Below are 63,707 nucleotides of genomic sequence, written 5' to 3' on the forward strand. Positions count from 1 at the left end.
CAAATTCCTCGAATTTGAGAAGGATTTGGGTTGGAAGGGACCTTAAAGACCACCTAGTTCCAACCTTTGTGGCAGGTGGCTGCAAGGGACATTGCTCAGAGCAGAGCCACTCCCAGCTCCATCCCTTGCCTGGGTGAGCTGAGGGGGTTCCCTGCATCAACCTGGTGGGACAGAAAATTGATGGTGGTGAGCGAGATTTTCATCATTCAGTGGGATAACAAGAGGCAGAGATAAATAACTCCTGCGGGCTGCAAGGCTGGGAGGAGTGGTCTTATCTCACCCCTCATTAAGTTTCCAGAAACCCTCATCTGCTGTCACTGAGTGCTGCTCTAACGGTGCTGGGTGGTTTTCCAGGGACTCGGCTCCAGGAGACACAGCAAAACTTGTATCAAGCAGCTCTTTAAGCCACAGCCTCAGTGATGACTAATAGAATAAAAAAACAACTGGGAGAAGAGCAAAATGCAGGTCAGTCAAAGCTGTAGGGGTGGTTCTGCCACCAATTTGCTGCACCAGGAAGGACAGACAGTGGGAGGAAGGAAGGAAACCTGGAGCAGAGGCATCCCAAAGCCTTATTGCAAGATCTGGCATGGGAAGACAAGGACACAGAGTACTGTGGGCAGCAAAGTATTATGAAAGACCATCATTTTCTGGCTTAAATCAGTGTAAATTGGGACTACCTGTGGAGTTATTAAGGTAAAGCCCAAAGTAACAACTAAGCAAAAGAAATATCCATCCCAGAGAGCCAGACTGTGCTGAACTGATCCCAAACATGAGGATGTTGGCCTAGGTCCCCTCCCCCAATACTCCTGCCTGTGCCTCTCAGCAGACCAGTCCTGTGCAGGGACTGGGGGATTCAGTCCTGCTCACACAGGACCTTGGAAGTGCCCAGGGCAGCTGTCCCCAAGGATGACAATGGCCACTGAAGGCGTTGGGTCAGGCTCAGCCCCACTGCCCCCCATCCCACACACCCTGGAGACCTGGGGCCAGCACATCCATCATCTCCTTCACGAGCTTCTGCCACTTTTCTGCCTGGTTTTCCTTCTCATTCAGCACACACAGGGAGGGGTTAAAACCTAAAGCCATTTATAGTAATTATGCTGAAGGTTGTCTACAGATAATGCAGCAAATAACACTGGATTTGGCAAAAAACCCCCACTCTTAGCTTTAATAAAAGCATTTCAAAGCCCTGGAAGGTTATTTATAGGGTGTGTAAATGTAACTGGAGGGGAGGCAGAGTAAAGGGAGTTCAAAGGGTGTCTGTGAAAAGAAAAAACCCACTGTGTTATTGACACTGCTTCCTGCTTTCTCACACTCAACAACCTTCTTAAAACAAACTAGAGGAAACAACAGCAACAACAACTAAAAAAAGCTACTGAGAGCTGTTTGAGATTAAATAATACTTTTTGACAGCTGGTAGGAAAAGGACTGGTTCTGCATTCATGCTTACAATAGCGTGCTGCTCCCGACCCTTACTTGCATTGCAGAAGCATCTGAAAGCCCAGAGGGGGCTGATGGTCAGGGCTGGCAGGGGGGACAGGATGGCAGGGACACAGGGATGGCAGGGAGATGGGGACAGGGATAGCAGGGACATGGTGTCTGTGGGAAGAGCTGAGCTCTCACCTGCACCATCAGTGGTCTGGCGTGACAGCAAGGGGCTCCCACAAGGTTCTCCCTGGCACTGTCATCCCCTGGCACCACCCACAGCTCGTGCCTGGGGTGTCTGTGTAGGATCAGTGGGTTTCATTCCCCCAGACTGAGGTCCCTGGTCTCCACCTCATGAGGACCCCAGTTATTTTGGGATGCAGCTCTGGCCTGCCCACCACACTCGCTGCCAGTGGGCTTTGGTGGGAGACAGCACCAGCTGCTGGGGGCTGCCCACGCAGGCTCAGATCAGGATGCGTGGGAGAAGTTTTCCTGGCAGAAACTTGGCTCGAGGCAAAAATAAAATCATGTGGTGCCTTCCTTTCCTCGTGGCTTTGGAGCATCCGTAGGCTGAGCAGGGCTAAGAGAAAGGCCGAGGTCTGCCCTGCAGCTCCCAACTTCTCCAAGGAACAACTGCATCTTCCAGCTCCTGCTCCCTGGCTGTGTCTGGCCCTCAGGAAAGCCAGCCCTGTGCACCTAGAGAAAACTCTCAGATTTTTCCTTCAGCAAGTTCAATTGCAAATCCATCCACTTTCCTTGCACTATCCTTCCAAACCCAGTGGCTCACCTCCTTTCTTCTGGCCTGCCCAGGGAATGGCAAGACCTTAGGCTGGCAAGAAGCCTACGTGGGGTTTTAAGAAATGTTCTCTATCCTAGCAGCAAGGAAAAAAGTCTTTGGAAAGTGATGGAGGAGAAAGAGGCAGTTAAATTCCTTGCAAGAACCAGGATGGGAAGGGAGGCACACTTTGATAAGGACAAGGATTACATCTCTTCTATTCATGCAGTCCCAAGAAGGAAACAGAGGCAGGTTCCCTGAGGTCCCACCAGGAAACCTGCCCCAGTCCTCCAGAGGTGACCCTCCTGCTTCCAACAATTCACACCGAGTGCTAATGAAGCCGGGAGGACTGGAAGCACAGGACATGGAAACTCCACAAACATATACCCTGTAAAATGTGTTTTCTTCTTTTTCTTTGGCTGTGCCCTTAAAATAAAAACAAATCAAGCCACATTACACACTGGATTACTAAATGGACGGAGAGCCTGGGGGCCTGGGAGCCCGTATTCCAAATGAGGAAATCGCAGCCGGCCAGGAGCAGCCTGTGAGCCCCAGGCTTTGCTAATGAGCACTCCCAGCACAGCCAGGGCACACAACAGCAGCTGAGTTTGGGGGGAGTCTGTCTCAGCCCCACATCTTGCCTGGTTTGGGGCAGAGGCATCTCTGAGCAGTGGGGGTGGAGGGTTTGGCTGCGCTTGGCTGAGCGGAGCAGAGAGGAGCAGTGCTGGGGGAAAACAAGGGGCTGCAGGGCACCTTCCTCTTCTCAAAACCCAGCCTGCTGCAGCAGGGCTCGGCTGGCTGCTCCCTCCTGCTCTGGAGAGCCAGCCAGTGTGCAAAGAGATTCATTCATTTTGGGTTAACTATCTTTTCCATTTCTGAACAGCTTCAATTTTCCTGATGTCTCGGGGAATGGTTTATGAGGAAATAGAGCCTTGAGGGTGGACAGATGGAGAAAAATCTCCCTTCTCACCAAATTGATCACTCTAATCTTTCATCTGCTCAGCACAGACCCAGGATGCTGGCATGTGGAGGTGCCACAGTTCTACCTGTGGAGCAGCTTGTCCAGCGGGATGGTGTGTCCAGGTGCCACTTGCTCCTTCCCTGGAATGAGACCTGGGAGAAGAAGGCACAGCACAAACCCAAATCATTTCACCTGACAGAAGGAAGAGGAAAGGAGATGGGGGGGTTCAGATCCAGGGTTTTGCTCGGATGCTGAGCAGCCTCAGGGTTTGCCCACAGACAACACCTGCACAGATTTAATTGCTGCCCTTGTCCCCTCCCTGCTAAAAAGGAGAGGAAGAGAAACCCACTGTCCTTGTTATGAAGCACTTGTATAACAACATATCCACGCCACAGGCTGTAAGCAAAACTGTCAGTGAGACACTGTGGGGTCTCCAGTGTTGGCAGAGCTCAAGGATGGGTTAAATAAACAGCTGCTGGGAATGATTTTGACACAGATTAACCTGCCTGAGGGCAGGAAAATGGACCTTGCAAGGCCTGTTCCCTTCCCATGTTCCCTGATGCAATGGTTTCACAGGCACAGTTTTCCCTCCCCAGTCCTGGAAAGTTCTGGGGCTGCTGAAAACGTGAGAAGCTCAAGCTGGCCACAGATGTGCCAGTGGTAGAAACCATCTTCCCTCAAAGGGAAACCTTGGTTAGCTGGCATTGAGCAAAGTAAATATGTAGAAAGGAACATGCAAGGATCAATGATGATACACCACATTCAACCAGGTCTATAGGGAAGACAGCTGAGTTTACAGACACCAGCCTACACGTGGTGTAATTCAAGTGCCTGCACCCAGATACACAGGGTGGAGATGCAGTGACTCATTTGACTATCACCCTTCTGGTCCTGAGACTGTTTCTCAATCCTCCTCCTCCCCCAGGGCTCGCTTTTCACTCCCAGGCTGTCCAAGCTGCTCTGGAGAGCAGCCCCATCCCACCCAGCTAAACCCAACCTGCTCGGTGGGGGCAGACAGGGTGGCAGGACAATTGCCCAGCCACGGGAAGAGGTTTCTTGCCAGGGTCCCCATCAGCAGAAGTTAATACAGACCTGGGATGAACATATCCATGGGAAAGCTGTTGGTGAAGCACCCCATGGGGCGACACAGCCCCTGAGCCAGCACCCAGCTCATCCCCCTGTGCCCTTCTCTCCTTTGGCTCGAGTCACTCCCGTGACTCTCAATTAACATTTAAGATTTCACTGAATAGCTGGCTGATTTATTTTATTTCTAGGGCCAGTAATTTATGGAAATATATTCTTAAAAATCAAACAGAATGCACTTTACTAATAGATGGGCCATTCTCTGACATTTTGCAGAGTAAATGAGCATTTGTGCCCAGTGGCGTGTTGTCCCATGACTGAACCCCTATAAAGGGCTTCAAAAATATCTATTAGCCAAGCTCATTAGCTTAAATATCATTAAAATAAATTATATTTCTCTACACATAGGCCCCAAAGTGAACACTACTCTCAGTGGTTACAGGTCAAACGCTCACTTACTCTAAGGACTCTGTGCTGAAAATAGAAAGGGTGTTAAAATTAGTTTACACAACTGCAGTGGTACAGAAGACTCCTGGTACAGAAATGATGAGTCCGTGCCTCAGTTTAAAAGCATTAACATTGAATATGCAGAATTTATGACAGATTTTCTTTTCCAGAAAAAACCACTTTAAGATTTCCTGCTGGTTCTCTGAACATTAAGAAGATCTTTACCTTAATTTTACTGCTTTTTAGATTTATTCATGTATCCATCTTGCCTGTTTAGAGACCCAGTTTAAGGGAATGCTTTAAGGCGGGTTTATTTTGGTGTAGCTCAGTTTCTTACATTCCTGGTTTCAGTTGTGAGGGGGGGTGGTGGTGGTTTGTTTGTTTTTCCATTAGTCAGGCCAAAAAAACTAAACAAAAGTAGCACCAGCTCCATTCAAACCACACAAACTCAATTAGGCTGATTTAAACCACTCCCCATCACCAGGGCTGATTTACTGCCCCTGCCAGGCGTCGCCAGGGCACTGCCCGAGCATCCTGCTGGGATCCCACCCTCCATCCCACCCTCCTCTGCCACCAGCAGCTCCCACTGAGGGTCTTGCTGCCCGACCCAGCCCTTGCCCCGAGCCAGGATGTGGCAATGGGCTCACTGGTGGCCCTCAAAGCACCATCCTCACAAAACAGAGGGCACAAACAAGGCAGGTGTGTACAAGGAGACCTGGAGATGATGCAGCGACAGCGAATGGACCTTCAATCCATAAACCAAGTGTTTTTGAGGAGCAGAAATGTAGCTGATTTACATTTTCATTGTGGTCGGCTTTGCTGAGCCCAGGCTGCCAGAAGGCTGTGTGTCCTTCTCTTTCCAAAACTCTGAAGAGTTACATTTATATGATTGTAGGGGCTTACAGGAAGGCTGGAGAGGGGCTTTTCACAAGGGCACGTAGTGATAGGATGAGGGGGAATGGCCTTAAGCTGAAGAAGGGTAGATCTAGGTTGGATATTAGGAAGAAATTCTTCCCTGTGAGGGTGGGGAGGCCCTGGCACAGGTTGCCCAGAGAAGCTGTGGCTGCCCCATCCCTGGAAGTGTTCAAAGCCAGGCTGGACAGGGCTCAGAGCAACCTGGTCTAGTGGAAGATATCCCTACCCAGGGCAGGGGTTTCGATGAGCTTTAAGGTCCCTTCCAAACCAAACCATTCTGGGATTCTGTTTTGGGTTTGTTTTTTTGGTTTTTTTGGGGTTTTTTTTGCTAGAATATGGAAGTTAATACGATGCAATGGCATCAGTAAGGACATTACTGGGGGGTGTGTGGTTGCAAAGGTCACACAAGCCTTGCTGTGCTCTGCTCAACACCTCTGCTACGGGCAAAGGGATCTAAGGTGGCTCCAACGGCCACGGGCTGAATTTGCAGAACTAATAGTTACCGGTGAATAATTTCGTCACGGCACAGCGAGCACGACAACCCTCAGAGTGATTTTCACAGCCCGACAGGCTGAAGGAACGAGACCTTCTGGCCTCGAAAGAACACCCTCCCAAAACGCTGCTCCCACCTCGGGCAGGTACCTCCCCCCAGCCCCGCAGCTGCTCTGGCTGCAAACACAAACCAGGCGGGTACGAGGGCCGGGTCTCAGTCATCTCGGGAGTGAAAAGTACATGTTATTACCGGAGCAATTTGTATGTTGCTATTCTCAAAGCATCACATGAGTTGTATTTTCCTTGTTAGCGGCACCTCGAGAACATTACTGCCAGTGTAACAGAAATCCAGCCCTGAGGTCCCCCCGCCCAGGCTGTGACAGATTGCTCGGAGAAACAACGCGGTGATTGAGGACCTGGACTAATCACGGCAATTGATATAAATTACCATGTCAGCTACACCGATGCCGCAGTCTGCAGGTTCACACCTCATTAAGCTTCCAAGTGCCAAATGAATCAACAGGGTTCAGCAGAACCATTCTTAATTAATTGTTGTAGCAATAGGGAAAAAGTAACGGAAAAAGAGAATCAGAACTCCCAGCGCAGGCGGGCGGGCTTGCACAGACTGAAACCTTCTCCGATTTAGCATTTGAGATTAAAGCCGCCCACGGACTAATCTCAGCCAGCAAAGAACTGCCAGGGGCTGGTTTTGGACTAGGGTGGAGTGAAAATTCAGGCTGGCGACTTGGAGAAGTTTTTCCTCGAGTCGTGCAGTGTGTTTTGCATACAGCTCTTCAGGCTCCGAGCTCTGTTGCCTGTGAAATCTCCAGGTTTCGATTTCCCACCCCACCCCAGCGGGCAGAGGCCACTGCTGGGCACCTTGGAGTCTCTTGGAGCTGATGGAAATTGCAATTCAGCAGCTTATTTTTAAACCAAATGTGTCCATTTTTTCCTGTCTATGTTCCCCAAAGCAAGTTGCAAAGTTACCAGTGATGGAAGATGCCAGGAAAGCTGTGGTCTCACCTCTGGCAAAGCTCCCAGCCTCCTGCTCCATGGAATCCACTGTGCCAGGCTGCTGGAAGGACACAAAGTTGAGCTCAGGGGACAAAAGATCAGCAGCTGCAAGAGGCTGAAAAGCAAAGGACTCTCCAGCCACAATGCCCTTGTCCTCACAGGGGGCTCTCCTCCAGCACACGGCAGCGCCAGAAAGTCTCATCAGAGCCTGGAAGTTCTGGAGCTCAGGGAATGCTGCAGAAAGACCAGCACAGCCTGTGGGATCATGGCATCTCCTGTGGCTGGACCCGGAGCCAGCCTCTACAGGCACTTCCTGCAGCATCTTTAGGATGGATTAAACACGGCAGCATCATCCAGCTCCCCGGAGCAGAGTCACACCCGCACGCCCGTGGAGCAGATCCGTGGAGCAGATCCAGCCGGGACTGCGGCTCGCGCTCTCCGGGGGAGTTTTGTGTATCTCCTCCTGCCTTCCCTCGCGCGCGTTCCGCCAGCTTAAACCCTCCCTGGAGCCCACATCTGCTCACCACACAGCTTGTAAGTGCGTGTCGAATGCCGTGGGCAGTTCAGCGCTCAAACCACATTCCCAGCGTTGGATGTCCCCGGGTGCTCACACTTTCCCCGCTCACCCGGCCCGTGTTCCCTGATCTATTAAACATCCAGCTAATACTGATATCGCCGTGGGGCCCTGACGGCCACAGCTTGTAGCTGTCACTGCTCTGCTCACCAGATCACCCAGTTACTCTACACCATTAATTAACCTGTAATCTCAGTAATTTCTCATTAAAATGTAAATTAAAGACAAAAATAGAACATGAAAACAGATTTCACCTCTGTCGTGCTCGTGACTGGGGAGCAGCGATGCACAGCAAGGGAGCTTTACTGCTGGCCCTCTGAGGGAAGTGGGGTGTCAGGAGTGTAAGGGAGGTGTCCGTGGTCACTCAAGAAGCTTTGACCAAAGCAATTTGTACATTGCTGTTCTCAAAGCATCACGTGAGTTGTATTTTCCTTGTTAGCAGCACCTCTAGAACATTACTGACTGTAATAGAAATCCAGCACTGAGGTCCCCCCATCCAGGTGGGGGACCTTGTTTTAAAAACCTTGGTTTCACCCTTGCAGCAGAGTAATGAGTTGAAATGACCCGTCCCCATCACACAACCTCCTGCTCAACCCCTTCTGTGCCTGGGGTGGGATCCAGTGGAAATACCCAGCCAGTTACAAGGAACTCAGGGCTGTATTAAAACAACATTAGCAGCCAGGAAAACCTGATACTGCAGCTCCAGCCCTTTCTGCAGGGCCTGGTTGGGTCAGAGCCTGGGGGGAAGGCAGAGGTCGATCCCTGAGCAGAAGGCAACATGCTCCCAGCTTGGTGTTCCCAGCACAATGCCTCCCACATTCCCATGCTCATGGACACGTGTGTCAGGGTCTGTATCACATTATCAATGAAAATAGCTTCCCATGACTTGCCCAAAAATCCAGTAGGTTCTCACGTTAATTTGATATCTCCTACCCACCTAATACATCATCATTTTCTTTAGTTTCTCTTTTTCCCATATAAATCTCTGCTAAATTAATAAAGTCGACAATTCTTTAAGCAAAAATGATCTTAAACCATATTTCTAAGCTTCAGAATTCCTGTTCTAGCAACTCTCAGTATTAAAAAAATACGTTAATTGCAGTTTTGGTAAGTTTGGGTCCAAAAGTACTTGTATTATAAATATTTATATTATAAATATTTTGTTCTCTTACGTTTATTACTGCAAGTCAGCGCGATAACATTTCTGCTCGTTTCACTTTAAGGGATTTAAGGTGCAAATTGGAGGATTAGCAATCCAAATAGAACAGCAGGAATACAGACAGGCTTCCAAGCCCATTTATAAAAGCCAGTTGCCGAAGTCTGCGCTCGCAGGCGAGACGAGCGAGGAGCCCAGCGCTGGGAGGCAGGTTCTTGTGTGGAAAGTCTCTTCACACCTTAATTACAGCTTCTGCCAACCACTTCAGCTCTGGAGTGGGATGTTTTCTCTGGTGAGAGGATACCATTAGCGCAAGGAGCAGCATCCAGGGAAATCACCTCGCAGGGGGAACTCCTCAGACTTCTGTTTTTAGCCACTTTGAAAAGCAAATTGATGAACACACACACACACACACACACACATCTGTGTATGTGCACACATGTCCTCTGCCGCCTCTGCTGGATATTCACTGACACCCAACAGCTTTGCAGTTTATAAGGCAAAGTGTGATTTAGGACTTTTCATTAGGGTCATTAGGAGCAGGGTATTAAAGCTCCCCGAGCTGACTGTTTCAGCCATCACAGAATGATAAAATATCCTGAGTTGGAAGGGACCCACAAGGATCATCAAAGTCTGACTCCTGCCCCTGCACAGGACAGCCCCAAGAATCCCACCATGTGCCTGAGAGTGTTATCCAACTGTCTGTATAGAACAGGTTCAGGAAAGGTGTAACACTGTAATTATTCATAACTCAAATCCTTCGGGATTTTAGAGCGTGTTAGCATGTTAGCACCAGTATCTTCTTGGAATAGAGACTTATCCCAGTTTTTATACAGCACTATTCCCCTTACTCTCAAGGGCCTTACGTACCCTCCACTACTGAGGCTGATGGAGTTTGCTGTTGGACATCTGAAGGTAAAAGGCAACTTTCCACTGGTGCCCAGTGCCAAACCCTTGTCCAGTCCTTCTGACGAATGACTGGAGCACTGCCAGGCCCCTCAGTTCAGCTTCATAGCTCCTGTAGATGATCCTCACAGCTCTGACCTGGACACAACCTGGTGCATCCCTGTGGATGAAGCCATGATATTCCATGTGGTGCCACAGTGAGCTCCCAGGCACGCCAACATTTCTGCTCCTGCATCTCGGCCTCTGTCATTCCCCAGAGCAGCAGGAACAGCGTTGCTTTGCAGGCTCTGAGTGGGGCACATGTGCCACAGGGTGAGGAAGAAAAAAGCACATTAAGTGTTAAAACTTACACCAGGTCTCAGGGAGAGGTGATTTCAGCTCACTCCTCTACCCCAGCTACACGGACCAAGCATGAACAGACCAGTCACTCAGGACAGGTATAAAGCAGTGTGGGAAGGTGACTGGAAGGACAGACCAAAAATCTCAACTTCCTATTGCAATCTTGGTTATGTGATCACTTCAGACAATTTCATTTTTTAATTAATGACAGGACTAGCAAATCCTGAGTAATATACCAGGTACAGCAAAGTTTGGATATATCACAGATGTGTGACTCCTCACAGCCCTGGTCCGTGGTGCAGAAGCCCACAACAAAGTGTTAAAGCAATTTAAAACACAACAGGAAACACACCATGACTTCAGCTTTGACAATCCTCCCTCTCCGTTATTCCCAGGATGTTACAGTCCCCATGCATTTGTTACAACGGCACACACACACCAGGTTCTGGCCATTTTTATCCCTCAGATATTTTCCAGTCGGACTAACAAACTGATTTGATGAGTTACCCGCTCGCAGCAGCAGGAGCCAGCAGGGGAGCAGCAACACGTTACCCTCTTGCCACCACTGATCCATCAGAGATCCAGGCAGCGTGAAAGGGAGAAGCAGCTGCGGAGGCAGAAAGCCACTTGTTCAGGACGGCGAGTGCTGACAGCTCTGCCTGGTGCTCCCTGCACTGGCTCCGGCAGCCCTGAGCAACTTCTTCCTAAATCCTGCAGCACAGAGCAACTGCACTTGCTGTTTGGAACATCACCACTGGAACGCAGAGTCCCAGCTCGGATGCTTTGACCTTGTCTGCTGTGCTTCCCCGCTCAGATTTGAAAATTAATCATCTAATTCCAGGTAACTGCCTTTAAATTCGGCCGAATGGGGCATGAATCTTGCTGAATGAGAAATGCGGGTCTCTGTAGTGAAATAGATTAAGTGCTGCTACGCTCCCCGTTTTGTTTCAAGGCTTCAGTTGCAATTGCCGGCTCTAATTTGAGGTGGGAAGACTCGCTATAGGGTAATTAGGCACGCGAGGAGCTCAGGAGAGCTGCCTGCCAGCACCTGGCAGTGGGATTCCCCTTCCAGAGGCACCTGCACTAAATGGTAATTCCTCCCCTCCATTTCCCACTTCACTCCCCGATGCTTCTCCCGGCAGCTCGGAGGAACAGATGGAGCAATCACCCTCCTCCTCTCCCCAGCACGACCCCTGCTGCTACCCAGCGCCTCGTGCAGTTGTAATACACATAATTAGGCAAATCAGTGGACAATGCAGCATATTAGGGGAGGAGGAGTTACATCAAGGCAGAACACGAATCCCAATTTATTTACTGCAGGAAATAGGACATTTCTGCATAATTGCCAAAAATTGCAGGCATGAGATGAAATGTAATGGCAGCCCTGGGAGGTGGGGTGCTGCCATCAGGTCACTACCTGGATTATATGGAGCACAGCTGAGGGGAGTTTGGTCTCGTCTTGATATACAGTTGATTTATCCTTTTAACATCTCGTTACCATTTATGAGTTATGCTCCCGAATCTCTCACACATCCATAATTAGAGGGAACGATGTTTACAGTCGTTCACCCCACCACTGACTCCAGACCCAAGGCACAACTGAAGGTTGCAAAACCCTCATTGCAAGCAGCAGCAGCCAGTCCTGCCCTCCACAGAGAGCCAAGGCCTGCATGGCTGGGCTCAAGCACACACACAGATGCTGCCTCCTGACAAAAGTGGCTGCTGAACTTTCTCTTCCCGTCGCTCCCCAGGCACAGCTTTGTTTAAGGTCAGTGCTGGCTCTGTGCTCCCTGCTCAGCAGCTTCTCTCCTCTGCTTCTCCTTCATCCCTTGCAGCTCCTGCCCCATGGAAAGCAGGGCAGGGTGAGGTCTCACCGTAATCTGAGTGGCAGAATAAAAAAAATATTATATAAACATAAAATAATATAAAATATATTGACATAAAGAGCAGGTGTGCTGCAGACAAGCACCCCGTGAACAGGTGAGGTGATGAGGGGAGAGGTGAACAGAAAGGGGACCTCATGGAGCAGGGTAACACACCAGAAGGGGGGTCCTGCATGGAAAAGAGGGGTACAAGCCAAATCAGTGATAGGAATGAGAGAGTTATTAATTCCTGGGCTCTTCAAGGAAGGTGACCTTCCTGCCAAGAGGAAACGCCAGGGATCTCTTTCCAGTGCTAGAACCAGTCCCACATACACACAGTGGGTTTAATCTTGGTTTATGGATGTGAAGCAAGGCTATCCCCCAGGATTGCCTGGGAACACAACCTTTCCCAGACAACCACCAGAGTCTTGTTAAAGTGGTGCTGAGGCCTCACAGACCCCCCTGGGCAGAGGGCTCAGAGGTTTATGGAGGTATCGATACACAGTGGAACAGAGGCTGAGCCTTGAGATACATCCTTTTGTTTTTCAGAAATTTCTGGGACCTAATTTTGGCCAGGTTTGTCAGGTTTTCAGGGGTTTAGAGAAGCAGTGACTCCAGCTGGTGTGGGTGAGCACCGCAGCTCCCAAGACACCAACAGCCTTGAGTCAGACACTCAGATACTGATACACAGAGAAGTATTTGAGAATACATCAGAAATGGAAGATTTTAGCCTCTTACACTCTTGCTTAGCACAAGTCAGTTGCAGATACGGAAGTCTTCACTGTCAGATTTGAGTTTTAATCCTTTTTAATGTATTTTTGTATCCCCTTTCCAAAGTCTGAACCTTCCTGAGTTAGGCCGGGTACCTCTGTGAAAGCAGGGAAAATGATTTCCAGAGTCACTCAGAACATCAACACCAAAGACATGGACTGGCCATCAAGCTCCTGGGGTCACTGGTGAGTAACATTACCACCTGCTGACCTTGCTGGTTTCTAAACCTGAAACTTTTTGCCCTTTTCCATGCTGATCACTATAAAGGAAGCTTCTCCCACAGAAATCACCTGCTGTTGGGAGCTTTCCTCCTTCACGGAGCTCTGCCAACACCTTAGTCCTCACCTAAGGGACACAGCTCTTGTTTTTGTCCCCAAGCATCCTCCAAAATGCCACCAACTGTGCTCATTGTCTTGTGGCTTGTGAATATGGGAAAACAGTTAATGAAATGCAAACCAACATTACCAAAAGCATTTTGGATCCGATCTCAGTCAGGTCTCCAAATGCAGCATTTGTCACAGTGGGACTGTTACTTCTCCAAAAACCTAAGAATATAAAACATGGCATGATTTATGGGTACCACAATACTACAAACCCAAATTTGTTGTGTCAATGCGAAATCACGGCTCACACATGCCCACATAACCACAGGCTGCAGCCCACTTACCACCAAAAAGGGGAGGGACAGACCCACGACAGGCTCAGAAAACACTCCAGTGACTCAGACAACTGAGATGACACCATTTGTTTGTCTGCTATAGAGGTATAAATACCGTCCACTCCTGAAATATTTAAGAAAAGTCTGCAAGTTCCCACTGGACGTTTCCCTGGGTGCTCCCCCTGCTCCCTGCAGACGTGGGGGGACATCATTCTCTCCCTGTGCCAACACCCAAGTGCCACCACGGCAACTCCACATTCATTTTCTTCTCCCTCCTTATCTTCTCCCGGCTTTGGAGTGCATTCTTCCTTATCTTGGAGACAAATGGCCTCCACGGAGAGCTCTAAACAGCAGAGCAATTTATCTGTTTGACATGTGTTTCCCTGTTTGTTTTCTCCAGCCTTGAGCCATCGGCTCGGGCTGTGACAACACTCAGCTGTGGCAGTGGCAGAGGGTTGCCCGGCCCCTTCACTCAGTGCTGTGAATCAATTCCTTTGCCATATTTATCATTTATTGCAGTAAATCAAGTCTAATCGATGGTTTCTTCTTTAGACGTAGAGCAAAGCCTTTACAGGCTTTTCAGAAAACTGTTTGGAATTAAGGAAAGCTGGGGGGGGCAGGGGGAATAATTTAATCACAGAGTAGTTAGGGTTGTTAGTCGATTCAGCACTGATTTTTAATTTGGGGAAAGAAGGTGGCAATGTCCTCTGAGTCATGCTGTCGCCATCAAGAAAAAGGAGAAAAGACCAAAACCCGCTTCTGTTTATCTCCTGATTGTTTCCAGTATTTCACTTGTTGCTTTGAACACCTTATTCTTAAAGCTCCGTGTGAACAAGCACCTCCCTCACACAATGCATCTCCATCCTTTTCCAGCCAATTCCTGGATGCAAAAGCCTCCCTCCCTCCCCACACACTTCATGTTGCCCCCTCAGCGCAGCCAAAGCCTGAGAGCATCGGATTTGTCTCTGTTTCCATTTCCCAGGGCTCAGGGCAGCCCGGGGCAGCAGGACTGGCACTTGTGCTACCAAGAGCACACACAGTTCCCTCTCCTGCTCTCCTTGGCAGGAGCAGCGCTCCAGGATGGCGAACAGACCCCCGCCAGGGCCTCAGGCAGGAATTCAGGCTGCTGCCAATCATTCCCCAGCTTTCCCTAAGGACAGCTCAGCTCTGTGAGGATGTGGGGTTGGGACCTTGCCTTTGCTTGGCTCTGGATAAGAAGGGAGGTCGGTGCTGTCCCAGAGAGATCCATGGACAAGTGTCAGGATGTTACCTGGAGCCATCTCCCCACAGACACCTTCACTGGCCCCAGGGGAGCTCTGCCACACACAGAACAGTCTGGCTGCCCTAATCACTGATAAAAGCTTCGCTGATTAACAACAATAAACAAATTATATTTCCAACCCAACTCTGTTTAATCTCTCCCCCAGAGCACTCCAGACACCTCAGACAAGCTGCTTTCCCCTCCTCCAGCAAAATGCCCCAGCATTCCTCCCTCAGGCTTAGCTCATATTCAAACATATTTCCAGGACAGACACTGCAGTTCTGTTCCTTTTGGGATGATTATGATGATGAGCAACAAATGCCTTAAAACCAAGTACTGGCTGTGCTACAAATCAGCCTGGGTGCACGGGGTGGGGAAGGGCACTAGAGACAGGGAGAATTTTAAAGCCAACTGAACAGACTACACATGTATTGGGTTCCTCAGACAGCAGCTGATTTTCAGCCTGGAAGATTTGCAAAACAATTCCTATGGATTCATCCAAATAGCTCCTTTCCATAAATCTGACTCCTTACCAGAATTCCCTCACTTCTTTCAGATCCCACAGGAGCTTATGGGATTGAGGGGTCAGGGGTAGTGGTGGGATTTGTTTTTTTTGTTTGTTTTCCCAAGTGTTGGTTGTTCACAGATTCAGTGAGCCTTAATTCTGGCTAAACAACATTAGAGCTCCACTTCTCTTTTAGAAGTGTCTCTGTGCATTCTTTTGGGAGAAGCAGGGCTTCTTTTTCATACTGGCACTGCTCGTCCTGAGCACTCCAGTTGTGCTGGATAATGCAGCCACATGTGAAAAAACCCAACATGGAAAAATTTCCCACCTCATCACTACAGAGGTCACAAAAAATTGCCATCAATCAACATACAACAATCAAAATCCATTATCATGACCAGGACACAGTTTTGCAACAAGGCACAGAGTTTCTCCAGCCCCTGTTCAGTTGCAGGAAGTTCCAGAGTTCACACCTGTAATTTGGGGAAAGCAGGAGGACCTTTGCTTTTTTTTTTCAACTGAAGTGCATTTTTCCCCTCTCAGACAGCAGCAGCTCCAGCACAGATTTTATTGCTGGCATTTAGAAGAGTAAATGCTCCCTGACACACAGGATGGGAAAGGTTTCTCCCCCAGGGAACAGAACACAGAGACTGATTAAGCGACCAGCAGGTATTTAAGAGCATAAAAAATAGTGGCAGATCAGGGCTGCAGCTCTCACTGAACAGGAGCCAGCACAGGAACAGAGCTCACCTGCTGCTTTCCAGCAGGAAACAGCACTGGTGAAGAGTAAATCCTTAAGCTTGGGATTTTTACACACTTTTTAATAGCAAGAAGGTTGAATAGTAATCACAACTTGCTCCTTCAGAGGTGTGAATCAGGAGGCTCCTCTCGGGTTTGTGCTCCTGCTGAAACCAAATGTGGTGGTCCATGTTCAATTCTCTTTCCTTCCCAAATCCTTCTGTAGAGATTAAATAGCAGCTGATAATTTGCAGTAGCCATCTGATTTCAACAACAGAAACTAGTTCACAAAATATATCAAGTGACTGAATTGTTTTAATATTATAAGGACAAAAAGGAGCAGGTCAGTTGGCCAAAGCTACACACCAGACCAGCAAAGTCAGAACCAGAGAGCCCAGGTTTGCTGAAATAACTTATGTTAAGAACTGCAGAAATATAAGTTTCTATCCCTTGGACACATAAAATGACCATTTTTTCTTGTACTGATGACAAAGACACAGCCTTTATTTTATACAAAAATTAGAAAATATATATTTAAAAATAATTTGCAATCAACTATTTAGACTTTTAAACTTGTAACCATTATTTTTGAAGTGGTTAGCTATAAAGCATTTTAAAATTAAGAAATAGTAGTTCAGTGTCAAACAAGTTTATAGAAACATGAGTTTTTCAAGTAAATCCCAACAGCTAAAGATAACTAAAATCATGCTACAACTCATTTCAGTTGTATTTGACTAGGACATCATTCTACCACTGAATAAGCTTAATGACAACTGCTTCTACAAGTTTATTGAAATTATACATTCCCACATCAAATCTCAGACTGTTGAATCAGAGGAGAAAAAAATTAACTAGGAGGGTGTTTAACACACAGTCATACAAATTCTTTTCAAAAACATCTTTCTGCAGCTCAGGACAGCCTTGGGACATCTCATCACAGTGATGAGCTGTGTGCCCGTGGGTCACACCGTGTTCCTACATGGTCCTTTAGTCTTCATCTTCATTTGTGCTGCAGAGAAAAAGCAATGGGTTTGGCTTTGAAGACACCTCCAAGAAACTTCCCTTCCCAGCAGCATCTTCTGAAAATCTGTCAGGTTCGGGTACAGGGTTTTCTGCTTGTTCCTGTGAAACGCAGCTCGCAGTAGCCAATCCTTCAGGCTGCTCTGAAAGCCTCATTGCAGAGTGCATTTGCATTTCCAATTCCTCTATCAATTTCCCGGGAAGAGACACAGATTGCAAAGAAGCCTCTGCTGTTCCATCCCTAACCCCCAGCGCCGAGGTGTTTGTGCCCTGCCTCAGTCCATTACAGTCAATAAGTGGAGCTGTCCTCTCCTCCTCAAGTGTGCCTTGGAAGGAATTTATTTCCCCATCTTCACTGGTCGAGGACTCTCGCTCATCTGAATCAGAGCCTTCTGTCTCAGATGATGAAGTGCTGCTTGATTCTTCAGAGTCACTCGTCTCCGACTCCGAGGAAAGCAGCTGTTGCTTGGAAACTGTGCCAGCAGCTTTTAACGCGTTCTCTTCCTCCTGTACCAGCACTGCTGCTGCTTCCAGCTCCTCCAGTTCCAACCCCATGTGGGACTTGGTGAGCGTGGTTTTCTGCAAGGACTCGGAGAGTGCAGCCAACTTTTTTGACCTTTAACAAAAGAACAAGATGTATTACTGAACTTTACAAACAGCACTTTCCCGTTCGTTAACGAGAACGTGAACCTTAAAACATTTCTACTATTTGCTTGGTGTGCAGAACAGCTTCTTCAGTCCTGATGGTAAAAGCAGATGCTACAGGAGGGGAAAAAAATAAAAAGTACTCATAATTACGATTATTTGGGGTAACTTTGCCCACAAGGTTAGACAATATCCCACGGAAAGTCTTCGTGATACTTTCAGAAAAGCTGCGGCTGCTTTGGTGCTTCAGCAGTGCACAGTGAGGGAGGAGCAGTTCAGAACAAACCTTTCCAGGATTGCTGTCTTTGGCAGCACGTGTGGCTGGCTGCATTAAGTTTATATGCATCAAAATCATTTTGGTTTACTACCCTTGTAGATGTGTCTGTTAAATGCGTATGAACCAGCAGCACTTGCTGATCGGGGCCATCTCAGTGATCCATTCTCCTCTCCCAGCCAGCCTGGTGCACCCATTATCACAGGAAATGCTCAGCACTCTGTAGATGTGCTTTACCTTTCACTAGGAATTCAGCTGAAATATAATTCAACAGGAATAACAGGAGCATTTAGATCAACGCCTCTAATAGAGCAGACACACCACATCAGCTTCCAGTCCTTGGTGCAGCCCCATCCATTTCCTCGAGTGTTTGGAAGTCAGCACGTGCTTCCCCAGAAAAGGGCATCGTGGATTTATAAACAGAGGCCAAAAAGCAAGAGAGTGCCTTGAAATGGAGGGTGGTGAGGGCAGAGGGGAGAATGGGTATAAAATAACAAACATACATCCTGTTTCTTGTTGTAGAGTTTTGCCTCAGACCATCAATCAGCTTTTCACCACTTCCTGCAGCAGCAGGTCTGCAATAAATTCTGCAGTAACTGACTGGGTTTCATTTCCTCTGCCAAAGCTGCAAACCTGCAAGGCACGACACACTGACACTGGAGCAAGGAGCTGGGGATGTAATACATGACTCCTGCGAGGCAAAAGTTAAAGTGCTTGTTCTCTCAGTTGAATGATTTTAAAGATCTTTATATTCTATTTCCCAGGGGGCATAATTACTCAGTATAACGTAGAAGCTTCCATATTTTTTTTTCTCCTAAAGGAATTGTATTTATAAGGGGGGAAGGGAAATTCAGTGCAGCTTCTTACACACTTTACAGACAGTGCAACATTTAAAAGCTGATCTTGGAACAGCACATAATAAACTTCCTTAGTTCAACCCACAGATTAAAAAACTAAGAAATAAGTTTCCCAGAAGTGAAGCAACAGAAAACAATTTATATTTCTATGATTTTTAAATGTAAAGCTAAGAATTAAATATAACATCATCCTAGCAGTCTCTACTATAAAGTCAGGTACCAAATTTTAAAAATCTGCATACTTAACATTATTCTGATGTTTTCTTTTTGGCAATTTACATCCATTTTATTTTTGTCAAGATCTTGATTTTTTTTCTTGAAAAGTTATGGAGGATTTGAGAAATTGCCAACCTAATTGGGAACAAAGAAAGCATTCTCCCTGCTCCATCATTTAAAAAAAAAAGGAAAAGAAGCCAAGTGATACATTGAAAAGTTCATGGAGCCTTGCAGGTAGGTGGGAGCACAACAACTGGCTTGCAGGGAAATCTGCTTCCTGAGCACATTGGTGAGAAGCTGATTTATACCCCGAGTCACCAGAGTTTATATCCCTTTCAGAAAGCATTTGGCTTTGCTTTTGAAACAGTCTCCTTCCTCCCCTCCAGCTCTGTGTCTGTGTGTGTGTGCAGGTGTCCCGTTCCCCTGTGAGAGCTGTCAGTAACCTGAAGGTACAGCCCCTTTTCCTGTGCTATTCCCTGACTGTCCACAGCAATAGGAGCTCCCAAAGCTGGATGTGCCCTGGGACAGAGAACACTGTTTTGTCCCAGTTTTAAAAACGTGGCTCCCTTTAGTTTCACTGACAGCCAGGAACAACTAACTCACAACACACCCTCTGGCACAATTTCCTCTGGTGATACACCTACAGCTCCCACTGCCTCAGTCTCACCCACCTGTTCCACTGCTGCCATGCAGAGTGAAAATTCAAATTTCAAAGTCCTGTTTCTCCTCACATTTCTGTCATGTCTGTCAATTTGTTTCCCAATTCTGTATGCATTATTTGGCTTTTTCCTATTTCTGCTGTTCTGATTTTCCATGCATGTTTTCCCTGCTTGATATTCTCAGTCCTTAAAATCCTCTCCTCCTCTTTCACTACTCTCTTATAATGCAGTTTATAGATATAGAAACATATCCCATAACTGCATCAAGTATTAAGGAGGTGTATGACATCATGTGGTTTTTTTGGCATTAATAAATACTTTACTGGGCTCCAGATTACTTAATGCCAAATGTCAGGGAAAAAAACCACAGTGATATATTCACTTGGCTCAACACACATGATGCTACTAAATTCAATGTGGTCCTACTGACAGATAAAAGAATGGTCTCTCTCAAGCAATAAGTTTGTTTTTTTAGCTCTTAGACACATCAGGTATCTGTCCCTGCTCACTGCAGGGGGGTCAGACTGGATGGCCTTTATAGGTCCCTTCCAACCCAAAATATTCTGTGATTCTGTGAAAAAGTCTCTTTTCAGTTCCTCAGATTTCTTAGTAGGCCAAATGTTTCTTCCCAACTTTCACTCTGGTTCTTGAGGTCTCTATCAGAAAAAAAAAAAATGGACAATCTGCAGAGCTCAACTTTTCAATATGAGAGACAAAGTCAAACTGTCACCTATTGACAAATTTATACCTAAAAGCAGAAAATTCCACTCTCCAACTTCCCAATCTTCTATTAAATGGAAAAAAAAAAAAGAGCACTTAAAGAACAGGTTGAGGGTTTTTTTCCTCCCCCTGTGCAAGGGACTAAGAGAATTACCATTAGCTATCAGTTCATCTACTTTAAGGCAATTATCTAATTTGAAGGAGAACTGAGTTTCACGAGTGCATTTCACATCAGCCTTATGAAAAGGTGGGAGCATTCCCTGGACAAAAAACAAGGCAAACAGCCTAAAAATCAGAGCATGGAAATGCTTTCAATGGGAGACCCAGGGTCCCTGAGCTAATGATTTCCCAAGCTGAAAGATAAGCAAAAATGAGATCTCATGTATTAGAGACTTGCAGTAAACAGGTCCTGCTGTTTCCAAAATCTTTCGAGTAGTGTTTGAGAGATTAGACAGCAAATACTTTAATTTTTCAAGTATGATTAATGGAATCCATGATTACTTTAAGACATGCTCATTCAGTATGCACATTTGTGGTAATGATATCTTATTATTATGGTAATAGTGTTCTTACATAAACATGCATAATAGGTTTTAAAGGTGCTACACATGATAATTATTAGTTATCACGATGTCAGTTGCTTAAGGAAAATGTTTAATTACAGGTTAAACTGATCAGATGCATGTTTTGTTTAATGTATAGCTTTGAGGAACAGATAACAGAGGCATCTCAGGGCTTGTCCATGTAGTCTGGAATTAAAATTCTAAGACAGAACTACAGTAATCCTTGCCTAAGCACAAGAGAGTTTCTTCAGGTGCTAGAAGAAGAAAAAAAATCTTGTTCTACAGATCTTAGATTATAAAAGAGTGAAACTGGGCTGAAAAGAACAAAGAATGAAAGGAGATTTAGCAAATAAAGGGAGATGGAGAAAACAAGGAGGGGAAAAAAGGAGGATTATGGCAACAGGAAAGGGAAATCATTACAGGTTGACAGCAAAGGCCTCCTGTGGCAGCATGAGGAGAGGTGATGGTGATGGGACTGACTGCAGGGCTGAGGGGTGGGAGGAGAGCAGGACACGTCTCCAGGTGAAGATGAACACTCCTGTGAGCTCCAGGTCTGCCACAGAGGGCAGTGGGATCTGAAGAATCAAGAGAGCTGTTATCTCCAGAACATAGAGCTATGAGAAACAGGTCTCACAGAAGACGTACATTAGGGATTTGATTGTTTCCAAGGAAGATTTAACATAAGCTGGAAGGAAAAACAAAAGTCAGCCTAGGCACTCAGAGTAAAAATAAATGCAGGACTTGGGTGGGGGGATACATCCAGCCACGAAATCCTCTAATTTTTCCCAAATGCTAAAAATAATAAGTAATTATGCTTCTGTATATTATGACCATCAGTCAGAAATCACAGTATGAAAGGAGAAGTTTTAAAGGAAGTGTTAATGGGCCAGACCTTTCCATCTGTCTGGTACTTGCCTTACATCTAATTCTCTTGCTTTAGCAGTTAAAAAAAACCCCAAACAACTCAAAGAGAACTTGAATAAATGAAAACCAGCATTCTGTTCCTGATTCTGTACGATGATGGCACTGCACACCATCATGGCAAGGGAATTACACATCTAAAAATCTGTACTGAGTATTTGCAAACACGGGAGCAAATGTTGTTGCCCAGAGAGGTTGTGGACTCTTCATCCCTGGAAGTGTTCAGGTCCAGGCTGGAGGGGGCTCTGAGCAACCTGGTCTGGTGGAGGTGTCCCTGTCCATGGCAGGGGGGTGGAACAAGATATCTTTAAGGTCCTTTCTAATCCAAACCATTCTGTGAGTTTATGAAATAGTCACACTGGCAGCACAGCCTCCCAAAGCCGGAATCAGTCACATTCTGCTGCGGAATGAGAAGTGACTTTCCTTGCACAGGCACAAGCTGCAGCTTGCTTTTGTTTTTGTAAACAATAGAGGGATTATTTCTACTGCCTCATCAATTTGGCTTTGCATCTCACAGATGTATACAAACAACCACTGTGCCGAGTACACAGTGTAAACAAGGTGTAAGACACAGCAAAATGCAACAGAATTTCTTTGTTATCTGCCCTGGCTCAGTCACAGCCAAGTGACAGCACACGGAGCTGCCACGGCAGATGAAGCTGTTCCTGCCCGAGCAGAGCAGGAGAGGAACAAAGCATGAGAACCTGAGTACCACAGGCACTGACAGCAGCTTTGCTTACCAGCCTGGTGTTTGAATGTGACCTAACTGGTCTTGGAACCAAGCTGGAACCCAGCTAATCTCAGAACTAACCAAAGCCTTGATGCATTCTGTTGTTCCCATGCGGTCAGGGCCTCCTTGCTGTGCTGCACTGGGAATCAGTCCTCCACGCTAGCAGGGCTCTGACTTGGCTCCACGGGGCTGACAAGACGTTTTAAGTGTAAAACACTTTACATTAATTATCTTTAAGCCCCCCGGGCAAGATAAACAGGTCTCAAAGAACCAGCAGATACTTCAAGCGCAGACGTGCCTTTGGAGCGATGAAGGTTCCACCAAATATGAAAATGGGCCTGTCTCCCTGCCAAGCTCTGGTCCCCTGGTAGCCCTGCAGTGCCTTGGGATGCATTCAAATACAAACTAGCAGCGTGCTGTTCCAGTCAGCAGGGCTGACAGATACAGAAAGGGCACTTATTTAACTTATCTCCACTCAGCAGGAGCTCTGGACACACAGGATCCATATAATAGTAAAGCTGTTGCATTAGGCAAAAGGTTTTCTGCCTGCTGGATCACAAGATATTCCCAGAGCCTTAATTGTATATGTTTAAACATATAAGAAGTTACCAAGTTTAAGGAGAAAGCATCAGGTTTTATTTACACTACCTTTGTCCACAAGGCCTGGCAAAACTGACTCATGAAAAAGTTTCACAGATAAAACAGATAAGATACCAAGCAATGCAACCAGCCAAGAGTATCCCCACGTTAAATGTGCTCCAAATTACATACCTGGCAGCACTGCTTACAATTTCCCACAATTATTCATTTAGCCAGAGGCACTGTAAGTATTAAGACAATCCCAGAGTTAAAATTATCTCAGACATCACCAGATATTATCCCAAAGTAGAGCCTCAGCAGTTCAGATACAGAGGACGTGCAAATTTACTATCTGGAGGATATTGAAATGTCAGTTAAACTGTAAGGAATAATGGAATTGCCTGCCTTGCCACCAGGCTGGTTGAGGACAGGCTGCAATAGGACATAACTGATGTTTCTGCACGGTCTGTCACTGCTGAACAAAAGGGCACCTGCAAAGGGCCAGACCCTCCACACCCTTCAGATCATCTTATTTTCCTCCTGCCCCGAGTGGCTCTTGCTGGATTCCATCCATCACTGTCTTCCAGCCCAAGCCTTATCTGCCCAGACAAAAGGGGTATGAAGAGACATTGTTCAACATTCAGTCTCCTGATAATGCCAAATGAACTTCCCGCAGGAACTCTGTCACGATCTTGATGGAAATTAATCTCCCTATGGCAGTAAGTCCACAGCTTAAGGTCTCTTGAAGCAGAAGGCTCAACAAGGTACAGCCAAATGTGACAGCAGAAGACAACAAAGTAAGCTCATACAAGAGTGATCCAACTAGTCTTACGTATAATCAAGAAGGAAATAAATTGCTCTAAAATTCAGATGCAGTTTGGGTCTAGTCCTGCACAGCTACTTGAGCAACCAAACTGGTGAGCTTTGGGGAAAATGTGTCTCTTGAAACTGGTAACTGAGCTCACTCTTTAAGCAACACCTTAAGTCACTAGATCAGCATATTCTGAGAGCCAGGGGTGCAGGATAAATATATAAACATACTCTTGAGTGGCTGCAACAGAACTTAAATTTCAGGGTTTTAGCCCAACAGTAGAATGATTCCTTCAGAAGGGCAACTAATAATGACAAACATCCCTCCACATCTGACATACAATTTCAAGCAGCTTGAAGGAAAAAAATAATATAATGATTGAATTCTTATGATACAGAATTGACAGGCAATTTGATTTTAATAAAATATTCAAGACATGAAACAGTCTAGGTTTGATCAACCCTGACTGCTAAGACATAGAAGTGATAACGATGATGGTGTTGAATGCAAAAGCAGAATTCATTAATGCAGAAACAGCTCAAGTCAACAGGCTCAAAAAAAAAGGCACAAATGGTCGAACAATGAGATTCGATCACAAAAAATCCCCCAGTTCAGGAGAAGAATCCTTGCAAATTTACCTGCAATAATGAGAAACTCATCACACTAAACACATCATCCATTTGCCCAAACTATGCTTTAGAAGTCATGGGTTACAAAAGAACATGAGCCTCAGAGTCTGCCTGGAGACAAGAGATTAAGGCTCAATTACACCTTTTAGCACGTGTTTTATGTGAGATGCCATATTTCACCATTTTTTTATTTCACTTCCAAGGTTATTTGTAATGAGTGCTTCAATTATACACTAGTCAATGACCTCCAACAATAGTGAAATAGCTTTGAAAAAGCAAGCTTAGAAGCAGTGACCAAAAATACTCCAATTTAAGTTCTGAAAGAAATTCTGAGTAGAAAGTACAGGCAAACATTTTATTTCACCCAGCTCTGGGAACACAACTGTTCCCTACAGTGAAACATGGCTAAAACAAAGCATAACAATAATACCATGAAGTTTAGGGCATCAACTGGAGAATACACACCTCATTCAGAAGAGCACAGATAATATTATTTCATAATCATCAGAAAGATGAACATGCAACATCTACTAAATCCCTTCCCAGCCTTTATTAGCTGGTTAGCTCATCATGACCCTACCTGGCTTATGAGATCTGAAAGGATCACAGAAGGGGTTGTACAATTAACAGCCAGAGAGATAAACACAAACGCCACCATTCAACAGTTTCATGTGCTTAGTTTATTATCCATTTTTATAGTAAGAGGCAGAAGCAATAAATAACACCATTAAAATCTCATTAGCTCTGATCAATGAGTACAGAAGATAACAGAAGAACAAAGCTGAATTTAATGTGTTGGTAAAGGAGAAACAGAAAATTTTCTTCAAGACTCAGGTAAAAATTGACCTAAACTTTAACTAATCTTCTGCCTTACCAGCAGCAAAAGAAAGACAGATGAGTGTAAACACATCAGCAATAACACATTTGTTCACATGAATTAGTCCTGGAGTAACTACTGTTTTCTTAGGAAAGAAAGAAACCATCTCCCCTAAAGACTGTTCAAATTCTGCACTTCCTTATGAAAAGAAGCTGTTGAAATAAAAGCTGCTTAATCTGTGCAAGATATTTTATGCAATTGCAGGTAAGAATTCATGCTTTCTATTTTTCAAGATGATGGATTCTGATTTTTAGCCTAAATAACTTAGGTTTAAACAATTACACTCTCCACGTCCATACTAACTGTTAATTATTTCCTTTCTAAGTACTCCTGGAAACATTAGGCAACTTCATCACATTTAAGAGCAACTAGAATTTAAAGGAGACCTTTAAATTCCTACATATTTCATGAAAATAAGCAGAGATATAAATAATGAGCCTCATGAGAAAAGGCTGGCAGGACACAGCTCTCATGTCCTGACTTGGTAGGAGGCCATGGCACGCACACACCAGCCAGCTGATCCATGCTAATTCCAGCTGTGGATATGCCTGGTGGAAGTGTCAGGGGATGGGAGGAAGAGACAACAGCACAAGGCTTGGGTTGGGAAGTTCATAGAATCTTTTTTTTTTTCCCTCCTTGTCTTGTAGACACCACATAAAGCAGAGACTGGAAGAGCGTTCCCTGCACACCAAACCTTCGTCGTAAACACGGGAAAACCACACTGTGAAAAAAGGGAGCCCTGGGTTCAAAGAGAAGTCTGGAAAATACATCTCCCTGTAAGCAAGATGCCACCACTTCAAATGGATGGGATGGGAAGAGCAGAGAGGCAGCACGAACAGACCACTTTGGACAAGAGAACCCCCCCCTTCTTCTTCAGGTGACAGAACACAGCCCTGCACCGTCAACAACGGCTGATGGGGAGAATCCAGGGGGTTTAAGGGGAACACAAAGTGCTTTAATCTTGAAATTCTGGCTTTCAAAGGGCATTACGTGGATCCTGAAACTAAGAGAGTGATGTACTTACAGTGCAATCCAACTGGCAGTCTTGTAAACATGAACTGCTATCTACATAGCTTAAAGTATTACAGTTTGTTAACCATAAATCAAATATAAAACATAGCACCATCGTTTCAATTTAAGTGACTTCTTTTATGTTAATAAGTCTGAATGTTTCAAGTGACTTTCCTCCATATTTATTCTGAAATTCCACGGTGCTTCTTTCATAATGAATCTAAATACTGCATGAGCTGAACTTCACATTTATAAATATTTTAAAAAAAGATGAAGCTTTCCAATATAACATCTTATTTTCATTACTTGGTGTTTTTGATAAGTTGAAACCAAACAGATCGTGGATTATAAAAGAAATCAAGTACAGCTTACTTATGTAGATGATATTATGAAAATATTCATAAGAGAAAACAGACTTGGAATTAATATTGGACTATAAAAAGAAACTGAACAGTATTTATAAGTTTTAAAAACAGTTTAATGGATCTTTGTTGCCAAAATATCTCCAGTAAGTTGCAGCCAGTCCAAACATCCAACAATGGCACAGCTTCCAAAGTTATATATGATAAACACAAATAATGAAAGATGAATAGATAACTCACCACAAAACAGATGCAGAGAAAGAAAGAGATTTTATGATGTGATAGTAATATTGGCTGCATTACAGAAATGGAACACACAGTTGTTCTACATTAGCTCCATCTCCTTCACATTCTGAACTGGCATTACCTAGAACTGGGTCTTCACCATCACTGCTGGTGATCCAGGAGAAAGCTCTCCTAGCACTGCAAATTATACAATTTGTGTTACAATATGTGAATAAAAACTACTCACAGACAGCAGGGCAGAAAATGTGAATTTTAGTGTCAGGATTATGCCAGTAAAGTCCTGCATTACAAAAATAACAACAATGGCAGGGAACAGCCTTAAAGGCACAATTACAAACACATTACTCCAGCATGATCCTACCCCTTTGCAGTGGAATTTATCCACCACAAACACAGTGAGGTCAATCAGTTTTAACTCTTACGCTGCTCCATCTCTTCCGACTGACACCCCAAACACTTGAAGGGAAAACACCACCTGTAGCCTTCCCACTCACAGTCCATTCTCATCTCACAATCTGAACAGGAAAAGACACCAAATCTGAGCATCTTGCAAATTCCTGGCAGATTTTCACAAGGGTCTCAACTGAACAGCTGCTCCCAGCTTCTCCCACACCCTCCCCAGTGTGTTGGGGCACCTGGTACCAGCTGCTCCAGGGCAGGACAGGACAAGGGGTGATGGGTTTAAACTGCAGGAGGGTCCATTTATATTAGATACAGGAAAGAAGTTTTTAACTATGAGGGTGGTATAACACTGGAACAGGTTGCCCAGAGAAGCTGTGGATGCCCCATCCCTGGAAACATTCAAGGTCAGGTTGGATGGGGCTCTGAGCAACCTGGTTTAGCTGAAGATGTCCCTGCCCATGGCAGGGGGTTGGAACTAGATGGTCCTTAAGGTCCCCTCCAACCCAAACTATTCTATGATTCCTTGATCGTGCCTTTTAGGAACAATAATTATTATTGAGCTAGCTACTGACCACACTGGAAGCAAACCAGGAAGGCATTTTCAGCCTGGAGATCAGCTTCCCACTTGGACCAGAGCTGCACATTCCACCTGTTTGGAAAGGGAACAATCACACCAGCTCAGCTTTCCCCTCCCCAAAGCAGAGAACGAGTCAGCTGAGATGTGCTGACTGAAGAGACACGACACAGCTCACTGACCCCTCTGTAGGCAGGTAGGAAATGCCTCCCCACAACTTTGGAAAATCAAAGCTGTAGCCTGAGGGGGGGAAAAAAAAATGGCTTTCTTCTTTTGCCTTCTCTGCCCACAGCAAGGTGCATTCAGACACAGCCTGAAGGAACAGGAGCTGTAGAAAAATGATGGAATAAATAGGAAAAAACAACAGAGGGCAGGAGAGGAAAAGCATCAAAGGAAATTGCAGCTAGCAGCTGGGAGGAGAGATTAAATCCCTTGTTAAAAATCCATGTTTTACAGGGCTTGCTAAAACATACATGAAGGGGAACATCTGGTATTAAACCCACCTGTCTATCACCTTTTTGGGCCCTCAGGGCAAACAGTGTTTTGCCTTAAGGCTCTTAAATCAGTATATTATATTACTTGGGTATTGTTATTTACAAAGTGCTCTGTCTGCTTCACAGACAATTGAAGTGACAGCTCAGGCCTTAAAAAAGATGCAACACTTAAGGAGAGGCATTGGCAGCTTGTGATGGCAGCAAACAAACAAACTGTATTAAAAACATGCATCAAAACAGTGAAAGAGGAGACACAAAATGTGCTTGCAAATTATAAGTTACTATTTTTAAATCAAAGAACTGTGATCTGAGGTTTAAGAGCAGAGGACTTGGGATGAAAATAAATAAATCTGTGTTTTCTTCCAACAGTCAATGTACTCTTTGATAAACTGGTTAACTCTTATCTAAGTTTTAAGGAAAATGATAGCATTTCCTCTTGTGAGGCTATTTTGGTAGCATAACAAATTGCACAGAACCTCCAATACTTTCTGCACCAGACCCAGAGCTCATGTTTGAGGCACAAGGTGTTTTTTTGAGCTATGCTGTCATGATGGAAACAAATAAGACAGTACAGAATTACCCAGCAACCCAGGAGAATGAGCCAATTCATAATTCCTCTTCACTAGGAAAATGCAAAAACTTCTGTCTGAATTTTTCCTGCTTCCTGCTCAACTAGATGCATTTGTAATTTTTTGTTATACTACACAATGGCTAAACCCCAAAATCTCTGTCCCATCATACTTGAAGACAAGTCTAGATCAACCTTTAGCTTTCTTACCAATGAACTGCTGAGTTTACCTGGTGTCATTCAGGGAACATTTTTTTCCCCCTAATTCTCTCCATTTTTCAGCATCTTTTTGAACAGACATGAGAATCAGTCTGTGTTTTAACACAGTCTTACAAATGATGCATTCTAAGGTCATACCACTTCCTTCTTCTAAATGATACCACTCTTTCTTCACCTGAAGTGTGTTCACCCTCTCACCTGCTCAGAGATAAAGAGGTGCTCAGGTTCAAACTGTTCTCAAGTGTGACCCAACCTATTTTTCTGAAGCTGCTGCCCTCAACTGTCTTATATTCTCCAATCCATTACCACGATCTACAATCTTTTACTGAGTGTGTCATTTTATACTTGATTGTATTAAAATGCAGGTTGTTCAAATAAGCACTTAAGGCCAGTCTGGGGCAGCCTGTGCAATTCATTTTTGGCCTTGAAATAAATTTAACATTTAAAAACATTTAACACCATAAAAAAATTTATCTAAAAAGACATACACTGTATTTTCTTACAGATTTTTAAACCTCAAAGACACCATCTCAAGTGTTTTACCATTATTGGCAAAAGCTTGAAGAGCAGCTGGGACACCTCAATGTTAATTCACCACCACAGGCCACCAAGGAAGTGAACGAGAAGCAAACCTGGAGCAGCACAGTTACTCCAAGCAGTGAGAAAACGTGCTGCCTGCTGAACTGGCTGCCAGCAGTAGTAATGCCAGCTTGTAAAACCTGCTAAGAAGGAATTACAATAATTGGGGATTGTAGTCATGAGCTACAATAATTGGGGATTGTAGTCATGAGCTACTGCTGCAAGTCATCACAGGACAGGGAGGGTGCAGCCCTGATGAACCCTGGCTTCCTCACCCTGTGCATCAAGAGGTGCAATCACAAGCTGCACCAAGGTTTTTTGATTTATCCCTTGCACCTGTGTGGCTCTTATTAAGCCAAAACAGCAAAGGAAAGAATAGCCTTCAAATTCAAAAAAATCTCCCAAATCCAATGAGTTCTTTTGTTTTGCAGAGGGTGGGGGCAGAGAATTAAGTGGCTTCAGTGTATCCACAATGACAATATCATTAAAGAGATTTAGTGAAAAATATAATCCTCTAACTACAAAACAGATCAAAATAAGGCATTTTCTGATGGGGCTGTTACACCCTCTGATAAGTAACACAACTGTCTACATCAGAACACAGGCTAAAAGCATATGCTAATGGCAAAGCTGCTTTCAAAGCAGCACCATGAAAGCAATTTGGCTTTTCTCTGCACCACCTACTTCGAAAACTGGAGTTTTGTCAAACTTGAAATTACTGCAGCCTTCACTAAACTAAGATTGACATGGGCAGCAATGAAGGTGGAGTCAAAGTGCAACTCCAGCCAAGGCAGAGAAGAGCTGAGCTGACCAGGGGACTGCAAGGCACGGAAAATGCAATACTATGAGGTGCATTTTTCCTCAGGACTCCACTGTATGAAGTGCATTAAACATGCTGTACAAATCAGATTAATCCCACAGAGCCAAGAGGCAGGATTTTCATCCAGAATATATTACTGCTTATGCCTTTGTTCTTTTCAATCAAGGCTGCTGAATCCAAGAGGTTAACAGCTGAAAATTAGCATATTCCTCTAACATCTGAGAATGCTTTAAAGCACTGATTCATTTTTATTATGTTTTACACATTCCCTCTTCCCCCATCATAAATCAAAAATTTAATAAACTAACATTAGCAGTGCATCATTTGAAAGCCTTTTAGGACACTTTTGTTCCTGAATCCTCCTGTCTGAACTTAATATTTTCACAGTAGAGGTGTGCACAGCTTACAAGAGTTACTCTGTTCACCCCTTATTTAGCAGGACAGTCCTGAGTTTCAGAAGTTACAGTTAATTCCTTCCTAGGAACATGAAAATGCCACAAGGAGGGAATAGGATTTCATTAATATGGGCAGGTTTAGATTAGATATTAGGAAGAAATTCTTCCCTGGGAGGGTGGGGAGGCCCTGGCACAGGTTGCCCAGAGAAGCTGTGGCTGCCCCATCCCTGGAAGTGTCCAAGGCCAGGTTGGACAGGGCTTGGAGCAACCTGGGCTAGTGGAAGGTGTCCCTGCCCATGGCAGGGGGTGGAACTGGATGATCTTTAAGGCCCCTTCCAACCCAAAAACCATTCTATGATTCTGTAAATTTTAACTCCACAATCAGCAAAAAAGGAAAAACAAAAGTCTTTTAAAAGCCGGGGGGGGATTTGTCTTTTCAAGTATTTTGAGCTTTACAAAACCCTAAACCCCTAAAGAAAACAAAACTGTCAAGAAGAAACAGCTGCAAAAATGGCACAATCAAAACAGTTTCCACATACTTTGAAGCATTTTTCAAAGTTTTCCAGATCTTAGCAAATAATAACCGGATCAAATTTCCTAGGTTTGCAGATAGATGATCCATTTCACAAATTATTTCAACATACCATTGGAATGCATGGTAAAATTCTATTTAAATTCATACAAAGATCATAATATCTGGCCACAGAAGCTTAAAGATGTTACATGTTCCAAAATATTTTCCCAAATCTAGCAAAAGCCTGAAGTAATTCTTTCAGGAAGGCTGCAACACATGCCCTGCTCCCAGATGCTTTTTGCCCCACGAGCAAGCACAGCACAGGATATGGTGAGCCCACGTGTGCAAGAGGATACAAGGAAAATAAATAAGAGACTACACAGAGCAGAGAACTTAATGCAAATTAATAAGAGACCTATAAAGCCATGCAAATATTTATATGGACTGAAGAGAGGCTTTTGCAGGTTCAGTGTGGTACGGTGTGTTTAAATGGACTTGAGAGCAATCAAACTACCAACACTCCTCTGATTATCAGAAGTATGCTCTAAAGGATGTTACTAGGCTGTCTTCTACATTCACACCTGGTCTTTTTTTGCAAATATAAAGAGATGGTAACTTGTAAAATACATTTTTACTAAACTTCAACCAATGCAATGGACAAACTGCGATGCCACAGGTTGAGTTCCTGACTCCCTTTCGTGCACTTTATGATCTGATGTGACACAGGCAGTAAAAAAAATCCTAAATCTCACAACTCTTTTTTTTTTTCTGAAAGACTTGGGCTTCTTAATGCCTTTGCAACACCAGGCCTTAACACTTCAGGCCAAGACTACACTGTATTGATTAAACAAGTGATTCAGAAAACCTGGGGAAAAGAGGAGGGAGGGCTGAATGATCAGAGTCGATCTCTTCACCTCCACGACATGCTGTGAATGTAATTAATCCTACATTTATTTAGAGAAATTCACATCCTACAATAAAGCAGCAACTCCCTGCTGGCTTCAGACCAGGTAATTATGCTGTAACAAGGACTAGGTTTCGATTCTAACGAAGGGATGAAAAGGAAAACAGGCCTATGAGGCTGACCTACCTTTCAGGGTATGTCTCACCTGCAAATCAGGGAGAAGCCAGTAGGGCTCAGGAATATCTGGCTTAGCTTTAATTCAGTTAGTTCCAATAAAGACAGCAGCCTCCACAGAGATTGTATGAATGCCACCAGGAACCCTGTTTTTTTTTTGTTTTTCCAAACTTTAAATCAAAGAATCCATGCTCAAACTGGCATGTTACACCTACAGTCACCAAAATTAGCAATGTTACATTTGTCTTAGGTTGGGGAGCACATATTTGTGAAGGATAACAAAGCAAGTTGCAGATACAGTTCCACAGAACACACCAAGGCAATTTAACAGCTTATTTGTCTTAACACACAGATCTCCTTCACTGCACAAGTTGAAGCTGCTACAATACACAATCATTTTATAATATTTTTTTTGCAACAGAACATGAACAAAAGGTCAGATGGTAAATTAAAAAGTAGAAAAATAGTGATAGTGAAAAATATACCTTATTCTCCTACATGTCTCATACCCACAAAACTTTGAGCAGATTAATCCCCAACTATACAACAGCCAGGCTGGATGGGGCTCTGAGCAACCTGGTCTAGTGGAAGGGAGGTGGAACAAAATGATCTTTAAAGTTCTTTCCAACCCAAACCATTCTGTGATTCTGTACTAAGTGTACCAGCCCCTGGAAAACTGCCAGGAACACTCAGAACTTCACCTCCATTTCAGGAACACAGAATATGCTCATTTACTGACACTAAAGTGGTAAAGGTTTAAAACTAAACATGCAAGTAAATAGTAGGTAAGAGTATTTTAAATTGACATGGGCTCAAGTTTTTCCTCTCAGGCAGGTCTGCAGAACAGCGTGGACTTACTGCCTGCCTGGACAAGGACTCAGGAAGCTGTTCAGCCTTCCACCCATGTCATGGCCAGCAGGCACATATGTACAACAGTGGCCAAAAAACCAGTATGAATAGAGCCTGGCACAAAGGGGAACACAAAACACTGGAGAAAGACATCAGGCCACACAAAGGAACCTCAGCACAGCAAGAGGCAGTGGGTAAACTGTTCTGACTTCTGTAAAGGACAACTCCTGTGGGGTCACAGACACAGAACTCCTCTCCAGAGGGAGAAAAGGCTCTCCTGCAACAAGCCCACACCTGGATTCCCCTGGTCTCAGCAGCCCCTATTGCAGCTGCCAACCAACCAGTGGTTTCCCCAAAACTCCTTCTCCTCTCCCTCATCTCCTTCTGCCCAAAGGAAGGTGTGGAAGACAGAGAAAACCTCAGATTTATAATACAAATTCGGTTACAACTTCACCTCAGAGGCTGCCACATGTATCAGAATGGCCTGTAAAAGCTCGGACCTAAAGAACAAAGGCATGCAAAAGCAGACAAATTAAATTTAATTTTATTATGGAAATGAAAGCAATAACAGAAGTGACAGCAGGGTGGATGATAAGCTCACTTAGCAGGGGGATCAAATGAAGTGATGACATGTCATTATGACCTCAGGGGTTAAAGATGCAATTTTCCATCTGGCTGCATCTGGCTTTTCAACAGAAATGTTGACACCACCTGCCAAGATTTACCACAAGCTGCCTCCATAGGTCTTTGTCGAGCCTTTGTTATCCAGGTTAACATTTACTTCTCCCTCTTTTCTGCTAAGTTTTGCTGAGCAACATTCTCCCTTTCTCCAAAGCCTAGTAACAGTTAACAGGATTTACGTGCCAGTTCGTACAGCAGCTGAAATTATTAATAGTCACCTCAAAAGCAGCTTAAAGAGAAATATTAGAAACCTAGAAAGCAGGTAAAACTAGCTTTAAGATTGCAAACAGGAAGGCAAAATTTTAGCTACACTTGTTAATATCTTGATTGTCTAAGACATTTGGAAATCTATTTTTCTCTTAGTACCAGGCACCTGATTAAAACCATTTTTCTAAAACAGAAAATAAAATCCTTAGCATTAAAGACCTAGTTTGTACTCCCCATACCCAACTGACTATTAGCCACCTGCATGTGTTTTATTCAGCAGCTTAATCATTTCCAATTCCAGATACTCTGTGCTTAAAATAAATCAGCTCTTGCCAGCCCAGTGACACATTCACTTATTCATCTAATTTCCCCACAGCCAAACCATGATCTCAAACCAAATTTGTAATCAGCCATTGACACACTGCTGGCTATAAGGTTTTTGTTTCCACGTGGAATATTTAAAAGCTGGTACCTACCAGGGGAGTTCCTCTTCATCTGGAACAGGACTGTGTGCTTATTGCCACTGGATGCATCCATTACAGTTTTGCCTGTGCCAAGCTTTTTTCCTAAACCTGCATCTCCCAGACTGTTCTCTGCCAGCACAGGTGAGCTACAATGTTTTCTTCCAGCTGTTTTTAAAGTGACCAGATTCTTCTTTCAAAAGAACCTACAGTCTGTTTCAACTGTTTATAAAAAAAAAAAAAAAAGAGGCCCCAACCTCCCCCAGGACTTGGTTACATACCAGGGAAAGAGGGGAAGAAAAGGAAAACCCTCCATGGATTTTGAGAGCACTCTCAGTTATGAAAAGACAGGAGGAAATGGAGACAAAGAAGCTTCCAAGGAGCAAAGGATAACCAAGAAACAAAACAAAGTATCTAGACCCGCTGGAGATGAAAATAACTACATTGAAAGACCACCACAAAAATACCTATGAATACCTTCCCCTCACACAACTCTCTCACCATAAAGGGAATTATAGAATCATAGAATGGTTTTTGGGTTGGAAGGGACCTTAAAGCCCACCCAGTTCCACCCCCTGCCATGGGCAGGGACACCTTCCACCAGCCCAGGTTGCTCCAAGCCCCGTCCAACCTGGCCTTAGACACTTCCAGGGATGGGGCAGCCACAGCTTCTCTGGGCAACCTGTGCCAGTGCTTCAGAGGGAGTTAGCAGAGGGATGTCATAACCTTCTTCCCCTGGTATGGAAGATGCACCACCCTCCTCTCCAGATGCCTCACCCTGGGGAGCTGGGAACCCTTGTCCTGAACAGACAATTGGTCGCCCATTTCTGCATCTGTCAAGGTATTTTCTGAATGACAAGCGAACTTTTGGTTTTCCCTTCTACGTAAAGGAATAAAACAAAGTGTTCCCATTCACTTTGCACATGCTGAACTTAAAACACATGCTTCACTGCTAAACTGAACAGGAATGACTTCAGCATATGCTTAAATGCTGTCCTGATTCAGACCTAAAAATAGGAATGGTTTCTGCGGTTCCTCTTTCTCCCGCTCTCCTAATGACAGACAGCTATTGTGCCCTGTCACTCTGACAATAAGAGAGCTTAATTGCCCTCTTTCCAGCAGCTGTCAGTTCTGCTTAACTGGGACATAATGTGAGAGTCTGGGAGGAAACGTGTTAATCTATCAGTCACTTATAGCTACTGTGCATTTTCCTGGGCTGGATTTAAAGAAAACCCTGGGGTTTATGACTGACTTGCTAGACATTATATTCATTGATATGGGCAGCAGTGATATTACTGTCTTATGACTCATTTCTTTGTGAAAGATCCATGAAATAACTTTCTCCTTCTTTATTTACTGCACTTTTTCATCTCAACTTCAACCTGAACGTGAATTTCCCCACACCTGGGGAATTTCCCACGCATTTAAGGTGTGGCCAAAAAAGGCCTCCTCAAATATGACAGTGTAAAATGAACTGGCTGATCCTGGAATTAATGAGGATTGATGAATCAGAATGTTTGGAAACACCTGTAGTTGCTTTAGAGTGTTTTGTGCATTGCTATTTATAGGAACACAGTCACTGAAAGCACACAGAGGAGAATAAGAATCAACATCATCTACAATGCATAATAAGCAGCTATAAACTGAGGGTCTTTAATTCTCCAAGAAGTTCTGATAAGGTCACACCTAAACCTACAGCCTGTGCAGGCTCAGGTCTCTGTAACATTCCCCTTTCTGATCATAATTATTACCAATTTCCCTCCATATCCCCTTACTGCTCCTTGTGTCTCGTGCACTGAAGTTATTTTTCTCCCACACTCTCTTGTTAAATGGTGAACTGAAAAGCAAAGACTAATTTTAACCAGTTTTATGAGTCTACATTTTGCTATATTAACCAGTATGAAAATGGCATTTTTTTGTGTTTACATCAGTAGTGCCTATTCCAACTCACACCTTCTTTTGTGGCCCTTCAGAGAAGGCTGTGAAGACGTAAAAAGGAAGGAAGAAAACACAAAAGCTGTATGGAAAACAGAATAAATCTGACAAGAACAATATAAAGCTTAGTAAGATTTGAACATGCAGCTTGCTTTAATCATTTAATCCACTTTCCACTGTTTTCCTACTGACACTTTTGGTTTTAAGCCATTAAAACATGCTGATATTGTAACCAGTCTGACTGCAAACTTCCCAAAACTCTGGAAATAAGCCATGCTGACGCTGTTGAAAGAACACAGGTGAGGCACAGAAGTGCTGAAGTGCAGGGACTTTGCCTGGAAGTGGCAGAGTCACTGTTTCCTCTCAAGTGAAGTGGAAGCCAAAGCACATTGTCAGGGAGAGGGAGCTGGCAAACAGCTCCAGGGGCAGGAGCACACAGTGCATGGAGATTTGTGACACTTACTCTGCTGTTGATAATCAATTGCTACAACTGCTACAGCCCATAAATCAATGTTTCATACAGCTGTCAATGGTCTGCCTGTGCTGTCAATTCAATTCAGAACTAGAAGTTATTTCTTACCTTTATCCTGAAGTTATATAAGTGATATAGAAGCTTTTTTCTTCCTGAGAGATTGCAGTGGAATGAAAATTCTCCAGAAGCTGTTTTTCCCCAAAAAAACCCCCCTATTAACAGATTCACAAAAACTCACATTTTTATTTAAAATGCAATTCCTCCCCTCCTTTCTCCAGTCATGTCACTGCATAAAAAATGCACTGAATATCTCCACAAGAATAGCTGGACAGACACAGTTACTAAATGAAAAAGAGTGATCATATTTCCACATATAGGGGTCAGAATTTCTTTTTACTTTGCTGATACTTATTCATAGATGAAGTATGCTGAAAACATTACCCACATCAATAACTACTGAAGAACTTACTTGATTTTTTGAATCCAGATGCAATAGTCTGTAATGAAGAGATCATTAAGGATGTAGGCAGGGTCACTCTCCCTGAAAATCTTGTGAATGTCCAGCAGACACTTCAAAACTGCAGCTTTTCCTGGAAATAGATTTTTGTTTTTGTAAAATCACTAGAAACCTGAATAGATCACATTTATCATCTTCTCACCTGCGAGGCTTTAATAACCACGGTATCTACAACCATCCTGGAACTTTAGAGTTGAATCACAGGCTCAGGACAGCAGCAGTGTAACCATGTCCTTTGGTATCCACATCCCTCTGAATTCAGTGGGAATCTCTCTGCAAGACTAAAGGCTCAAGGCACAGTCATGCATGTAATTCTCCACAGCTGAAGGAGCCCCTTCCCCCAGCTTTTCCACTTCTCCAAGCTGTGCTGTCCCAAACTTTGTAACAGGCACTGAGTGCACTGTATTTTAACCAAAAAAAGAAAAAAAAGTAAACTGAAAAGTAACTCACAAATAACAAAAAGTTATGCCCCATCATTTCTCTGGAGGAAAACACATTTCCCTTTATGCCTCCACAAATACCTGTGCCGGAAAACAGCAAGGTTGGGAAGACACAGCCCTGAGCAGGGTCAAGCACATGGAATTGTGTGAGGCAGTGTGATGATGCCACTGCCCAACAGCTCACCAGGGCCCAAAATTAGGGAAAACTTTTCCTGCTTCTGACTAGTTACCGAATAATTTGGCAAAATGAAAGAAAAACTCCCTTTGGGCTCAGTAAAGGGCCATTTGACACACAGATAATAAACGCAGTAAAAGATTAAAAATCTAAATGATTTATCATTCCACAACCAGAAGGCCTTCTGTTGTCAGTTTGATTTTTCTTTCATATGCAACAATCCAATTAGCTGGAATCTCCTCCCTTAGTTTTCTGATTACAGTTGCTAAAGGGTTAAGTGCTGGAACACTTCAAAAAATTTATTTTTGCTGTTTAATGGGGAAAAAAAACCACCATATTCAAATGAAAACAGCCACTACTGCAAATGGAATCTAATAACCCTCTCCCAAGAGGCTGGCTCCTCCTAGGCTATGAAACCTGAACAGGGATGAAATTACATTTTACAGATTTAGAAGAGGAGGGAAAAAAAAAGGAGGAGGAAAAAAAAAGAAAAAAAAAAAAGATCAGAACTCCCCCTGCTGTTCAAGCACAACATTTGTTTATTTGTTTGTAAGTAATTCCATGCTGCAAAAACCAGAGACAGAGAATGAAAGTTAAAGGATGAGGAAGATGGCAATAAGGAGAAAGAACAAAGAGTGCTAAGCCATGGCAAAGAACTGAAAAACCCACTGGTTTGGGAAACCTACTGCAGAAGTCGGGTAAGAAAACAAAATCCCAAATATAACTGATAACTTTTAGACTGTATCCCCATCAATGCTTTCAAGCCAAGCTTGTCAAACTTCACTATTTTGACTAAAAAGAAGTGAGCTCTTTTAAAAAGAAATGATATGTGGAATTAAAATCTTGCTACTTTTCTCAGGTTCCAGCTGTCAAGCTGTCAGCCCAAAGCATTTACAACATCCACCACTGCTACTCATCTGCCAAGCGACAACGCACATCAGTGAATATCCCACTAATTCTCAATTAAAAAGTCTTTCTTCATAAATTAAAAGTTTTGGATTCCAGGAGCTTAATGGGTGTCTAATTAGAGAGGCTGCAAATCTTGCCAGATGTGGAATAGGGAATCCTGAGTCAAGGCAAACAGGAAGCACAGCAAACTACCAAATGTCTGCTTTTAGAATGTGAGTCCATGTGATTTAACACAGTTTTTGCATCTCTTCTGTGTAAAGTCACAGCTCTGCATTGAACTGATCAATAAATACACTGCTTTTTATGTGCAGATACTATTTCCTGATTATGCAAAAAAACCCCAACATTTTTAAAAGCACAAATATAAAAAGATCCCAACATCTGTAACAGAAAATCCAGAGCAATTGTCTGCAGATCACTGGGTTGTTCTGGAGTTCCTTGCTATGACAGCTGCTACCCCACAGCCTGCAACTTGAATTCTACATTTTCAGAAAGCCAGTCCTCTTTTCACAGACTATTTCAAAAAAAAGGATGTAATTTGACCCCAGCTCTGGATCTGCCATTTGATAGAACAAATTATACTGATTCTACACCATCATAAAATTCTACCACCTTTCATACTGTGTATTTGGAAGCAAAGGAAATTTAAAGTCACATATATCTATTTTACATTATTTTTCCTGAAGACTTCTGTACGTTTCTCCACATTTTCAAGAAGCATTCATCTAAGAAGATAAACTGAACTTAACTGTTTCATTTAAAAGAGAGAACAACAGGATTTTTAAACACAAGAAAAGAACCCTCACAGGCTTTTAAACTGAAACATCCTGCTAATAACTTACCCAGTTAGGCAACAGTACTATCTGTTTTTAATGAGCAGTTGTAGAATTGTAAATACATTAGTGCTAGGTTCTGCATGAAAAGAAGCAAAGGATATTTTATGTTGCAAAAAAGAGCCCAAATGAGTTTTTATTACCAGCTCATAGATGACAACTTCAAAATCACAGAATCAGAGGATGGTTCAGGTTGGAAGGGACCACAGTGGGTCACCTGCTCTGGCAGGGTCATGGATGTACCACTGCCATTTCATTCCCTTTTTCAATCCTACCCAAGGAACAGATAAATACAGTCAATAACTACGTTAATTTTGAACAGTTTTGTGAAGTACTTTAAGTACCACAGATCACTAGAACAGCATATGAAAAAATCTGCTGAGAACCTCAACATTAATCAGCTCAATGCATTTGTCTTACAATTAAGACTTTGGCAGGAAGTCTTAATGCAAAATAAAGTGTTTCAACCACATGCAAGGATCCTTAATAGCTTAAAAATGCAGTATCCTGTATCTTGGAAGTGATCCATCAACATAGGACTAATATTTTTAAAGTCAAGTAACATAACTTGAGGCATTCAGTGCCATCAGAATTCTTTAGTATTTTAAAATATATTAGTTTACTGTGCTTATTATTAGTGAAACATTGCATTACACCGTGTCCCAGCTTCTGTCAACAGCATCCTGAAAGAAATCTCGAGTCAGGAGAGGTCAATTTAAATCAATTCTTCCTTTAAGTTAAACAGCAGTCCTTGAATCTACATGAAAAGCAAGTTTTGTGTTACCATTTAATTGAATTCATTATCTGTTATTGATTTTTACCTATGTCCCTCACACCCATATAACAATACAGTGCCAAATTGATGATGCATCATTTCCAAAGAGGGTAACAGAGTATTTAATGATATCTACACTTAGTCTGATTTGCACAGTGCATACTTTGCTAAGTATTTTGTAAAAACAGAAGGTCCCCAAAAGAATGGTTCAAATACCACTGAAGACTGAAAGGGGAAAGTGTTTGACTGAACAAATGTGTCTTGGTGGTACAAGCATTACCTACAACCCTATTTCTTTTAACAATACCTACACACACTCTTCCCCCACCCTGTTTCTGACTATAGACAGGTAACCCACCCCTTTGGTACCTTTCCAATTCTTTGGCAGTTGGCTCCTTTAAAAAATCAGCACTTTTCACACGCTACAGGCACCATAACAGTAAATACTGATTTGATACACAAACCCCAGAACTTTCAGAAGTTCACTTTCATCACCATTACTTTCATCACTACACTGCCCGTGCCAATCCCAATGGATTTACGTCCACATGAAGTGGAATCACAGAATGGTTTGGGTTGGAAAGGACCTTAAAGACCACCCAGTTCCACCCCCTGCCATGGGCAGGGACACCTTCCACTAGCCCAGGTTGCTCCAAGCCCCATCCAACCTGGCCTTGGACACTTCCAGGGCTGGGGCAGCCACAGCTTCTCTGGGCAGCCTGTGCCAGGGCCTCACCACCCTCCCAGGGAAGGATTTCTTCCCAACATCCCATCTAACCCTGCCCTCCTTCAGCTCAAGGCCTTTCCCCCTTGTCCAATTACTCCATGTCCTTGTCCAAAGTCCCTCTCCAGCCCTCCTGTGTGCCCCCTTTAAGTACTGGAAGGGCCTCTAAGGTCTCCCTGAAGCCTCTTCTTCTCTAGACTGAACAACCCCCAGCTCTTCTCAGCTTTTCCTCATCTCCCTTACCAAGCTACTAAAAAAAATTTTGTTGGATCACTGAAAGTTCACTGCAGTGCCATTTTCCATCATGACATTGAAAGAAGAGCAAGTATCTTATCTCTCATGTACTATCCTCCCTAGAAAAAAACAAATCCAAAAGGTTGACAGCACTGGATCATTGCAGTTTTGTCACCAGAATTTTATTTTTTCACATGTATGAACAGCAACATAAGCCAGTGGAGATAAGTGAAGAAGGACAGCATCTATCTCCCCCTTAAAACTTCACTACCCGACTGCTATAATGTAAATAGTATTTTGAATCAACAGTTTTTGGCAGTGGTAGAGATTAATATTGTCATTTGTGTGGGTTTTTAATCCTGCAATTGAAAATAAACCACTGAAGTGCTGCTTCTCAGTGATTCTTCTGTCCAAAAAAATTAATCTTAACCCTGAATGTTTTTTTTTTTTAAAGTAGTAACTCACGAGAAATAGAAAAGTTGCAAGTAACTTTAATAACCCAAGATATAAACGTGGTTGTGTCCAACTGCAAAACTGGAGCTGGAAAAGCCATAGGCTTGAAGATCTGTACTGTTACAGGAAAGCTGTCTGGGATAAACAGGGAATACACAAAAAGAATATCACTGCTGAGGGAATAATTTGCAGTCAGATGTCAGCTCCACTCCTCAAGGGGAAACAAAAAGCTACAAAAACACAGCATACAGCCAGTTTTTTATTCTTTGGGGTCACCTCAACCATTTTGCCTTAAACCTGCAAAGAACTGTAACACTGTTCAGTGTGTGATTCTGCAGAGCAATACTGAAGTGCCCCACACCATGGAACACCTCAGGAATACTGCATGTGTTATCTGCTGGCTAATAAATTAGTTGCTTCAGAGGCTTTCTACTGCCAAAGGCACTCATTTTTTTAACTCTTCTCTCCACAGCCCCATTTTCACAAAACCACCACACGTCCAGAAATGTTGGTATTTCAAGTTTGGGTGAAACTGGCCACAGGATTCAAAATTATTAAAGGAAATAGACACATAAACGAGGTGGTTCTACAGGCATCACTTCCAACCCCTAAAAAACTCACCTAATTGCAGTATCATGACTGTGTCCCTGAAGGCACGTGTCACTAACCCAAAATGTCTGTACAGGGGATAGCACAACACTCGTCTTCCAAAAGATACCAGGACATCATGGATGCAAGTGAAGCTCTGTGTACATCAGTGAAAAAATGTGAATTAGTCTTTGTGCTTGTTTGTTTTCCTTTAAGGAAAAAAGTCATAGCAGAATAGGAGGGAAAAAAAGTACATTTTTTATATATTATGCCTCTAAAAAGCTGTATTTGAATAGATATGGAAATCAACATGTTAAACAGAAACAAGACACTGCACATTTGGTTTGCATGGCAGGATGACAGAAGTCCTGTACATTTTAGTGGTTTTGGATTAAAAAAAGAACGTAGAGAACATCAGAATAAAACATCTACCTCAAGACTTTGCCATCCTTTAGATTAAAGCAATAAATTACATCTGTCCCACATTATTATATATATTAAGGAGAAGCTATAAAAAGCCTTTTAAAAATAAAGAAAAATTAAATCCACATGATATTAACCAAATACATGTGTACATATAAGATCTTTAGAAATGATACATGACTCTGCCTTCCATGAAAATTATAGATATTCAAGACAAGGATAAATATACCTGCCTGGGGAAAGCAAGAACAGTTCCTTGTTCTCCTTTATGAGTGAGGAAGACCTCTAATTTACTCAGGCCAGAGGCATTAAGGTGGTATTAAAGACTTTTTTAAAAGAGTGATTTTATTCCCAGCTCTCACTTTTCAAGACAAAATACTCCATTTATGAATTCAAATAAAAATACCTATTTCATCTTGAACCCTCAATTTATTAAAATTAATAAAAACACTTTGCTGACAGCCAGCACTTCTCTGCACTGTGACTACCTCAACCCATTTTTCATTTTAATGGATGACCAGCAAGCATTTAAATCATTTATGGTTTGTGATTTAATATTTAAAGGCTAAGGTGTGTGTACATGTCATGCCCAGCAAAATGGCAGCCATTCCAAACAAACCAGAGCTCAGGCAATTTTGTTTACAGAATGATGAAAACACCCACCCTACATGGTTTGTATAACAGAGATAGTTATTAACAGCTTGGTGCCAGGAGACTGAATTTTCTGAGTATGAAATATACTGTTGGCACAGGCTGCACCAAGAACTGCTATATCATAAGGACACGCAGAAAACCCCTTTACTATGTTAGGACATGGATCTGAAAAAGATAAATCAGGCATTGAGGCAATCAGTGCATTTTAACTGCACCCTTTTGTGACCTGCTACTGCAGAACTAATAATAAAAAGATCTAGAAAACCCATTGTCAGAATAAGTTATTAGTGAATGTAACATTCACCACCACTAGAAAGGTTCAAAGGATTAACCCAAAAGTCCTGTCAAATTTTAGTTTTGATCCTGCAAACTGAGATTTGGCTCAGTAAGTTCAGGAATGGGGCTGGGACAGTCCTTCCCATCTTGCTGCATCGTGACAATTAATGGATTACAGGCCATCCTTTCCACTTCCAGCTCTTTAGCAACTTCTTTACACAGGTCTGTGGACACTCAGTGAACAGTGTGAATGTGGGAAGAACAGAATTCAGTGTTTCCTCTAATCTGTGTTGGCTTCAAAGGGTGAGCAGCAACCAAACAAACAGGGATGTGGCACTTGGACATGGTTTAACAGGGACCAAGGGGGTGGTGCTGAGGCGATGGTTGGACCTGACGACCTTAAAAAGTCTTTTCCAACCTTTATGATTCTATAAATAAGGCTGAAAAGACAGGGGCAGGTAAAGCAACACATATCCACTAACATTCAATACTGAAAGAGTAAACTTTGCCCAAAAGCAACGTACAACACCCATAAAACCCCAAGTCTACAGCAAAACCACATAATACAAAACTTTAGCTTTGCCTCACCTCCAGCCAGCACAACGTTGCACTCAGTTTCCTGATGTTCCAAGACGATTCAACCTAATTTTAAGAGAAGACAGTAAAATAAGTGTTATCTAATCCCACACTCAAGGCTGCTGGCAAACTATTTAAGATAACATTCTGGCAGCAATTTAAGAACCTTTGTGAATAAGCAGCAGTAATTACATTACGTGCATTGAAACGGCCACAGGACAGCATTAAAAATTATATTGCAATGCAGATGTTGGTTTTCGTAGTGGGAATATTGAGCCCATGCACAAAGTCTTTGAAATACAACAGCAACGCACAGAAAAACACTATTTTAGTGGAATTCTGTTCCTTTGCACAACAGAAAGTTGAATCAACAAAAGCCAAGCTCAACTGCCTTGTTTCATGAAAACAGCTCAAGACTTTTGGCTTTGGGAGAGGGTCCCAAAGCCAGTAGTATATGTAAAATGTCATTATTCTTAAAATGTGACAGATTCACAGTATTTGTGTGCAAGTGTGGTCTAGTGGGATGATTAGGGGAAAAAGCCAGAAAGCCTTGATCTGTAATCCTGGCTCTAGTAAAGATTTGTGTGGCCTCAATGTCTTGGTTTTCCTATTAAACAGGAATAAAAGAAAAAAAAAATGAGGGGAAAAAGGACAAAACCCACAGTGTGTTTTCTGCATATCCCATACACTCACTGCAAACCAAATAAAGAATTGTACAATTGTGTTCCTGGCAGATTTGCAATTTTGTGCAGCACTAACACACAAAACAACAATCCCAGATTATTCTGCTGAATACAGAGGTCTGGACATTTCTGCTTCTCCTTCTACAATCCATGCCCTCCAAGCCAGTCTGATTAAGACAGAACACGATTTTGATTACATGTCCCAATATTTTGATTAAAAGCATTCAGAAAACACCTCACTGGTTAATACCAGCAGAGGAGATTCAAGGCTCAAAGCTGTACTTGGGAAGCAAGTCCATTTCCAAAAGGGCAAGTTATCCACATAACAGCATAGAACAAAAAAAGAACAATTATTTTGTTAAATTGCCATTTACATAAATCAAGACCCATCACAACAGAAATCAGAAACAAACAGAATTGTCTAGAATCTCCTTCAATTCCACATCTCTCCTACTAAAATGCTGCTGCAGAAGAACACAAGTATACTGAAATCCCATTAATCCCCACATGCATCCCAACAGCTCAATCCAGAGATACCAAGTCCTTAATTTTAAGTTAATCATATATTTTTAATGCTTGGAAGTAAGTTCACTTCAAAAAATAAGTTTCCTAAATGGCAGTACAGGGTCCAGCACTAGGTTCCTAACACATATTTTTATTTTTTTTAACTTACATTCTTGTCCCCTTCATTGACACAGATCTCATAGCAATATGCCAGGAGGATATCAATTAATCCAAGATATACATGATGACGGCTCCTTTTATCCAGAAGGTAAGATTTATTTGTGAACTTTCTCAGCTGCTCTCTCTCTTCCTCAGAGAAGACAACTATAAAAAGTAAAAGGATAATTGATTATGAATTTAAAGCTGGCACATTCATTTTAATAGGTGGTAATACCACTTGAACAGTCTCTTTAAAAAGGAGCATGTAACTAATCACAAGTCACTCATCACTCAAGCAAAAGCCTAAATCATTCTTACTTTCATTTTAACTTTTATTAAACTCTGATATATTCCTTTCAATGTCAAGCTCCAGCCCTGCAGTCTCCTGCATGTACACACTGATGATTTGGAACCTCTCAAAGTGCCTGGATCCACAATCAGAAGCTGAGTAAGACAAAGTTTAAGTCCACCTTGTGTGAGAGAAATAAAAGAAGACAGGATAAAAAGACAGATGTATTTTCTCACTGGAGAAAAGGGTAAGAACTAAAAGAACAGGGAAGGAAAAAAAAAAGTACAATTCTGTTTTCCAAGTCTCATCCATTTTGACTCATGACCTAGGCATGGTTTAGGATCTTTGTTGATGCCATCTGAGAACATTAGGAGGATTAGGAGGAACATTTTTAAATGTTTCTACTTTATGAACTTTTTTATGTTTCTATCAGCTTCATAACTATGAAATGCTTGATTTAAATTCCTATGGAAACTTGTTGATGAGCTAAACATTACTCTAGAGTCAAGTCAGTCTCCATTTATTTACAAGCTCCCACAAAAAGAAATTCCAGTTTTTGTATCATCTTGACAAAGCTAATCTCTTCCACTTGCTAAGATCTAGAAAAAAGTGACAATTTAGTAAGACTATGGCAGTTCTATCTCTGTTTTTCTGTCCATGCAAAGCAACTCTGTATTATACCTTATATCACTAATACAGGTGATGTATCAGTAAATTTCTTTGTAAATTGATGCTTCAGTATAAATGTGAACCCTATTTCCCTTTTAGGCAGAAAGCAAAGAAATTCCAAGTGAAGTTCACAAAACATGAGAGTAAAGTTTTCTTCCTCTAAAATGCAAACTCTGAAGCATCGTAACATCTACAACTGGACCATAAATACAGAAATTCCAAGTTTACTAAACAACAGCAAACAAGACACTGACTAGAGAATTCCCAAAGGTAAATGATACATGATGTTCATTAACTCACTGCAAAGTGCCAGGTGTTCCACATAAAATCTCTCTCTAGAGAAAATACTTTAATGTTACAAATAAATATCTATCTGTTCCTTAAAGTTTTTGAACAGTGAATTATCCAGGCCTGAAACTCATTATTCATCATCATCACGGTTAGGCTTCTCTAAAGAAGATTTGGGAAGGACTCTACCCACATTTGCTACAAAACTCATTATTAACACACCCAAATCACCACCTACTTTGTTTTCCCAGTTCAAAAAGCCAAGTACATGGAGTAAGATGAACAAGTGAAATGGTAATTGCACCTTCTGCTGTATTAAGCCTGTGCACTTCTGTACACTTGCATTACCAACATTTTAGTCAACAGCCTGTACAACAATTAATATTAATCTGATGCAAAGCAGAAGCTGCTGGTACTTATCAAGTACTAAATTTGCAAGTCTTCTGTAACTTTGACTTTACACCCTTCTAGCCACAGTGAAACTGTTAATATATGCAGGCCTAAAGGACTCAGACAAATTCACCTCACAAAGTTCCTGATAGATAGTCCTGCAGAGATTACCTTTACACTTTAATCATCTCTTTTACATACTTTAAACTGGCCATTCCTCACGTTAAAATAAAGATATTCCAAATTGCCCTTCAGAACCTGAGTGTCAATGAAGCACAGTTTAATCTCTGAGGGGAGGATGAGGTCTGACAGCCAGAGGGTGTTTTGTTACAGCCTTACTGGTATTTTGCTGCGATAACACCACTTAAATCACTGTAAGATCTGTATCTCCAGACCACTATGACACTTCCAGTTCTAAATGTGTTAGGGGCACTTAGATAAAATGTGCTATATCTGCACAGAGAGCTGACTCAGTGGTCGGATCAGGAAAGCACAGGTCAGGAAGGACCTCTGATAACCAGCTGTTTTCTGGTGAGAGCAGAGCCTTGGCTTAAGGTCCTGTCAAGCCAAGCCTTGAATCCCACAGCTCTCTCAAAGAAAAAGAACTGAGGAGAACTGATCCCTCCTTTTTTTTATGTTTTAAACTAAAATATTATTTTACCATATTGAGGTTTTTAAATGTGTACTTCTATCCCTGTAGGTTAAGGAACCAGCAACAGCAGATAAAGGAGGAGATTAGTCAGCAGAGAGAGGATTAGTCAGGAATAAAGTTAGTTATTGATATTAATCAGTAGCAAACAAGTCTCTTTTCAAGCCCTTCCTAAGCCATTAAGAGATAAAAGGCAGCACTACTCTGCCTAGAAAGATGCCCAAAGGCTTTGTGCAGGATCAGCATTTTCCCCAGTGCTGGATACTGCCTTGAAAATACTTGACAGTAACAAACAAGTGACTGAACTAATGAAGCTGATTTTTTATTGATTTGTCTCTTGTGCTTGAATTTGTTGTGAGGTTTATGAGAGGTTACTGAACCTTCCCACAGTGCTGACATCCTGATAACCTCTCTTTCCTGTGTGGACTCCACATTTAAAAACGTGGCACTGAATATTCAAGAAAAGCCCTTTCCCTTGTACACAGGGCCATTTTTGGAGAAGTTGCAGATGGGCCCATCTTTAGGACCCCCTAAAGCTCTGTCAGGGAGACTTGTGATCAGGAAAGCCTCAGTTTAACAGGAAGTGAACCAGAAGTTCTAAAAACACAAAGCTATCCTCCTGTGCACACCTATATTCCCTCTAAACTATGATCAGTCAAGGCTGCTTTGTTCATCCCTCCCCTTTCTTTGCCTTTCTTCCATTAAAATTTTAGCTCCTTCACTACTATATTTTCTTCCCTGCACTTCTTGAATCAACGTTCACAGCACATTTCCTCCACATCACTTCTGACCTTCTTCCTCCAGGCATTCTCCGTGGAATCACTGCACTTGGACAGTCTTTCCTGGATCTCACAATCTCCTTGTACTAATTTTTCCCATTATTCTTTAAGAAACACACAGTTCCTGCAAACCATATCAAAACCATACATCATTCTTTCTTCTTACTGTTCTTGCCTTTTAAAACCTCAGGTGCTTTACAGAGGAGACAGATCATTAAGGATTTTGCATGAATAAAAAGCAATCTTTCCTCACATGACAAATACCTGCTCTGCAGCAGAGCAGTGCCAGGAAGACAGACATGATGCAAAGGTGGCAGAGCAATTGCAGAAATCTGATAAAAAAGGAAAAATGATTCATCTTAAACTTATGAATCTACCAGTAATGGTATATATTTGAGCCAAGCTCTGCTGAAAGGTGGATCTTTAAAAGGAAATTGCTTCTCATTCTATAAAGAAATCAGAAAGAGAACGGTCACTGGTTACCATGAACAAAATAAGATATCCTTGGAGCATATAAATGTTAGATTGAATACATATGTCAGCCTGAGCCTTTGAAGATTATTGTGTTGCCTAAAGAGGAGTTTTTACAGTTGTGCAACTGGAAGTAGAATAAAAATGAACTTTTAACCAAGCTGAATGTGACTGTTAGAAAATACAAACCCTTTCATCTGGAATCTGTAGAAGCAGGAGACACTGAAGTAAACTTCAGCAGCAGCAAAAAGAAAGCTTTCCAAAAGTTTTATTCCCTCATGTGAAAGGCTGGGTAATTAGTTGGGCTTTATGGAATATTACTTGACTTGCATTAGACACTGTAAGTGTGAGCAAAATGGGCCAGAAGAGATGATACACAGTAAAATGTAAAAAAAAGGACCAAAGAAAGAAGAGACACTAAGGACAAAAAAAGAATAAATTAAAAAAAGGCAAAACACACACACCATGCACAGGAGCTGGAGAAAAAGGTCAAATAAAAATAGATTCAAGGTAAGGACAGAAGGGAGACAAAGACTTTAAATGTTAATGAGAAGAGATGATCCAAAAAGAAAAAAAAAAGAAAATCTGGTAATGAGACATTAGAAAAACCTGATGATGTAAAAACAGGGAGAAAATAACCAGGGATGAATATAAGAGCAGTAATCAACCAAAGAAAATCTTCAGTTAATTGTAATGCCATGCAAAAAATAAGAAATGCCATCTCTATTCTAATTACTCCTTGCAGCCAAAGACGAAGACAAACGTAATGAAGTTTTTAGTTCCAAGAAAACACTGAAGAGAACAACTAAAAGGACATCGATATAAGTAAGGAGAAAGAAGAAACGACAACTTATTCCATTCATTCAGTGTTTCTGAATAAGAAAATAAACATTTTCTAACAGCTTTGGAGCAGCAAATGTTTAAATCAAGAACAAAACCTTCCTTCAAACAGGACAGACAAAAGTTTCTGCAAGCTGGCCAGGGCAGCAGACCTGCCATGAGCTGGACATGTTTTAAACATCTCAATATTTAAAGTCTCTTTACAGGTTGTATGCTTGGAAGTCCTCATCGTGGAAGATGGTGGAAATTACCTTATTTTAGATGCTTTCCTTAACAGAAGACATGAATTTGGAACTCAGGAGGAGTAAGAAATCTGGGTACTTTCATTTTATGCTTCTTCTCCATAAGCAATAAAAAAACCCTCTGCATCAAGGTTTCAATCCATTTTTCTTTATGCCCTTAAACAAGTTCAAAAGTAAACAGGCGACCTTTATGTCTGATTTTTGTAGGAAAAAAGGTTTGACCTCACACCTTCCTGTATCAAAGAATCACCACACATCACACAACACCTTGGAACAATCTGCAACATGGTTTGTGCCCTTAGAGCTTTTTACAGCTAAGCACTTGTGTGCAAAGGCTCCTCACTAGGAGCACACTCCAGTGCAGTGAAAGCCTCCTTATCCTTCTCCCTGTACAGCACACCCTGGCTTAATGCAGGCAGACTTCTCAGTTTTAGTGGGAATAACATGGGATTTCTCAAGCAGTAAAGAAGGTCCTTCACTTAACACAGTCCCTGTTCCTTTTATGTGCCTGTTCTGTCACCTCCACTCCCCAGGCAGGATGGAACACACAGTCAGGCAGATGTGTAGTCAAACTGCACCCAGCTTGTAAGGATTCCTTGGATCTGTAACTCAGAGTAGCTGGACCATCCTTTGACTAGATGAAGCAACATAAACCCACAGGGAACTCATCCTGCTGATGATCAGATTCCAGGGGGAACAGCCTGGACCCACCTCCGCCCTTTTGTATTTCCATTCATAGACCTTCCAGTGGAACCTGCACTCCCTCTCATGGTGGTTTCCCTCACCACAACTCACTCAGGTTTAAGAGCCTCCACTGGTCTCAGTCACTTGCCATTCAAACAGTACAAATGTTACCAAAACTGAGCTCTTTCAAAGGGAAAGGGTGGGTTGGTGTCATTAACATCATCCAAACACCACATCACTTCTTTTGTTACTTAAATTGCCTCAAGATCCACAAAACTACACGATCCTCTTCACTCAACCCTATCTGAGCCAGACCAAATTTTTTTTAATCATTCTTAAAACAAATGGTTTAGAGAAAAATGCCCTTTACGTAGCTCCATTTTCTGCGTAATTTTCATTAGCAGGCTTGCCAAGCTCTCAAGTAGTTTCTGTTGTTGCTGCCCCTAAAATCCAGCAACACACTGAAGAAAAACATACCCATCTCAATTCAAAGGAAAAATATTCTTCCTCAATAAAATCATCCAGCAGCTCTTCATTTTAATGATATTCCTTAACACAGGCAAACAGTAAGAGTGTTTCATTTACTAAGGAGTGAATGGATAAAAACAAACAAAAGAACCCCTCATTATTCTGTTTTGAAGCTTCTTTGTACCTTTGTCCAATGCTCTTTAAATCAAATATTTATGATGGATATAATTAACAATTTCTTGCTTCAGAGGCTGAAAAGAGACCAGGAATGAAGATCAGATTACATTCACAGTAAAATGCACAACATTTACCCAAATTCCATTGTTCTTGTCCTGTAGCAAATGTGAAAGTGCAGGTATTATTAGTGCACTAAGAACCTCTGCTGAAGGGATTATCATTATCTACTTTCAATATCAGATTTTCATACTACAAAGGAAATGAGCAAAGGACAATAGAAGAATATGCATAATAGTAACTTGCAGTGCTCTCTGCAATCACTGTGTGCAGGGAGGTGACCTCGGTTATCTGTTAACAGTGCTCTTACAAGGCCATCTACTAACCCTAAAAACATCCCTTTAGGTTTCTAAAAAGACACAATTTTCCTTCAAAAAAAGGCTGAGACCCAGAAAAATAATAGTAAAGTAATAAATTTCCTTTAAGAACAATAACCTAGAACATAACATGGCATCACAGCAATTATCACTCAAGCAACAGATGTGTGTACATATATAGATATATAGATATAAGCATGTTCTCACCGAATGTATGAGTGTCATGTTCCTGATGACTTTCCCTCTGCAAGGCTGTCATCTTTTTATGTGCATCAACCCACCAGGGTTTGTACTTTAAAACATGCTGAATAGCTTCATCTTCAAAAAAATCAGCTCTAGGGAAAAGAAGAAGAAAAGTCATATGCTATTTATTTCAGTTCATAGTGCATGTGGGTATATATTAATGCACACATAAAATACACCTCACTCGGCTCTGGGCTATTTTCCACACACTAGAGATATGTTCTTTGACTTAAAAGCAGAAAATAATCATTATTAAAAGCATAAACAACATTCTCTTATCTTACAGTAGCCCTTCCTTACTTCTTCCACCTTCCCAGAATCCCAGGATATTGATGAGCTTGCAGCATGACACAAAGGTGAACAAACATGATTTGTTCTGGATGTATTAAAAGGAAAATATTCCAAAGAGAAGGCTCCTCAGACAAATCACTTGATTTTACTGGGAAGCTCTCCCACTCAAGAACTAGGTGTTCTGTGGGGAGGAAGGGTGTGCAGCTGAAGGGTAAACACAAAGTAGGGATGGACTTTTAGGTAAACAAGGACACGAAGCAGGAAAGTTGAAAACAAAGAGTTGTACATGAATTCTGGAAGAGAGATTACATCCATCTCAGCACAAAGCCACTGTGGTAAAAACCTCAGTGCAGTAATTCTGGGAGGATTTATACTAAAGGACTCAAGTTCTAAGCCTCCTTTTACCATATGAGCTTTTTCTTCGAGCCAAACAATGGTATAAACACAGAGAACTGAAAAAAACTGCAGGAAATTTCTTAAAACCTTCTTAATCACCACACAAAACCTGCCCAGTCTACTGAACACAGAATGTAATTTGCTCCACTCTCACACTGACAGATTTTTTTGTTGCCTTCCTTCAATGTCATTATAAAGTCACTCAGAGATATCAGTCAGTGTACACTTTGCTCAAAGGCACCAGAACACTTGTTTGCCACCATTTCTCCCAGAGCTTCTGCTCTTAATCAGGGTACTTGGGAAAACAATTTTTCTTGAAGAAAGGCTGGGATCATCTGTTCTGAAGCAACCAAAACACAGCCATTAAACTAAATGGTGTAACTCATCTACCAGGCCAGAACACAGAGTCTAAAGTGGAAACTTAGAATTACTGTAATTTGCATCCCATTATAGGTTAGGAACTACTTCAGTTCTAGCAAAATGTACTTCCAAGTGATATTTCCAGAAAGCTGTTCTATTTTCTGTGTGCTACTGAAAGACATGAGGCTGCCTCTGAAACACCCAACTGGGGGAAAATTCCAGGTTTGCAAAGATACCTTCTGAAAAAACTCAGAGTGGGTAAAGCCTTCCTGACCCCCACAAAACACACCAGAGGACTAATTCTCCCTACTGGGGGCTAAACTCTTTTCCCACCAAACCCATCTTGCAGAAATCAATGTATATTAATAGATCTCATGGCTCCAACTTATTTTATTTATAGCTTCTAAATCTAACTTGATCTGAAAAAAACCAACCTGAAAAGAACACGAAGAATCACTTCCATGTTCATTACACGGAATGAAGCACAAAAGAAACAAAGTAGCACAAAAGAAACACAAAGTTTTGATTTGGAACTTTTCCTCATTCTGCTTTAAAACAGCTTTCATGTGAAAGTAAAAAACAAAGTGGCCAAAACAAAATATTCCTAAGTTCCAAACTGAAATTACCTCCTCATAGACCAGGATGGTTCATTAATCCTTGTTTCACAAGAGGAAAACAAAGTTCTGACATTTACAACCCAAAATGCTGGCAGGGATTGGCTGCTCAGCTGCTGAAGAGGTGAACTATGAAACAATGTTCTGCAAGAGTTCTCAGCAGCCCCACTTGAACACGGACTTAAGCAGTAATTAAACAGTTGAGTAACCCCAAAACAGATGGGCAATGCCTTGTGTGTCACACTAAGAAAACCCTCCAGGGCCTGCCCTGATGAGACAAAGAAGGAGACAAATGAAAAGTGAAATTGTTCTTTCCAGACGCGATCTTTAAACCAAATAATTTATGAAAAGGAAAAGTGAATGTATTTCAGCTGAGGTACCTCTCCTTGAGCAGATGAAGTCAATCAATACTCACAGGTAATGATCAGGCTCAAACTTGGCAGCCTCAGCTTCCAGGCGTCTCCTCCTTCGTTCATCTGCAGGAGTCTGGTCTGGATCCTTGATGTCAATCACATCACTGAGCTCATCCTGCAAAGGGAGCCAAAGTTATAGGACCAAGCCACACGAATGACATGCAAGACTGATTTAGTAATAATTTAGGAAGGGATCAGTATTACACTGAAACCCCCAGATCTTCAACCTCCCTTTCCAATCCTCCAAATTCTGCCTTCGCTGTGCAAATGAAACATCAAAATTCCAAGGAAATGCAATTATTTGAAGCCTCTTAGAATTCATGATGTTATCAAGTCTATTCAGGACATTTTATCATAAGGCAGGGAGGTTATTTTGCATTATTGTAAAAGTTGAAATATTTAACAAAAGCACACAACCACAACGAAGACAAGATAAAAATCACAGATACTGTTCTTGTGACTTTGGAGATTACTCTCACTCTCTGAAGTGGCTGTACATGAATTCATAGGCAATTGCAGTGCCCTTTTAAACATCATTAAGTAGTGGTACTTCAATGCTGATGGGAAATGTATTTCTTCACAAGTAAACCAGTATATATATTCTAACAGAACGTAAATACTTTCTCCATAAATAGCAATCCTTCTGCTCCAAAACCTGAAAATACTACAATTCATGCAATAATTAGAGTTACATAATTAAGTTGCTTTAAACAGCTACAACTCAGTTGCTTAGAGCAAGAACACTACAAAAAATCATCATCTATTTTAATAACAGTGCTGTGGACTACAAGTATTGTACTACTCAGCATGCTACAGGTTTTAGATTAGTTTCAATCAATTCATGGCTAAAAGAAACTGCTGAAGGCACAGGAGCAGAGTAACAGCATTTGAAGTCTCCTATCCTACCAATCAACACACAAAAGCAAATTTAGATGCCTCAGCATAATGCTAGTGAACCCCAGACACCAGGTGGACAGACAGCTTGAAGAGTCCACTCTTCCAAAGTTGCCTTGTGAGCCAGAGAGCCTGCACAGCCTGTTAAACAGAACTTTTATGACAGGAAAAGACAAAAATGCACCTACCTGCAGCCTCTGGAACACCCCTGACCGCAAATTCCCAAATCCATAAGGGTGCTGCAGTGGTGGAGTGCTTTCTGAACTTTCTTCATAAGGGGTCTGTTCTATTTCCCAGTCAAATTCTTCTTCTTCCTCCTCCTCCTCAGACAGCTCAGCAGAGGCAGCTGCATATATTGCATGGTCAGAGAAAGAAAATCAGTGCACAAAATATATATATATATGATTTCCTAGAAAGGCAAACACTGGCAGCACAAAAAGCCTTTCTCATTTGACTACATCTTTTAAGAAATCTTACACAACACTGGGAGGGTCATACAGGTCAGTGACCCATAGGTCCTGCTTCCAACTCTCCCACTTTCAAAACTGAAGACCAGGAATGCTAAATTTTTTATGTGTACTCCCTCAAAGACTGAAATACCTGTTCCACTGATTTCAACAAGATCAGAATTTGATGTTAAGAGGACCCTGACAGAAGCGATGTTATCAATAATTTAAGAAAGGTACTAAAAGTTTAAACAGAGGCAGTCAAACATTTTTGTCTGTTAAATACTGATGTTAAGCAAGATCTCCATCAGAACCTGGGGTTTTAATCAGCCTCTCATATGAGCTAAAAGTCCAGTTGTGGTAGTTTGTAGAAAGCAGAAGACTCCAATGTGTGTGTGCTCTACAGCCACTAGAGGGGTACAAAGATCTACAGAGAATTAGCATATTTTAAAGCGCATTTTGGAAAAATTTTAACATAACTAAACCTATAAAGCTGACATGTATATTGTCTACAACATACTTATTTCTACATTTATTCATACTTTGATTTATTCGTGCCCTTCTCATACCTAGGACTAGCCAGTAATAAATACTGTATTTTTCCACATATATCACTTCAGATCTAAAACTGTGTCATTATGTACATGTATCATCAGTATAAACACGATTTTTCTTGTCATACCTATCTCTTCTACCAAAGGCTTTGCTGATCTTGATTTCTTTGGTGCTAAAAGAGATGTCAGCATGTCCAGGCCCTCAAAATATTGGCCAGGAACCTCCTTGGGTAACCGAATTGTAAAAGTTCCTTAAAAGAAAGTCAGAACATAGTTAGTGCATTAAAATATCCAAGACAAACAAAAATGTGCATTTTTCCCTCTCATCAAAAAGGCTCAGAGGAAGTGGGACACATACTGGTAGCATTTCATTATGCATCAATCTCTGTGCATGTTTTTAACCTTATTTCACAAAATTCAAAGATTTTAATGATAAAACATCAAAGAGAATATTTAACCAGTTGTGGTCTCCTGACTCACATTCTATAAACACAAACCAACAGAAGAATACAAGCTCTGTTTTATTTTTAATCCTTCCTCCAAACAAGCCACAGAAGATCATAAGAAACTCCTTCAGCAATCTGATTGTCTTAAGTCAAGCATGTAATAAACACTCTGCAAGCAACAAATTTATAGGCTTTATTGCTTTTTTCTTTTAAAGTATAAATTACTGGAGTTAGCAGCATTTTTAATGACATTTATACTAATAACATGAACCAATACCTTCGTCTGTATTATAGGATGCTTTTTCTCTGCCATCTTCTACAACTCTCCCAGGAAGCGTCAATCTGTGGGCAAAAAATGAGATGCAGAATTAGTCAGGCTTTCAGTGAGGCAACTTAACATCTCAGCCTATAAAAATGTAAGGCACATTCCAAAAGCAGCACAAAGGATTAGACTACGTGACTCTTTTTGATAGTAATGGAAGCCATGCAGTTAAATCCCCATGGATTCATCTCAGGAAAAGACACACTTGTTCTACAAAACTACAGCCAGAGAACTGTCTGGCCATCTTACAATTAAAAATATATTGTAAGTTAAATTTAGAAAAGTTTCTTTCAACTCTCTTTAATGTGATTTAATGCCTAAGAACAAAGAGGCCAGATCCAAAATAACAGATCTTTGCATGAAGTGGGCTGTCTGCAGCCAACCTTGTAAAAGCTGCAGATGAGGAATGTTCTGGAGGGACCAAAATTAAGTTCAATCTCTACTGTGAAGTTAAAATTTTTAAAAGTTTTTCCACTACTTGCCTGAGAAAGTATGGTTTAGCATAAAATTTAAAGTCTTCCCCTTCAAAATACACATCAAACTCTGAAGCTCTGGCATAAGGTACTCTGATTATTATTGTGAGAAAATCTGGATCCTGGGTCAGTTCAAAAGCTGGAGTTATCATGATGGATCCAGCAGGAAAAGCAATGACTGTGTGGCCCTATTAAAATAAGAAAAAGATTGTTGTAGTTTCCAGTTGATGAGAGCAAATTGTATCTCTTCAGAACTTGTTAAGAAGAACATTTCAGATTCTCACAAAATGATCTTCCACGGGCTCAAGAAGAAAACACTCATGACAACAACATCAAAGAGTTATCCAGAATGTGAAGGTACCACCTCAGTACCTTAATGAAACACCTGAATGTTAATATATGCAAACAGCAAAGCACCTGTTTTATTCCACATAATAAACCACACTGAATTAGGTCCTAAAACTTTTCAACTTTTTGTAACTGTTATTTATAATTTCACATATAGACCTTTACAGTTCTTTAGTGAACTGATCACAAACCACTATTAGAAAACACTGAAAAACAGTAATACTTGCAAAAAAAAATAGAGCTGTATTTTATAGTTCACACCCACATTAGGCAGAAAACCAGCAACAGATGCAAGGTCAGTTTAGAGGAACATCCATCAGAACCATGTGTCTGCACACTAGCACATGGACATATTTAGCATGAGAGAAGGAATTTACATAGTACTATTCACCCAATATACAACTTGTCTGACTCTTCAATAGCTTCTAAATATGAGATAATTCATCAGGTTTAATTTAGAATCCAGTTGTGGACTGGAGTTTTGTTTGTTTGGGGAGGGCACGTTTACAAATGGCCACACAGTTTTGAAAACTAACTTTTTAAAACAAAAATATTTTAGCCAAAAAGCGCAGAATAGAACTAAACTGTGAAAGTGAGTGAAAAGTAGCACTTTCCCAGATAGATGTTTGTTAAATATATCCCCTTTGTGACAATTTCACGAACAGACAGCCATCATTAACCATTAACAGGGCTAAATTAACAGATTACCTTTTTCTTCGTATGGGTAATCTACCTCATTTGGCACACGTGAAAAAAATTAAACTCCCCATTGCACTGTACTACTTAATTCAAGGGCAACATTCCCACTCTTTCCAGGCTGAAAAGCTGCCAGGTGTTTATATAAAGTTGTGCCTGGATAGGGAACACCTGCAAACTAAAAAGTACAGCGCTATGGGCTTTCTTCTTGTCTACTTCAACACAGAAAGTTGGGAGACAAAAATCCAGCCGCTCCTTTAGACCCCTCAGGGGGTGTTAGTCCGCAAGTTTTATTTCCTTAAATCAGAGTTTCATCTATTAAGAGCAATCCCAAAGCCAGGCCCGGCCGTCTCTGCGCTGCTGCTGCACTTGGAGCATCCCCGACCCACATTAACGACCCCAAACCCCTCCGGAGGCTGCCACACAAACCCCCCGGGATCTCACGGCTGAGGAACGGCGACAACACGCCGCTCCAGCCGCAGGTATCCCGAATAATCCCGCTTCCCAGCCCTTCCCGTGCAAACACCGCCGCGCTCCAGGGAAAGGCGCAGGGAGCAGGACGGGGGTGGCGGCCGGTAAAACACAACCTCCCGCCGCTGGCTCACGCCGGGCCGAGGGCCCACCTGCGCCCGGGGCCACCCTCCCGAGCTCTGCAGAGGGACAGAGCCTTCCGAGAAGGCGGCTCCCAGCGGGAAGAGCCCCGGGATGAGGGGATGAAGAAGGGATGATGAGCCCCATGTGAGCCCCATCCGCGCCCGCCCGCGCCGCCACTCACCGCCCGCGCCGCTTCCCGCGCCCGCCCGCACCGGGGGCGGGGCCGCGCAGGCGCAGAGGGGGCGCGCCCCGCCTCCCTCATGGCGGCCCCTGCGCCCGCCCTCAGGGAGCGCCGTGCCCGGCCAGCCTGGGCACAGCCGGCTCCTTGTCTGTACCCCTGCTGGTTTTCGATAAAAACACGGGAATTCGGGATCGTCTTTGAATTCGAGTCGCTCTTGAAAATCTGATGGAGTTGCGCGATGTTTCCCAGAGTTGCTAGAAACGAAATGGTTAACAGCGTAGACATGGACAGTGTGACTGTGTAAAACCTAAGTTGTTTAGGCTAAAAATCAGAATCCGCCCCCTTGAGAAATGGGAAGGATGGATTTTTACCTGCAGTTGCATAAAATATATTGCACAAGCTCAGCGTGTTTTATTTCAGCTGCTTTTCATAAGTGTGGAAACCGAACAGTTTTTAGCGCATCGGAGAGTTGGTTTGTTCTTTCCTATGAAAACAGTGGTTACTTCAGGACTAATTCATGTGAGCAAATGTCCTGTTGTTTCTGTTGTGTTCACACTTTGCTGCAGGGAAGGTAGATTAGTAAACTGAGGATTGACCCCATGAGCACTGTCAGGATAGGAATTCCCAATTCCATCTCTTCTAAGCCATTGGATAAATGCAGAACAACATTGACAGTGTGAAAAGAGGCAGATCCTGATGAATTACAATACAGCATTAAGGAGAAAAATGCAACAAGAACCTCAAAAAATTGCCAAAAGCAAAAAAAGTTGATTTAAAGGCCGTAATTTATTAAATACAGGACCTAATGTAGAATTAGTCTGATTTTCCTGCCATTAGACCATGAGAGGTATTCTGGTTCCAGGTAATTCTTTACATCTTTAATACTGCTGACTCTCTTCCTCTTGCTGCCCCCTCTGAAATGCATTCCAACATTTTTTCCTGGAGGGAGAAAGCAGAATTATGTAACTTCTGCTAATAAATTTTTCTTTAAAAAAAAAAAGTAGACAAACAATCCCCCAGGCTGGAAATCCACTGAATATGACATCTCTTCATGGGAAAACTTCTTCGTTCTTGTGCAGAACTGAACCAGCAGTTTAAATACTGCACAAAAATCAAATGATTTGCTTCAAAATAGATCATTCTCCCCCCTGATCTAAAACTGATGTATAGTTTTAATATTCTGCCTAAACTTCCTTGTGTCCCACTTTTTCTCCTGCAGAAATTGAAGATGCATATAAATGCATTCTCTGTTATAATAAGAAATTAATGACATCTAATTTCAGATGCTGATTTGACTTGGACCAAGGCCTTGATCATGTCCTTAGAAACATTTGATGCATTTCCAGAGAAATTCTGCACTAATTAACTTTTGGACTTTACCAATGTAATCTATAATAAGAATATTGCACAGGAAGCTGGATTATGAACCAGTAGGCACCGTCTTCTCTGCATAAATTCAAATTTGCAGGACAAGTCCATAAAAGATAAGAAGTTTCATTAGAGAGTTTATTCTTGTCCAACTGACACTTTCCAATACTGCCTCACTATTATTTTTTTAGAGTCTAAGAACCCCCAGCTCTTTTTTTCTGCTAATAGTTGCCTTGTGAAAGAACTATTTATATGCTGATTTCAGTGAAGAAGCTGGTGCCTCAGCCATTCTGCCTTTCCATCCAAGTAAAGTATGAAGGAGCATCCCTAAGGAATTGCTTTCTTTTGTAAAAAACAGACTGAATTTTTTAGAACTGTAATAAAAAGTTTTATTTGGAAATGTACAAAGACCACTTTACACCTCTTGGTGCATCTCTCTGATGAAGAAGTTAATTTGGCTGCTATATGTTTAATGCAGCACTGAAGAATGAAAAAACATTATCTGCAGTGTTTTGGGCAAGTAATTAGGAAAACTTGCTGTTCCTTTGAAAAATAGAAACATGAAGCTTTGCAGTTTATGAGCACATTTGACTCTATGTGGCTAATAATAACAAGTAAATCTGGCATAATCTCACGGATATGATACATAATGTATTCTAGATATATAATTGGCACAAATGGTAATCAGATACAGAGTATGCATTTAGCTTAACAAGTAAAATGAAGAATAAAATGGTTTCTCTATGTAGGAAACAAATGAAAATAAATTAGACATAGGTTTCAATCAGAAACACATTTCTCTGTGAAATACACTATAAAATACAATACAACACATAGCTATTTCCATTGTCTAAATTATCAGTGTAATCATTTTTGTAAACAACTAGAAGTAGTTCTGCAGTTGTTAGACTTACACTTAGCAAAAATTTGGTATAAATTAACAATGTAAACAATAATTGAGGGCTTTTTGTGTGATGGAAATAGCAGATACCATTGCACACTTGAGCAAAATTCATATTATTCTTCCTTTTAACTTTGAAAACAAGTGGAAAACAAATATTTTGACTTCTTTTGTCTAAGTGGCCTGAAGCATTCCTCCAAATCTAATGCATTTTAATCTGAATTTCCTTTTCCCATAGATTTGATTTTCCAGGAGTTTATAATCCTTAACTGTTTCACTTACAGAAGTACTGTGGCCACAATATCAGGATATCTCCATAGCTTTATTTTTGCTCTTTCCTCTTGCAGTTTCCATTATCCAAAGGTAATGAAGCTTCTCATTCTGTTTCTTCAGAGAAGGATCCTGGATCACAAAGACCTTCTGTGCTGTCTCAGATAAGCATAAGAACCTGGGTCTCTGGAGACAGGGTGATGGTCTTCATAAATCCAGAATCAAACTTGAAAATCTTTACAAGGATAAAATGATAACAGCCAGGGGCGTAGGTTTGTAATGTGTCTCTTGGTGTTACATTTTGTAGCATTACCTGCCAGACACATCTCCAATGGCCTTTGAAGTAGGTGTGTGTGAAGTTTGAGTGTGAGAGATCAAGTTGGAGATTGGCTTCTTAGTGATGGAAGGACATAAACTGTAATTCCAGTAAAATAGACCCAAATGAACCTCTGTGAGAGCCTGAGCTGCCACTGATTGTGGGAGAGTTCTTGGGAGCAGCCCAGAGGCACATCGGGTATGCCATGGATTTGGGCCAAATGTGGGGGGTTTTCGTGCTGAAGCAACTTTCAGGTTCTTTAACAGCTCTCCAGGGATCTGCTGTGGCTGTTATGTTAAAAGCCCTTGGAGTTGTTCAACTTTTACTCCAGGAGCAGCACGTAAACACCTTTGTTTGCTAGTCTGTGTTTTTAGCTCAGATGTAGGACAGTGAATTTTTGAAATGTGTTGCTCCCTAGATAGTATGTGGTATGATTTTCTTTCTGTGACTGATCTGCAGAGGGTGCAGGTCTGTTACATCCCTGTTCCTGGGAACCTGGCTCTTTTCACCCAGTCATTTACCCTTGCATTGAGTTGCCTGACTCTTTGGCTGCTGCAGAGAGTGAGTCTTCTTCTACAACCTGAGAAAGAGTAGCCCAAAACATATAAAATTACTGGGAGGGCTTAATTTTTTAGATTTTTAATTTTTTAAGATTTTCTCAAAATATAACTATGCTTTAAATCAGTGCTTTACAGAGCTACACTGAAAAAAACTACATTACAACACAGGGCTTTGAATGATTAACCTCTTAATATATTTGATTATGCCATGATGTGTCTGCAATACAAGACACACTGAACACACTTGGTATTAATAAATTTGTTCAAGTCTAAAATATGTGTCTCCCTATTTTTTTATTGTTATAGATCCAAGCCATCACTCTGACTGATCACAGCTACTGTCACATATCAAGGCTGCACATTGTGGCCAGTCTGTTGCTTTACTGCCAAAATTGAACATCAGAGAGTGCAGCAGATTCAGCAACATTGATTTAAGGGTGCACTGTAATTCTGTTCCAGCCCAGCCATGGAACTGATTTTGGGTGAGCATGCAGCTGGCAGCATGGAAAAGTTGATATTTGCACATCTTAA

The 63,707-nt window shown here is 42.2% G+C and overlaps 1 protein-coding gene across 4 annotated transcripts; it reads right to left on the reverse strand.

Annotated features, from left to right (window-relative positions):
* Positions 1 to 16,637: 16,637 nt before the first annotated feature.
* Positions 16,638 to 60,363, reverse strand: SHQ1 (SHQ1, H/ACA ribonucleoprotein assembly factor). Of its 4 annotated transcripts, none has more exons than XM_027700931.1 (12): positions 60,133 to 60,363; positions 57,952 to 58,130; positions 57,425 to 57,489; positions 56,830 to 56,952; positions 55,890 to 56,047; positions 54,810 to 54,922; positions 52,698 to 52,825; positions 46,181 to 46,335; positions 44,837 to 44,890; positions 42,929 to 43,052; positions 37,717 to 37,837; positions 16,638 to 17,515 (listed from the first exon to the last, which is right to left on the reverse strand). In XM_027700931.1, exons 1-12 carry the CDS (start codon positions 60,142 to 60,144, stop codon positions 16,867 to 16,869), a joined length of 1,881 nt encoding a protein of 626 aa, XP_027556732.1. In that variant the 5' UTR covers positions 60,145 to 60,363; the 3' UTR covers positions 16,638 to 16,866. The 4 variants fall into 4 exon arrangements, with proteins under 4 accessions (XP_027556732.1, XP_027556733.1, XP_027556731.1 ...); XM_027700932.1 differs by lacking the exon at positions 60,133 to 60,363 and adding an exon at positions 59,762 to 59,801; XM_027700930.1 differs by lacking the exon at positions 60,133 to 60,363 and adding an exon at positions 59,610 to 59,754.
* Between the last annotated feature and the right edge of the window lie 3,344 nt (positions 60,364 to 63,707).

This window comes from Neopelma chrysocephalum, unplaced genomic scaffold (assembly GCF_003984885.1).
Source record: "Neopelma chrysocephalum unplaced genomic scaffold, ASM398488v2 Primary Assembly neopelma1_147, whole genome shotgun sequence".
NCBI lineage: Eukaryota > Metazoa > Chordata > Aves > Passeriformes > Pipridae > Neopelma > Neopelma chrysocephalum.

Excerpts from the sequence above, each read along its gene's own strand:
- SHQ1 (XM_027700930.1), bottom strand. The coding sequence starts at position 59,735 with ATGGGGCTCACATGGGGCTCATCATCCCTTCTTCATCCCCTCATCCCG. Across the intron at positions 56,953-57,424 it reads ATCCTATAATACAGACGAAG|GAACTTTTACAATTCGGTTA; the intron begins GTATTGGTTCAT and ends CTTTCTTTTAAG. Across the intron at positions 17,516-37,716 it reads ATCTGGATTCAAAAAATCAA|GTCAAAAAAGTTGGCTGCAC; the intron begins GTAAGTTCTTCA and ends CTTTTGTTAAAG.